This window comes from Pogona vitticeps, chromosome 2 (assembly GCF_051106095.1).
Source record: "Pogona vitticeps strain Pit_001003342236 chromosome 2, PviZW2.1, whole genome shotgun sequence".
Taxonomy (NCBI): domain Eukaryota; kingdom Metazoa; phylum Chordata; class Lepidosauria; order Squamata; family Agamidae; genus Pogona; species Pogona vitticeps.
Genome location: NC_135784.1, coordinates 268229937 through 268302025, shown reverse-complemented (window position 1 = coordinate 268302025; position 72089 = coordinate 268229937). Strand labels below are relative to the sequence as shown.

Below are 72089 nucleotides of genomic sequence, written 5' to 3'. Positions count from 1 at the left end.
GGATAGGAAACTAGAGACCATTTATAAAATTATAGAGACTAAGAGTGGGGTAGAGCTGTTTGTCTCACTCTTGACTTAAGGCAAGGAATCTTGTGGGGCTTTAATACACTTTGACACACTTTTGTCAAGAAAACTTAAATCAATGATAATGGGAAATTTAGGGAGCATTCTTTCCATTCCTATGGTCTTGTAGGCTGAAGGAACCAGAGGTAAAAGGAATTGTACTGCTTCCCCCCCCCCCCCCGGGTTATTCTGTTTTCTGCCTATGCATACACAGCCTGAATATTCTATGATCCTCTATGTAATCAGGAAGCCCACAGAAAATGGGATAGAAAAAGCCGACAGTGTGTTAGTTGTGTATGTGCAAGTTCTATGCACATGGGCACACTCAACATGTGGATGATCTGGAAGGGACAGTGTGACAGTTTGTTCTCCTTCATATGCTCAGCCTACATGGATGAAAGACCATGTGTACGGGGCTTGATTTCTCAATGTTCAGCAAGTTGAAGCTAAAAAGTATTGACTTGCATAGCAAGGCTAGCTCATCTGCTGTCTGAGGAAAAGGGCAAGACAGCATCATATATATTGTGTGACAGCTGAAACATACTTTCATGCTTGTGATGGGAGAGTACCCTCTTCTGCACCAGACCTGAGGTAGCAGACTTTGGCCATTCAGTGCTTTAACCTAGAAGAGAGGAGAGTAGCTAGAGATTATGGGATGCTCAGCTAGGAAGCATCTGCACCAAACCCATTCATTTCATGGACAGCAATGCCCTGGATAATGGCTAAAATCAAGGAACAACTTTTCTGCACACTTCTCAAGCTCTAACTATTAATCCAGAAGGGGCTAGGCTAAACCTATGGAGGACAAAAACAACCCCACCCCACCCCACCCCACCCCCGCCAAATGGATGAAGGCTAAAGAGTGTCTCCCATCAGGACAAGACACAAACTGGACCATCTGAAAGTCACTTAATAGACTTTTAAATCAAGTAGGAAGATCAAAGAATAATCAAATAAAATAGGGCTACTTGGATACAGGACAAATTTTCTGTGACTGTGGAGAAATTCAGTGAATTGCTACATTTTTGCAGGTATCTTATGCCCCACCATATGTACAAAAAAAGATCTAGAAAATGACTGAAATAACTATTGAAGTAGCCTGCTTATGGTCAAAAATAGTCTAGTTCTCTGAACTTTTTAATATGTTTTTCATTTTACCTATATTTTACATATGTCAGTAATTTGAAATTGTTCAGTGCTCTGACATGCAGGAAGGAAGGAAGGAAGGAAGGAAGGAAGGAAGGAAGGAAGGAAGGAAGGAAGGAAGGAAGGAAGGAAGGAAGGAAGGAAGGAAGGAAGGAAGGAAGGAAGGAAGGAAGGAAGGAAGGAAGGAAGGAAGGAAGGAAGGAAGGAAGGAAGGAAGGAAGGAAGGAACCTGTCACTAGTGTCTCCCAGGCATCTGCTCTCTGAATATGTTGTTCAGGGACAATGAGTAAGCTCATAGTTGCAGAGGAATTTGGAAGCTAGGCCCTCCTACTTAAGCTCAGCACTCTGAGCCTGTCAAATGCCGAGTCCATTATTTTCTTTTATTTTGTCCATAGTTGAAATATGAGCCCCATGTGAGTAAATAAGTCGACCACATTGTCTGTGTGCATACCTGTAACATGTGATGTAGTAGCTGGGCAAGGTGATTTACTTGCAGGGATTTGAATCTGAGTATATGCTATCACTCTAGTTCTCTCCAGAGATGGGAGACATTTATTTTTAGCTTTCTGGCTGTGAGATTTTGGGAATTGTAATTTAAAAAGAAAAAAAAAGGGGATAAAGAGGGAATGTTGCCCATCCTACTCTTACTGTGTATGGGTCTGCAGTATATAGTTTAATATAAATAAAAAAGTAAAGTGTGTGTGATGCTAGAAATAAATTAGCATTGCACACACAATTTAAATGAGATTATCTTAAGAGACAACATAGTGATAACCATGTCTGGAAAATAAGGTGCTTTAGTAATTGAGTGACACTGGAACCACTTTCATCCATTTAATAACTTCTTACTATGACAATCCATAGGTCTTCTAAATCTGAACATCTGATCCAGCCTGATGCAGCCTTTTTTCCTTCTTTTTTTGCCAAGTGTCATGGGTGTCTTTGAAGTGAACGGCAGGTGCGTCATGAGTTGGCTTTGAACAGTGAGATATGGCAAGCTAGCACTGACATGGCACAGCTTGGTGGCCTCCTGTCGCTGAACCGCTGGCAAGTGACATGTCTTTTTTCGTTCAGAGATGTATGCCACAAAATACTACAATCCGTCTTGTTGCTTTATACTTCGTTTTTGGAAGATAATGTCGGCCTGACAAAAGGTGGAGAAAGCTTGATGCACAGGACCGGCAGAGAGTTGGATGAAATATAGTTAGTTTGTGATAGCTGACATTGTCACAAGATGTTGTCCATGATCACAGAACAATCTTTCATGCTATCCTATTAGGTTGCTTGTCTTTCAGCTGAAAATACAAGTTTTGCCTGCTGCAGCTGGTTGTAAGACATCCATCATGAGTTTTTTCCATCCAAAAGAATCACCATCAGGAAATGGCATTTAAATATCAGATGGGAAAAAATGATTTGAGGGACACAATGTTTAACAGTCTATGTATATTGAAAATGTTTTATCTGGGGGTCAAAGTCAACACAAAGGTGAATGTGTGTTCCGTGTGATTCATCCACAGCATGATTTCCATAGAGAGATACATGCCTCACCAATCAGACTTGGAAATTAAGCCTATATGTGACCAATCACAAGTGACCAATCCAGTGACCAATCACAAACTAAGCATGTTGTATGCAAGATATGGAGATGAGGAAGAGTGCATATTTTTCCTAATAAGGGAGTCTTGCTTCTAAATACGTGTGAATTAACACCAAAATGTATTGATGTATAGGGAAACAGCATGCTGTATACTGTGGTAAAAAAAATTGGTCTAAAGCCTACAAAATGCTTGCACTTGAACATTAGCACAAAAGAACTTCTCCTTTCAATGTTCTTAACAATCTCAAAACTCTTGACAGAGTGGGAAATTTTGGCTAAAAAGCTCTTATGCAGCAGAAAGTGCAGGGACTTACAGAGCAGAATTAGCTTCAAGTATCCCAGAGTAGCTAATTCAAAAGCATGAATTTTGAATTGCCAAAAAAGGCTGACCACTGAAGAATTTATGCTTTTGAATTGCAGTGCTGGAGGAGACTCTTGAGAGTCCCGTGGACTGCAAGGAGAACAAACCTATCCGTTCTGAAGGAAATCAACCCTGAGTGCTCACTGGAAGGATAGATCCCGAAGCTGAGGCGCCAATACTTTGGCCATCTCATGAGAAGAGAAGACTCCCTGGAAAACACCCTGATGTTGGGGAAGTGTGAAGGCAAGAGGAGAAGGGGACGACAGAGGACGAGATGGTTGGACAGTGTCATCAAAGCTACCAACATGACTTTGACCCAACTCTGGGAGGCAGTGTAAGACAGGAGGGCCTGGCGTGCTCTGGTCTATGGGGTCACAAAGAGTCGGACATGACTTAATGACAAAACAACAACAACAACATCCCAGAGTAGACTAGTCATCATTGTGCTTGTCTCATCAACTGACATTTACAATCTCAATAATCCACTCTGAGGCACTGGTAAGAGAAACAATAAAAAGTTATCTTTATTCACAATTCTGAACAGATAAAAAAAATAGCATACTGTAGAAAAATGATGACTGGTTACACAAACAGGGTTTTACTGTCTCATATGAATGAATACTGACTGTACTACATGATTAACTCTGACAGCAACTGAATATTGATTGAAAAAGTTCAGGAAAAAGGCTCTTGAGAGCCATGGCTCCCTTCAAAATCAGAGGCAGAGAGAGAACAACTAGTTAATGTTGTATTGACTGACAGTCATCTTAGCTGAGTAAGATCCATCCCAGCCAAACCTCCAAAAGGCAGCCTAGCAAGGTTGCTAAAACTACCAAAAAAAAGTGGGTTGGGAAGGTCTTCAAGACAGGTTTTTAAGAGCAAATGGGAGGCTGTGCTGGTATTGAGAGGAATCAGTCTATCAATGGGAGCCCCCAACACCAGGATTCTGTAGTCAGAATTAATTATCTAAATGTGCACATGCTGTTTCAATTCATATGAAGAAACTATTATTATTGCAGAATGCAGACATTCAAGTACAACCTGCAGTGGTAGAAAGTAAAGTTAAAAGGAAGAATGGTGCAGGCTGGTATGTTAAAGAAAAACAAGAATCATAAACAGCAGGGAAGAAGGTTCCCAGCCTTGGGTAATCCGGGTGTTTTTGGACTGGCAACTTCCACAAATCCTGGCCAACACAGCCTGCATAACAAATTTGTAAACAGCCCAGAGAGTGCTTGAAGCACTATGGGGTGGTATATAAGCAGCACGCTTTGCTTTTGCTTTCCTTTTTGGTGGGAAGCCCTAGAAGTTACAGTGGGGTCTTGACTTGAGAATTTAATACGTATTGGAAGGCGGTTCTCAAGTCAAAAAGTTTGCAGGTCAAATCTGCATTTCCCATAGGAATGCATTGAGAACCATTTGATCCGTATCTGCTCTTTTCCGTCCATAGAAACTAATGGGAAGCTGCTATTCCGCCTTCGACCACTAGAGGGGGATATTTTGTTTCTTTTTTTCTTAGGTCAAGAAAGGTTCAGGGAAGGCAGGGAAAATACAGTCCAGGCAGTACAGTACCAGGCAGTCTCCCAATCCACTCTCTAAACGCTGGGAGGAGTGAGGAAGCAGACAGGCACCCTTTTCACTGGCCAACAGTTAACTGAAAGTTCAAATTTTGCACTTTCCCTGCCTCCCACGTGGTTTTTTTTCAGTTCTTAACTCAAATCTAAGTATGTAAGTCAAGTCAATATTTTCCTATGAGAGTGGTTCTTAAGTCAAAATGTTCTTAACTCGAGCCGTTCTTAAGTCAAGACCCCACTGTATCTGAAAAAGGCTGTAGTGTTCAGTTAGGGGCATGAGGATTGTTTGGTCAAATAAAGATACCTTCTACCTTAGGATAACCAACATTTTCAAAATAGAAAACTAGTCAAGAAAGCTTCAGACCTAGTTGCCTCACAGTATTTTCTCAACATTTGTGATGTCTGTAGTGATATGGGAGCTATGATAAGTGCTCAATACTGTACCTCCTTTTATGGTGTAGTGTCAATGGATTCCAGGGTAGTCTTAGTCTAAAATCAAAAGAGGTTACCTCAGTTTTTCAGAAACATCAACAAGGACTGGAGAATAGGTGTTAAAACAGATGTCAGATAACAACCCCATTGATGGGCCTGAAGCCTGCTGGAGTGAGGGTAAGAGAATAATAACAGAAAATTAAGCTGTGGTGGGTGAATGGCTTCCTTTGTCTTTTCATTACTCTGATAGTAGACGAACATAAGAATCACAATGGATCCATTTATCTGTTAAGGTTATTAATATTCATTGATGTAAAGTCAGGAGTGAATATTCATATTAGCGACTTATAAAGTTAAGGGTATCCATCTTCCACAAATGAACATCCTTTCTTTGTTTATATATGAGTGGCAAGTACAGCTGAGCTGAAATCAGGGATCATTTCTGCATTTTTAATTGAAATAGGGGCTCATCCCAGCAATTTTGGAAAATGTGGAATATTTGCAAGTGGAAACTGACACCATCATTGCAAAAAAATAAAAATAAAATAGAATCAAAGGCTGTATGTGTGGTAGAAATTAGCCAGTCTCCTCTGCTCATAAGCCTTCATTGAAATTTGGATAAAAGTGCTCAAAGGAAATACTTGGTTTGCCCAGAATCAACCAAGGGGACAAGAAAGAAAGGGGGAAAGGATAGGCTAAAGCATGTTGTTCCCTGTGCTCCATACACTTTGTGGTCTCTTTTGCCACATAGCCATGTTGAGCTATTTATCTCCTGGTGCATTCAGTAATTAAGCTTGCAGAGCACAGAAGGAGTAATAGATATGTGCCTGGAAATACCAGATACACCACAGGACAAGTGCACCCTATGTAAATCCTTGTTTGTCTCATTGTCATGCTCAAGGACAAGGAAGCACAAAATTCACTTCCTTGTCTGCAGGGATAGTGTGATTTCCCCCCCCCCAAGCAATATCCTCACATTTGTGTCAATGATTATTTTTGCACATGTAACCCCTGTGGACTGTTTGGTTCAGCCCAATGAATAGAGAGATCTTAAGATTCAAGATTTTAGCTGACAGAGAGAGTGGGAGAGCTGAGAGTTCTATTGACAGGAGCTGCTGTTCCTCTGGAGGATGTTAAGGCTTTTGTCACCTTGATTTGGGTGGTAGAATGTCAATAGAACTTCATGCAGGAAGGGCACTGGGAGAGTGAATCCATGTAGTGATCTAATGTACCGTATTTTTCTGTGTATACGCCGCCTCCATACATAAGCCGTCTCCCCCACTTTTCTAACCCAAAAATTAAGAAATCTTAGCTTTGAGTATTCAGCCTCTGGGCTCAGAACACTCGGACATTATGAGTCCCTGTTGTATCTGAGCACTGCCTACAGCTCCACCTCCATTAAGATGTGTTCCAATTGGTTTGTTCAACATCAGCTGACATCAGTTCCATAAGGCTCGTGATTGGAGGAAGCTAAGTCTCCTGACTGTAGGAAGCTAAGCCTCATGATTGAAGGAAACCTGTTTACAGAGGCAAGGCACGAACAGTTTTCTTCTCTCCTCAGCTTACTTATAAGACACCCCTCAATTTTTAATGTAATGATTTTAGGAAAAAGTAGCATCTTATACATGGAAAAATACAGTATTTGCATTTGCATTTATTTTAGGACTTTAAAGACTATGTACTTACAGCTGTTTCCTTTATGTTGTGGATCTCCTACCTCGGTTAATAAATATATCTAGGATTTTATTCTTATTGGCTGCAAAGAGACATGTGTATCCTTCCTTGTTTCTTCAAGCAACTCCTGCTCTGGTGCTGGTGAAAAAAATTCAGGTGTACAAATTATAGCATCCAGTTTTGGGCTGTGTTTATACCACTGTTTTTATTATATATAAAAATGACCAGTCATGTCTCTTTTCCATGTAGAATGTGAATGGGCTCACCTTAACATGGTGAGTCTGCCTGCCTGCCTGTCTCTTGTAAAAGTTTGTGTTTGCAATATTCATTTAAAATTATACATAAAGAGTATATAGACCCATAGAACCAGAGAGTGGTGCACACAAAGAGATTGGAATCCAGTAGTAAGTTGCAACTAGAGCAGACCCATTGAATCAGTGTAGATGTGCTGAATCAACTACTCTTCAGGTTCTACTAATCCAATTGGTCTATTCTAGTTGTGGCTTAGGGCACATCCACAATGACAATATTTCACAATTTGGATTGCTTTTGGTGCTGTTTGAGTTATGGCGTCCAAACATGTATTGGCCTAATGTGATCTCCTTTTTAGAGCTGTTCTGCTCCTTTTTTGGCATAGTGGTAGGATTATAGTTTGTTGCAATTTGGAGCACTCCTAGCTAGTCCATTCTGTAGTCCATGTAGATGGTTAATCTGCACCAAACTAGAGTTGTGTTCAGTATTATTTGGCGTGACAACTCTGTGATGTTTTTGGTGGCTTATGGCAGTGAAAGGGGTGACAGGGAACGACCTTCCTCTATTTTAATCTACTCTACCATTTTAAAGTGTTTTATATATGTTCTCCTGCTGATACAGTGCTATTTGAGATTACACATTGGTGATACTACATGCACTATGCTAGGTAGATAGATGCCTTGTTCTTTTGCCATGTCACTTACTTTATTTAACAACAACAAGAAAAAGAAAATTGCATGGCCCACTGAATGATGGTCATGGGAGAAGGCAGGGAAGGAGGTGGGAAGCAGAGTGTCATTAATTGAAAGGGAGACAAATTGGGGTGATCCAAAGGTCTGTCTGGACCCTTCTTAAAGGAGAAAAAATGTTGATCAGTGTGAACAGATGGATTGCTCAAGTGAGGGATAAAACAGATTGCACTAAATATAAGAATTTTTTAAGCATGAACCAGACCAACTTCCACCATCTAGATGTGCCCTTACTGTACCACTATGTATAAAACTGGAGCAACTGCTACTTAGATTTATGGAGATAAAACAATTTTAGAGCTTGGATAGTTTGTTTCTTTCTTGATAACCAGCCATTCCTTCTGTGCTTGCTCTGCATTTGTGTCTCTTTGTGTGCATGTGCACTTTGCTTTGTTTTTGAAGGGGAAAGGACACACATTTTTACATCTATTTAGCACAAATTATCAAGATCTTAACAGGAAAAAAAACTGTTCTTTTCCCACTGGGTGCAAGGAATGCTTCAAAATTCTAAATCTAAGATGCTGATGAATTTTGTGAGTTGTATCTGTACTATAGATCAAGAAGATAAAGTGCTGGCAACACAAAAACATAGCAAGTTTTGACACTGGAAAATGTCAGCATCAAATAATTATGTGGTGTCATGCACTGTCTTGGTGATTATGACAAAAGAGCAAGGTTTGTGGAACAACTTGATATGACATCCATCTTATTTCTACTCAGGATTACTTGGTGGCTTCAGCAAACTGACAAGGCCAGACCATGAGCAGCTGACTGAAATAAGTCAGTGAGAGAAGCTAGTAATGAAGACTGAAGAACCAGTAGAGGCTGAAAGACAGATCAGAACAGAGAACAAGACTGAAGACACCAAAGAGCAGGTTGGGAGTAAAAAGAAAAACCAGAAAGCAAATTGTGAGGAAATAAAGAAACCAAAGCAGAATGGAAGGCCAACAAGACTTTAGGAATATTTAGCTATCATTTTCATAGATGCAGTCACCTCAGTTAGAAAGAAATGCCTCATTCCTTCCTTCTCTGTCACTGCTTTTTACATAGAGGAATGTGCCCGCTTGTAACAAAAGAGGGTGATGGGCTAGATATGACTCGAAGAATTATGAATGTAGCTATTGAGGTAATAGTGAAGTGCTTATTTTGCTGCTCAGACAAGGCTTTAATTAGAGCAGATGGTCCTTTATATTGTCTCTTATCCAGAGCTGGACCAGGTGAGATTACTTGCAATATTCTTCACTGAGCTGTTTGAAGTTCAGTGGTTTGCCATATGTGGACTTGCACTATATGTTCAGGGTTTCAGTGTAAAAATCTAAACCTATTAAGGTGTTCCCTTCATGGACAGACTCATGCTATTGTGGGAGGAGGGCAGCTGAGCCCATTCACTTTTTGTTGTCACTTTCAACATGGAAAATGGACATGCCTGCAGAGGACAGCTTCATGCTCATTGTGTGGTGTAGGTACTACACTTGAGCCAAACACTATGGAAAATCAGGGTTCTTGTTCACAGGGTGAGTCTACACACAGGCAAGAAACTCTCCCCTGTAGTATTGGAGAGGAGAAAAACTGGGCATTGCTTTTGGAACATGTGGTGAGTCTGCCCATGAAAGTAGTATGGATTCGTGGATTTCTGAAATTATGGAAAAAGCCCTATTCATGTAAACCTTTTGCACTATTGCTGAATGCAAGGAGAATGGGGCATAAGGTCCTCTTATAGATGCATAAACCAATAAGGAATAAGAAAAAGAAAGTGGGAATAAATAGACAGTTCTTGTGGTGGAGGAATGTAAGCAATGAGGTCCTCTGAGGCTACTGAATCCATCTCTCTGTTGCCAGGAGGGCTGATCTTGGTGAGGCTTAACTGAAATTCCAGAAAATCCTGCACCTCTTCCCACAAAAAATGTTTTCAGAGAAAATTAAAAAGAAAAACAAAACCAGTGACATGAGATGAAAAGATACTGAAAAAACAGGGGTGGGAGACCTAGTTGCTTTTCTGGTTTATCTGCAGGCTGTTACATTTCTCATTCTGACCTGTTTTAACTTATGTGGTTATGAAACTTTGCTTATAACTAGAGATGGGGATGAATCTAAAAATGAATTGCACATTTGATGAATATTGCCAGTTCGTCATTTGTTGATTCGTATTCATCAGTTCTGGAGAACTGACGAATATGAAGTAATGAATATTTACTCGGTTTTATTCATTGATTCATCAATTTGTCAATATTCATTGATTTGTTAGCCTTTTGGGTGGCCTCTCTGTGCCACCTCTGCAGCTTACTGGTGCCAATCAGAAGCTCTAGCCAATCAGGAGATTCTGGATTGTGATGTCAGGCAGCTAATAGTGCTCCTGAAAGGGCTGTGGGGGTGTACCTTTTTCAGAGGCTTTATAAACCTTTTCCCTGCAGCCATTTCCCACTTCTGCTCAAATCTTTAGCTGACCTACCAACTAGGTGGAACTCCACCTACACTATGGTGTCCCACCTGGTGGAGCAGAAGGCCATTTTGGAGGACATCATATCCTCCATGCCCATCCAGCCCAGGGGAAGAGATGTGGGCATCAGTGCCATGGATTGGCTGACCCTCTCCAAGATGTTGGAGGTACTCAAGCCCTTCCAGGAAACCACTGATGTGCGACTACATGGCAAGCCTAAGGCAGGTCAATGGGTCCCTGGAGTCTCCTTCCACAGACCAGCGCTTTGGTGAAGTGGTTGCAGGTAGGTGTGTGGAAGCAACTCCATCCTGTCTATAGAGACAGAGATTAGGACATGGCCTGCCTGTGTGATCCTCGAGTCAAGGGTGGCTCGGCAGCATGCTCCTTAGAGCTTGAGGAGTGGAGAACAGAGCTATTCACTGAGGTCCACAGTGGAGAGCTCGGTTCTCTACTCCTTGAGCTCCAAAGTGCGCACTGCCAAGCTAGGGTGTTGGGTGCACTGTGCTTGCATGGGAGGGTGCCAGGGCACGAGACAGAGGAAGGGGAGGGTGGTTTGCTGGTGTCACAGGCAGGGACTTCAGCTGGTGAAGGCACCAATCCTCATTACTGGAGCTCTGTGGTGACCTGGGCAGTTGCCACAGAGGACAGACAGGCATCAGAGGAGGATCCAGCAGAGATGATATTGCGGGAGTATCTTGCTGAGACCTCCCAGCCCCATCCCAGTCAGATACCCTCATTTTGGGGCCAGGAAAATGGTCATATGGCCAGTTTTCCAATGTGACCATGGACCTCCTTTCCACCCACCCCCCATTCACATCCAGAGTGAGAGCATATTCTCCGTTCTCAGAGACATGCTCTGACCACACCACTCATGTTTGGATCCTGTAAGTGTGGAGAGACTGTCGTTCATCAAGGTGAACTTTCCCTTGTTGGGCTTCCCCTCATTTAACCCAAATAGATAGATCCCAAAGACAGTCTCTCTGCTGCCACAGTGCCTGCCTGCCTGCTTGCCTGAGGCCTTATGGTTCACTGTACTATCTGCTTGCCTGCCCGCATGCCTGCATGCCTGTCAACCTGGCAGCCTTCCTGTTATCCTTCCCAGGCCAAAACCTGCACTCAAGCCTCCAAATGACCTCCTCCAGCCAAGTTCTGAAGTACAGCAGTCTGGGAAATATTTTCGAACCCTAACCCTGTTTAGGGAAGGACCCTTCCTTCACCTTCCTGCAAATTCACATGCACATACTCTTCCTCCTTGGGGCAAAGGGGCCCTCACTACTTAACCCAAAAATCTCTCTTCTTTTTTCTTCCTGAGTCACTAACACTTTCTTCCATTGCTACGGATATCCTGAGATTTCTCTGCTTTCTGTTTCAGGGAGGCAGAATCTTCATCCTTAATAATCTCAGGCATACTGAGGATTTCTGGGACAGTTGAATCCACACTAGATACCCCTTATCCTCCTACTTTTTTAGTTACCCCCAAATCTGGGGAGACAGCCCCAACAGAAAACTTGCAAAATGTTTTTTAAGTAAAACAGCACAAGACCTGAACTGAACCATGTTTCTTCATTGCCCTAGTTAGGGTTACAGTTAAGGTTACAGATATAATTACAATTAAGACTAAGGATACAGTTTGGGTTAGAGTTAATACTGGGACTCATACTAAGTTTCAATTTGAGGTAAAATAAAGGATGAAGTTGGGGTTAGAGATAGAAGTAGGGGAAGGGTTAGAGTTGGGGTTAGGCTTAGTGTGGTGATCACCCTGCTTTGGCTCATGTAGTAGATTATCTTGCATGTACCAACGGGAGCTGCTGGGAGACGGAGCCAGAGAAACCCGAAGGGAGGGGTGAGTCAGAATTTGAAGAGTTCAGTCAGTGAAAGTGAGTAGCAGAGTCAGGAGTTAAGAGTGTGGAACTTATAAAGAGCCAAGAATTAAGTGTGAAACAAGTTGTTACTAATCTAATGAATAAATTAAAGTCTGTGAAGAACCTGTTTAAGCAAACTGTAATCAATAAACCTGTGTTGTTCAACTTTATACTCAGCTTGGACCTCAATCTTTCTAATAAAAGGGTGTTGACTGGTGGCAGGAGAAAGGAAAGAATGTGTCGTGGGCCTCAGGCTAGTGAAACAAGCTGGGGGCATGTGAGGGGCACATCACAATTGGTATCAGCTGGTTGGATACATAGTGTGAACTCTTTGTTTGGTGAAACAAACAGGGGTCATGTGGGAAAACATCACAATTGGTGTCCAGCAGCACAATACAAAATAATCCAGTGAAGCCAAAGTTTAAAAGTGAATTTTTTGGAGCCGTAGGTACCTTTTTAGTTTGATCTGTGATGAAGAAGTGACCTGCTAGAGCTTTTGTGAAAAGCTGAGAGGCACGGCTTCTGAATCCAGGTCTGGGAAACTTAAAATAGGGAACTGACTCTAAAGAAAACTTATTTTACCTCAGGATTTGAGAGACCAGTGGGGTAACTCAAAATTCAAGGCTGAGAGAAAGGGAGCAGTGGTGGATAAGAGTGGAAGCCAGAGTCAACAGATCTGAGGTAATAGGTAAATAAGAAGTTTAAAAGGAAATTATTCTGGTGTTTGGAGGAGGGAATTGCTCAGACGCAGAAACTCAGTGACAAAGGTTCTGAGCTGGAGAGCAGCCAGAGAGAGCTGCTGAGTAAAGCACAACAGAATTACTGAGAAAAACAACTGAGAGGTCATTTTAGAAATAATATAAGAAAGTCCACATTTACTCTAATATGCCACACAAAAGAACAAAAATTATCAGCCATGGAGGGAGTTGAACCTCAAGAGACTGAGGGAAATGTGAACCCTGCAATTCAAAGGAATGAAGAAACTGAGGGACCTCACTCTGAGGTATTGATTGCCTCAGAGGGAGAAAATATACAAAGCTCCCAAGATTTTGAAAAATGGAAGTTGGAACAAGAATACAAATTCAGGGAACTAGAAATTAAAGGAAGAGAAAGGGAACTAGAAATTAAAGCCAGGGCTGAAGAGATAACTAGAGAATTTGAGTTAGAAAACAGGCAAAGGGAATTTGAGCTAAGAGAAAAAGAAATGCAATTTCAAATACAGATGAAGAAACTGGAATTAGCTGCTCAAAATAATAATTTTCTTTAAAATTTATTTTCTAGGTTAGGTGTAGGGATAGGGGACAGGGGACATGGGATTGAACAGGGGTTGTAAATCAACATGAACATTTTACAATACTCATTCTTATCTATTACATTTCAGGGATGCATATATTTCTGGTGTAACTTATTTATAGCACATATTCTATTTCTAAATTAATCTTAGTCTTTCAATTATCAAATATTAATTTGCATTCTATTTCTAAGGATGTAGAGATTGGAGTTTTGGAGGTTGAAGTGAATAGAAAGATAGAGTGGATGGTTGCGGGTGGATGAAGTGGGGTGTTTGGTTAAGAGTTAAAGACATTGATTGTACTTTCATCACCTATAACAATAAACAACATCTATTTGATTCTTTTTAAAATGACACATTGCCTGGACCTCTCTAATTTAATAACAAACAATGTTGATGTAATCAACTGGTGGCAGCAACATGACATATAGCTTGTGCCTTTGATTGGTGAAACAACCAAGGGACAGGTGGCAACGTGACAGCATGCCACCCCCATTTCAAATCATGACCTTCCAATTTTAACAGTCTTTGATTTTCCAATAAAATCCAATCTTTCATCCACATTAATGAGGCAGCCCTATAGTATAACAGCCAGTTTGGAAGACCCATTCCTCCTCTCTGTTTCCTGTCCTGAAGTGACTTTAATTTTATCATTGTTGTCCTATTTTATCATTCTAAGATATAACTTAGATAAAATCTGATCAAGTTCTTTAAATATTGATTGTTTCAGATTCACTTGAATGTTTTAGAATAAGAAAATCAACTACTTTGCCAAAATATTCATTTTGACTGTTCTAATTCTGCCCATCATTGTTAATTGTAGATTTCCCCATCTAGTCAAGTCTTTCTTTATTTCTTCCATCAATTTCAGATAATTATCTTTCATTAAGGTATATTTCTTGTAAAGTTTATTTCAAGATATTTTCCTTCCTTTCCCTTCTGGAAATTTGTAAGATTCAAGAGGTCATCTATTTCTTTATGTTGCTTGATTTTAGATAACTTTTTTCTATGGTTTATTTTCAGGCCACCATTTCTCCAAACTCTTTTAATTCTTTCATAAGTGCTTTAGTTGATTCTTGTGGATCTTCCACCACTACGAGTAAATTATCTGCGAAGCCTGTGACTCACCTCTAATTTGGAGCCCTTTAATTTTATCAGAAATTCTTATCTGATGAATTAGAATTTCAATTACTATCAGAAAGAGCAGTGGTGATAATGGGCAGCCTTGTCTCATACCTTTTTGTATTTCAATTTCTTCTGATAATTCTCCGTTAATTCTTATTTTTGCTTTTTGATGGGAATAGACCGCTTTTATATTGTGGATAAAGAATTGGCTCACTTCCATTTCTTCTAGTTGGAATATCATAAAGTTCCAGTTTATGTTATCAAAAGCTTTCTCTGCATTGATTAAAAATAATGCTGTTGATTTTTCTGGGTGTTCGTCATAGTATTCTGAGAAGTTTATAAGGTTTCTTACATTTTGTCTTAAATATCTTTTTGGAAAAAATCCTGCTTGATCTTCATGAATTACATTAATCCATGTCTTCTTCAATCTTGTAGCCAGAATAGTTGTATATATTTTATAATCCACATTAAGAAGAGATATTGGTCTTTAGTTTTTATTGGCATTCTCAAATTTTTTGTTTAGCAAATTTCAGTTTGGTTGCAATATTTGCTTTCAAAACAGTATTTAATTTATGTCGTGCTATTTTAATTTTCTGTTTTATTTGCGCTACTGATGGACTTTTTTCATTTGTTTTTCCAGGTTTGACAATTCTTTCTCCAGATTATTATATCTGATCTCTTTTGACTGCCTTCTTTTTGCTCCAAGTCTTGTCAAAATGCCACTAAGGAGTGCCTTACCGGCATCCCACACCATCTGCATGGACATTCCTTTGGAAGAATTCCTATGAAAGTAGTCCTTCATATCTTCCTTTACTGTCCTAATGATTTCTTCATCTCTAAGTAAATTTGTATTCAATTACCACAGTGTTGGTCATTTAGATATCTCCAACTCTAATGTTATACCATGGCGTGATATTGTTCTAGGCATTATTTCTGTCTCCACTAGATTCATTATCCATGTTTTCAGAATCCAAAAAGCATCAATTCTGGATCATTATGTCTATTTGAGAAGAAAGTGCAGTCTCTAGATTTTGGAAATCTTGTTCTCCATGCATCTATCAGTGCAGGTTAATCCACCATCTGTAAAAAGATTTTGTTCTTTTTAGTTCCTTTTTTGCTTTTTTGCTCTGTGTCTTAGATTAATCTCTTTCTTTATCAAAAACGGCATTGAAGTCACCTACTATACAGCATTCCTCATATTCTCTAATTGTTGTATCTTTGTATAGTTTTTTTTTCAAAAAATGCCTTTTGATTGCAGTTCAGTGCATAAATATTAATTAAGAGCATTTGCTTTTCTTCTTTTGGGACCTATACCATTAAAGTTCTTCCATCTTCAGATGCATGGATTAATCCTAACCCTACGTCTACCTTAACCCTCATAATAAACCAAATACCAACCTTAACCCTTAAACTTAACCCCAACCCCAACCATTACCCTAACCCTATCCCTAACACTATACCTAGAACTAAACCTAACCCTAACCAAACCCTAACATTCTCCTTAACTCTAAACCTAGCCATTTAGGGTTAGGCTTAGAGTTAGGGCTAGGGTTAGAATGGTGGTGAGGGTGGGGGTTAGTGTTAAGGTTAAGGAAAGGGTGGAGTTAGGGTAAGGCTAGGTGTAGAAATTGATATATGCCAAGTTCTTGGTCTACGGTTAGGGTTAGGGTTAAGATGAGGGTTAGGGTCAGGCTTAGGGTGATGGTTGGTTTAGAGTTAGGGTTGAGGTTGGGGCAATGTTAGGGTTAGGGTAAATATTAGGGTTACTGATAGGGTTTAGGGATGGGATGAGGATTAGGTTTAGGGATAGGGTCAGGGCTATTATTAAGGATAGGATTAGAGTTAGGGTTAGGGTTAGAATTAGGTTAAGGTTAGGGTAAGGGTAAGGGTTAGGGTTTCGGTTAGGTTTAGGGTTGGCGTTAAGTTTAGGATTAATCTTAGCGGTTAGAGTTAGAGTTACATTTAGGGTTAGGTTTGAGTTAGGGTTAGGATTTGGGTTATGGTTACGGTTAGAGTTAGGGTTAAGATTAGGGTTAGGGTTAGGGTTGGGGATAGAGATAAGGATAGGGTTAGATGCCAGGTTAGGGTTAGGATTAAGTTTAAGGGTTAGGGTTAGGGTTAAGGTTAAGTGTGGAGGTAAGGGGAGAGTTAAGGTTAGGGTTGGGCTTTGGTTTCAGAGTAAAGTTTACCTGAACGTAATATTCCTCCCAACCCTAACACTAAAGCTATGCGAACTCTAACCTCTAAAACTATTCCCAACCACAAACATAACTCTAGCGTAGTAAGAGCCCTCAACCTAAGCATTAGCCTACCCTAACCCGAACCCTAAACCTAACACTCACCCTCACCCAGACCCTAACCTTAAGCCTCAAATTGATCCTAAACTTAACCTTAACCCTAACCCTAACCTCTCCCTCAGTCTAACCCTCAGCCTACGTCTCAGTCTAACTCTGAGACTAACTCTAAAACAAACCCTCACACTAAGCCTGAAACTAACCCTAACCCTAACCTTAACCCTAACCCCAAACCCAACCCAAACCCAAACCCAAACCCTAAACGTCATTCTATACCTCACACAAACCTGTACTTATCCATCAGCCTAAGTCTGAGTCTAACCCTCAGGCTAAATATAACCCTCACCCAACCCCTCACCTTAAGCCTTTTCCTGACCCTTCGCTTAAACCTAACCCTATCCCGACCCTTACCCTTAACCCTTATTGTAGTCTTATCCATAACCCTAATCCTATCTCTAATCCTAACAATAAACCCTAATTCTAACCCTGACCATTACACTAACCATGACCCTACCCCTAACCCTAACGCTTACCCTAATGGTTACCCTAAATGTAACCATAACTCTAACCCTTAACCTTAACCCTAACTCTAAATTTAAACCTAACCGTAACCCTAACCCAAATCCTATCATTAACCCTAAACCTAAACCCTAACCCTGACCCTGACCCTATCCCTATCCCTATCTCTAACCCATGCTCTAGTCTTAGCCCTAGCCTTAACCCTAGTCCTAGTCCTAAACGCAAGCCCTATAGGTTACTATACCCTAACCCTCACCCAAAAACTCAGCCTAAGCCTCAGTCTAACCCTCAGCCTAACCCAAACCCTCACCCTCACCTAAACCCTCACCCTAAGCCTCACCCTAACATTCACGTTAACCCTAACCATAAACCTAACACAAACTGTAAACTGAACTTTATGCATCCTCTTTGCAGAAGCATTATAATTTCATGGGTCCCAGGATAGTACTAAACCTAATCCTAATCATAACGCTTATCGTAATCCTAACCGTAACCATCACCCCAACCCTATCTCTTATCTTACCCTGAGCCCTTTAACTATAATGGGCCCCAATGTTAGCCCTAAGGCTAAACCTAATCTTAATTCTAAATTTATCATAAAGTCTATGGCTAATCCTAACCCTAATCTCACCTGAATCTCAACCCTAAACCTAATCCGATCCCTAATCCAAATTTTTATCCTGCCCAAAGCTTTATAAATGTTATGAGCCTCATGATGAGCTCTAACTCGAACCTGAACCCTAACCCAAACCTAACCCTTATTTTACCTGAAGCCCTCTAACTATAATGAACCCAGTTATTAGCCCTAACCCTAACCCTAAGACTAACCCCAAGCATAACCCTAAACCTAATGCTGCCCTCAATCCAATCTTTACCGTAATCCCAACCTGAACCCGAACCCTAATCATAACCCTTATCCTGCCCCACATTCTATAAATATTATGGGTCCTAGGATGAGCCCTAACCCTATTCCTAATGCAAACAATATCTCTATCGCTATCCTTAACCCTAACCCTATATCTAACCCCAACCCTAAACCCAAACCTAATCCTATCCTCAACCCAATGTTACCCTAACCCAAACCCAAACCCTTACCCTGCCCCAAGCTGTATGTGTTATGAGCCCTAAAATGAGCCATAATTGTAATTCTAAACCTAACTCTATTTCTAATGCTAACAATATCCCTATCCCTATCCTTAACCCTAACCATAACTGTAAGCCTAACCCTTATTTTACTACCTCAAGCTGTTTAAGTATAATGAGCCCCAGTGTTAGACCTAACACTAACCCTAACTTTAATCGTCATCCTATCCCAAGATCTACTCATATTACAAGCCCAACTAAATGTTTAAGACAAGGCAAAGAAAAGTCTTTTTAGAAAAATTGTATAAGTGATACATTGTGTTTTCAGTACTTTAATCGATTCTATATATAGTTTTACTTCCTCTGCCCCTCCACGAAGGAGTACAGGAAGTGTTTAATTTGTTAGTATCCTGAAGTGGCTTGCTTATTAAGTCACTTTACATTATTGGATATTTGCAAAGGGAGAAGCTGGTCCAAATAGGATTGTTTGACTTCGTATATACCATTTGGGTGTGAGGATTGCACCAAATGGCATAGCCTACTTGTCTCCAACTCCAAGTGAGCCTTTTTAGCCTGCTCCAGCCCACTCAAAAAAAAGCCATGTTTTTTGCATATTCTGAGCCTAGACCACTCTATTTGAGACATGCTCAAAGTGCATAAGACATCTTTTGGCCCTACATCCACTAGGAAGCTTTTATTGATTCCCGAGCAATACTGGACTTACTCATTTTCAACATATAGAATGAGCGTGCCTTAAGAATATTTTATTCCCTTCCTGTTTACAGGCCAGGAACATGTAAGTCTGGCAATATATAGAACAGCAGTATGAATTAAGTTTTTTTATCAGCATTAACAAAAAAAAGCAGAACATTCTGTGTCTACACACAAGATATAGTATCAGACATCTAAGATATGTTCTTAGAAGTTTCCTGTACGCATTATTAATCAGATTGTCCAAAGATTTGAAGAAAAAAGGCATGAGCTCAGCATAATGAATATTTCTGCCAGCCATTTTTATAATGACTATCTGGAATGTTTATTGTGTGTCAGAGTGTATGCATTACCATTGGCTTTCTTGTTTGGCACAATAAAAGAAACTGACGTGATGCATCCCCCAGAAATCTAGGTGGATCAAAGAAAGAGGGAAAAATGCCCCCCCCTTGCTGGTGGTACTGTTGCATATTTTGAAAAAAGAACATGCGGGTATGTCAGGAAAGTCTTAGAGAACACCAGTAGTTACATTCATTCTGTTTATGATGACAGAGCAATGGGGTTCTTTCAGTTCAATTTATGAGCCAGTTATTCATAATGCTAAGTAAGAATGGTATCCCAGCAGCTCACAATCCTTATGATGGCATCCATCACAGGATGGGAACAAGAGCTACTGTCATAGTTTGCCAAATGAGAAATTAGAACTGGGAGCCCTTGATTCCTCCATGACTCAGGTTGAAATCTGAGGCAGTGAAGAATTCCTAGACATATCACCCACCCTTTCAAGGACCATTATGTGGACTAATAAGATAGCTGAAGGTCACCCACTTTACCCTGAAGGAGATCCTCTTAGTTTGCAAATGATGATCTTTAGAAGTTTTTAAAATGTGGCTATAATCTTGGAAAGCAACCACTGTGCAAATGGATAGAGAGCCACTCCAATTGGAGATACTGTTACCCAAACTATCTCCTATTTGCATTTGCTATTGAACTTGGACATCTTTTACATGATTTGAGGAAAAGCAAGGCTTAAATGTGGTCCTAAAAAATGGGATTGCTTGTGGCTCACCAAGGAGTGCCCACTTATTGCCAAAACCTGATTTGTCATGTCAGAATGTGTGAAAAGGTTTTGAGATACAAATAACAGCTTCAGATATTTCTCATAATTGTCTCCAATTAAATCTAGCTTCTCATGTCAATGGGCTCCTGTGGGTGTTGTTGTTTAGACATTAAGTCGTGTCCAACTCTTCGTGACCCATGGACCAGAGCACGCCAGTTGTATTCCTGTGTGTACAACTGATCTAGTGAACAACTTCTTGTCAGAAATTATTGGAATGAGTATAGACAAACAGAATTGCTAGCATGTATATTTAGTAGGGTTTTGCTGATAGAGTGTGGTGTTGTATACACAGAATTACTTCAGCTGAGTGTTTTGATATTGAGAATTCATAGCAGGTCCCTGATGACTGTTGTTATGAAAACTTTTAAACAATTGTATACACATGGTCCAACCTTCATCTGCCAAACTGATGTTGGTGGTATTTAGCATATATATTCCAAACTTCTTTTACCAAGCTGGCATTGTTTTTGTGTGTGCATAAGATCTGTTCCACCGTATTGTGGTGTGGAAGCATGATAACCCTGCCTGTACCATGCGTGCATTAACTTTGGTGATAAATGCCTGGCTCTTCCTTTAGAGAATTATTAAAAGAGTCCTCTGGAGGGCTAAAATGGTGGAAGCCACACATTTAATAGCTCAGGTACAAAGAGTCAGATTGTGCCAGTTGGCAAAAGTTAGCAGGAAGCTGTCACAATAAATGGCAGCAGCTGCTCATAGTTCTAAAGAGTATGTCCCAGTCAGAACTGAAAACTGATGGCATCTACATTAATACTACCTTAATAGTCCATCTGCTACTCCATAGGGTCCCTAGCTGCTGTATGGAGTCATAGGCATTTGACAGGCAGTCTCTGTATGCCAGACACATATTGTGCCAAATGTTTTAGGCTGCCTTGCATCGTTCTGATCTGTCAAATTTTCTCTGCTCATATATCAGGCAAGGAGTTACAAGGGTGCATTTTTTTAAAAAAATAAAAGAAAGGAAAATGCTACACATCATTGGCTTGCAGCATCCAGGCCGCCAAGAGTTTGGAAGGGAAGATGTTTTGGTTACCCCCATTTCTTTTTTTATTGACAAGACACTGTGAATAACATTGGCTTCCTGGTAGTAGGCATTTGATAGTAGCTTTGTTCACAAAGAGTGACAAGCCCAATGGAGAAATCAATCACTGTTTCCCCTTTGCGTTTTATAAATCATGTTTATATTGTTGCAGGTAGCAATTACAACTCCGCTAACAATGAGAGGAGACACAGTATCAACAGGAACAGTATTTCAACAATCCATGGAAGAGAAGCTCACTTTAAAATTCTTACTCAAATATACACCAAATGTTTCATCTTGTTGAGAGCAATGGCATGCAAAACCTTTGTACATGTTACTAGAAACTATCAGAGCAATATTAGAATAGATTTTACCACATTTGTGCAGATACATGATGCATGGGGTTTGGGGTATGGAAAAGCTTGCTTGTATCTCAAAGTATGCCTTAATGGCCATGTATGAAATACGCCCTTTTAAAGCATAGGTTTTTAATTTCTTTTGAAGCAGTGTTGGCAGACGGTAGTGTGAGCCCAAATTATTCTTATTAAATGAGTAAAAATATGTGCATAAATTATGCAAATAAAATAAATCTCTTATAATAAAAATCTAAAATGGCTTTGCCTACTTATATAATCAAACAATCTATTAGATTCACTATTTCACTATGGCTGGACAGGAAGCAACCCTAAGGGATATAGGATTCTATACTGTTCTTTAGGAACCTAATTCAGGATTAGTAGCTTTATTAACTGCTGTGCTTTTATATTTACAAAAAAATCAAACACTTAAGAATCTCTCATCTGGGTTCATCATGTTCAGTTGATAAAGGACATACACAGAAATTTCTCCCTTTAATGTGAGATGGGGAGATTCCCCTCTGCCCTTAGCATCACAGAGATGTCACACATTTTTGAGATTGATCAACCTGTCTGTGTATGATTAGCTTGAAGTATGGAAGAACAGTTTTGCTCAGAGAGAGGAGCTTTTGCACAGATTGGGGAAACCAAAATTTGGGAAAAACAAACTATAAAGTGGTTACTAAAATATATAACCATATGCAAATTCAAGGTTCTTCCACAGGTGAACCATCTGGGAAGTAATAACCAGGAGTGTGATTCCTGACTTGGTTTGTTCTTCTGTGGTAAATGTTCTCATTGCCACAAGGCAGCAATATTTTGTTCCTGTTTGAGAGATTTTGCGCATTTGCAAAACCTTTTAAAAACAGAAACACAATAGATGAATTTAATAGCTAACAGTTGACTTCTGAATATCCGTAACACACATCCATTTTTAGAAAATGTGATGTTTACCTTCTTTCATGAACTAAAAAACATGTTACCATTGAATGGGCTTCTTTTGTCAGCTGTCCCTCAGCATTTCCTATGTGTATGCTCTTAGCTTCACAAAGGAAAAAGACAATAATCTTGTGCCAAGCTATCACAGGTAAAGTGGTCGTTGTCTCAGTTTCATGCTGAATGGGAGATTTCTTAGAAAGGCTGGAAAATCCTTGGCAGGCTGTCTTGCTTTGTAGAGATGGAGATTATGAAGAGATTTTTTTGGTCATATCCCTTGTATTGAAGAACAGTGAAACATATGGGTCATGAAATTTCTATAGAAAATTATGCAGTATTCAATGTAGCTGATTTGAATCCTGAAGTAGTTTTGAAGTCCTTTGGGTGAAACACCTGTTTAATAATGATTCTTCTGCAAAAGTTAAATTATAGATTATTTAGAGAGAAAACATTTCACCTTAAGTGCCTCTTTCTATTAGTAGTTAATTTTCGTTTCACTTAGACCCTCTCAACTTGCCTTTCATTTCCTTTCTGAGAAGGAAAACTGTATGTTTCAATGACTTGTGGAACCTGTACAGATCATGCCAGTGAATTACAGATGTGAAAACATCTGGCCACTGTCTCATTTATGATAGAATAAGGTTGTATCATCTGCCTGAAAGACAGTGAGAGATGTTTGATTTCTGCCTCAACAGTTCTCTCTTTAATTACACATCTTCTTCTCCTACCAAACAATGAATGTTAATACTGTAACTTTATACTGCCAGTAAAGATTCCACCCATAAACCTTTGAAAACACTGAACAACCTCATGGAGGATGACCCCATCACTGGCAATCTATTCCTTCCAGTGGCAAAGGCCATATGCCTCAGTATTTCACTTCCTTAGGAGCACCAGTTTTTGACTTGAGGGGTTCTGTGTGACTACTGCATGAATGTGATTCTGAACTAGATAAGCTTTTGCGCTCATCTAGCATGACTTGTCTTAAGACAGTTACCAAACTTGGTTTATGAGGTCATCTCATTGGGAGGGAGCAGAATTGGGAGAAGTATAAGGATAACTTTCTGTGTCTTGGATTGGAATAAACTTCTGATTGGAATGGTTGCACCAGAGTAAAGACATGGAGGTGTTGTTTGTTGATTCTCCCTCCCTTTGCAACCCTGGTTCTCCCATTGCTCAGGAAGATCTCCCAATCTTCTGGAGGAGGATCTGGGGAGGCCGAAGACTGAAGGTTGAGAATGGAATTGACGAAAATCTCCTCCTCCCCCATTCCATCAGTGAAAAAGCTCTGCAGAATCAGAAAACTACCATTCAATCTCACCCTATTCTCATAAATACACTATACAGCTTTATGGTGATCTGTCCATATTCTTCTGTTTGCTTATGCTTTCTACTTCAATAAAGTTCTTTTCAAGATAGTGTGAGTTTTGAATACTGCTCACTCATATCTCCCACTCACTTTTACATTCTGTGTAAGACAGCTCCTCTCATTGTTCTCAAGTGTTGAAGCTTTTTTTTACGAACTTCTTTCTAGTGGCACGATGTAAGAAAACTTTCTGCAGCTTTCAAAAAATGATGTGTGAGTATTATCGTGGGGGTGGGGGCACATTTTAAAGAATGCTTGATGGTATGAAAGTGACTGGGGAGAAACAATAGTGTGGTGGCCTGCTACATAAAAAATGAACCTGTATTTGTGCTCCTCACAAAAAACAGTGTAAATTACAAGAGCTTGTTAACCTGTTCTCCTCCATCCAGACTACTTCTTTCATCTTTCTCCCTTACAAGAAAAAGAGAGATGAATCAATATGAAGCATTAACACACTTCTGCTTTCTGAAACTTTCTATTTCAACTTGTGTTCACATCAAACTGACTGGATGTGCAAGATGCAAATGTTAAATTTCCTGATGAATCTAAAATTAACACGAGCCACTACTTTCTTTGACTGACACCTTTTGGATCCTTTCATGCTTCTGCAAACTGATGTGTGTAGGCACTTCCAAAGAAATTGTCACTCATTTTAGCCACTCAATCAACATTTGTCACATTCTTGCATACTTCCATGAAAAACCCAACCTGGCACACCAGATGTGGCAAATTTATGGAAATGCAATGTTTTTATGCTGGAGTGCCTGATGCAACAGAAGAGGGCAGTGCGTAATAAGCTTGGCTTGGAGCATGATGCTTCAGGCTGTAATGAAACCTGTTTCTTTTAACCCTCTGTCTTTTTCAGACAGTCATCCATAATAACTTCAGCCTTAATGCTTCTCTTCTGAGACTAGGTAAATAGCTAGTCAACTCAAAAGTCGAAAATCTTGTCCCCTTTGTGGAAATTATTCTCCACTTGGCAGATAATGTAGCCATCAACATATGCAGCAATGTTTAAAACATACGTAGAGTATGCCATCAATTAACTGAACCTTAATTATCAAAATTCATTTTGTCTTCTATGCATAACCCCCGACAATAAAACCCTATAAAAGAAAGATCCCACTTATCAGAACTTCTGATTATCTAAGCACTTTGCCTGTCCCTAAAGCCCTTCAGGTAAATGAGGGTATAATACAGTATATGAGTTTCTCCTAGGATTCTCATTTTCAAACTTTACTACTGTCACTAAGATGTCACTAAAAATAGAATGGTAGAGTCTTTATATGAAGAAGCACATATTACCTTAGGGCTGTGGTGGCTTTCATTCTCTGTAGCGGTTTGTAGGCTTTCCCCAAAGGTTCAGAAATGCTCATAACTATTTCAGAAAGTTGTTGCTTTCATTAATACAACCTATCAAGAAGGAGAGTCTGTTGGATGTATCATGATATGGTGGGCAGTGGGTAACAAGGTTGAGTGTACATTATGACCTCTTTGCCTACTATGGAGAAACCTAAGATGTGAACTCTTCTTAGTAAGGTGGCCTTTTATTTTCTCAAGAGTCCTCCTGCAGATACAATGCCTATGCAGAAATAATTCATGCTGAATAACTTGAAAATAATGACTGATTTGGTTTCTTGAGAGAAAAATGTAATCTGCAATCTTGGTTTTTAATTGAATGACTAGTTGAAGCACTGGGTATGGACACCATGAGATATTAAAAATTCCATATACAGTATACTCTGCACAGCCAAGCAGGATAACCTTAAGTTCTGGGTTTTTTTTTTAGTCTTTTCCTTGTTCTGTGGGTCACCCTAGGAAAAGACACATTGCTATCTCTACACTGCTCTCAAATTCCTCATACAGACCAGGAGCACTTTGATTAATAGTGGACTTTCCAGGTAATTAAAGTGTTACTGTAACCCTGCCCCTGAGTCTGAGGGTTTGGATTAATTGCCTTCTATTGGTCTCTAATTAAATAAAACAGATGGAAGGTAAAAGACGGTTACCTGCTGCTGGAGATGCAGAAAAGACGTCAGGATTGACCTTCTGTTCCATGAGGAGGTCTGAGAAAAAAATCATGGAGAGCATCTGGGAAAAAAGAAGAAGAAAAAGAAAGTGGTATGACTTTGTGGGCGGGGGAAGGGCAAGATGTCGGTCACTCCAAAGTCCCATTAAGTTCTAGGGGTTTCATTTTATCCTTGAGACTCTGTTGGTGCAATTGGCTACAAACTTAGGGTTTCAAATGCACAAGTGTTGCAGAACACAAACAACTAAACGTTTAACTTTGTTTTAAGGTAGTTTAAGCTTTTGAAATGTGGTCAAGCTTCTGTTTCCAACAAGGTATCTATAATTAGCATGAAAAAAAATAGCAGTAAACATTTGCGTCTCAGTAAGTACTTTTTTGTAATTACTTTTCAGACTCGAGGAGGGGTGGGGGAATACTTCTAATAAAAATAGGCCATAGAAGAGGCACATTGATTACAGATGACAACATGGGAAAAATGACTGGAAGTAATTTATTTTACAGATAATTGTGTGGCAATTTATTTCAACAAGCAGTTTCTTAGCTCTAAATTGGAGGCATAATTTCTTAGATTTAGTAATTCATGACTTTGTATTGATAACAATCAGCATTTTCAATACAAACACTTTTGAATTCTTTACCCATTGTAGAAAACAGAAATTGCATTTTACTCTTCAATGGTAGCTGCCTTTGTGTCTTACAAGGGGGGGGGGGGAGAGACAGAAATTGAATTACCATTTTTGTCACAGAATATCACACAAAGTAAACGCACTTCTTTTAGCATTTGAAGGAAACATTAATTTTTCTAAGGAAATCAAGCTGTATAATTGATTTTAATTCATATTTTATTTTCCTAATAATGACAGATCAGCATGCTTTAGGACTTAATTTTCCATTTCAGATTGAATGGTTAAAGCTGCTGGGGCCTAAAAAGGGATAAATGAAATGATTTATAAAATCATTCATTTTCAGTAGGAAAAATAAATGCACTCATTCGCATAACTATGTTTTCTTCTGCTGCTAAACCTCCTCTTTAAAGAAACCGTTTATGGCATCAAAGTGGTCTCTTTCTGTAAATAGTTTTATGGAGGAGATAATTTCAAATTCATTTACATCTAATAAAAAGATGGGAAAGACCTGGCCTTCTCCCCCCCTGCCCCCCACTTACCTCTTCTATGCAGAAAGTTAGTTAAGTTATGTGTGCAAATATATGTATATATTTTACTTAATGTAAAGGGCACCATAAAATGCTAGTCCCTCCAGAGGGCACTGTTCAGTTATGTGAGAGCCTGGCTGCTCATCCAGATCACCAAAACCTTTAATCTCTTCCTTATTGTTCTATTCCTAGAGGCATTAAGCTGAACGTATAAATTAGTACCCTTTCCAGTTTTGTTTTTGCAGACGTGATTAGAGGAGGAAATACCCTTCTCTCTTCCCAAACTCAGTCCCTAAGAACTCGTGCATTCACCACATGATATTTTGCTGATATTCACTGGAACTGGAGCAGTCTTTCACTGTTTATTCAATTCTAATTGCTAGATATTGAAAGGGTTGATATTTATAGAAATGAATAGAAACCTGTAAGGATTTTTTAAAAATATATATAATGTAGGTAACTCTGGTATAGTGATCTGATAGAGCATGGGCTACAAACCAGGAAATTCTGAGTGGACCGTTGGTCCAGATAGGCGGGATAAAAATCAAATCAAATCAAATCAAATCAAATCAAATCAAATCAAATAAATAAATAAATAAATAAATAAATAAATAAATAAATAAATAAATAAATAAATAAATAAATAAATTCCCTTTTCACATTTTCCCCTCTTGTCACCAAAGCAACTTTCTTAGACAGTTGTCAGGGTCCTGTCTCAAATTTGGAAGAGACAAGAAGTGGCGACAAGTATCATCATTACAGATAACACATTGTTTTTGGGGCTAACAGTTGTATAAAGATGTTACTTTTAGAAAACAATGACTTTCTAAAAAAAACAAACCCATAATGTTTACTTATAACATTTCCTTCTTGAGTGGCGATTGAAGGGAACCTTACACATTTCAGAGTGTTTCCTTATCTTTTCATTAGATTTTTAAAACTAGTTTAGGAACTGAACTGATGAAAAATTAGCAAGCAATGTAACAAGTAACACTGTGAGAGGTATTGTTTCATGATGTTAACAATAACGAGTTTACTTCTTTTGGGCTTCACAAGAAATTGCTCCATAAAAATTACCTTTCTAAAATTTGGCTTATCCCTGTTGACATGGTGGTCTCCTTTTCTTTTTTCCTTTCCTTTCCTTTCCTTTCCTTTCCTTTTTTTTTTTTTTTTTTTTTGATGTCACTCCAATGAGTCTCGGATGGCCGCTCTTGTAGTGGTCCACCAATGCTCCACAGTAATGACATGCCATGGAGGGCTTTGTGGGCTATTGCAGTGGTAGCTACCTGGCAACCATCAAAAAAGAGCCATAGTCAGTGTTGTCCTCATCTTCTAACAGGCAAGTTCTCCCATTTCTTTTGTGTCTGGTTAGAAATAAAAAGAAGAGGAATTTATTCATGAAGGCTTTCATGGCTGGGATCTAATGGTTGTTGTGGGTTTGTCGGGCACTTTGGCCATGTTCTGAAGGTTGTTCTTCCTAACATTTCACCAGTCTCTGTGGCCGACATCTTCAGAGGACAGGAGTAGCACTGTCATCCTGTATGGAAAGTATGTGCTCTGTCACTCAGCTGAGAACTTTTCTGAAGACCAGATGTCAGTAGAGGAAAGTGTTAATGGGATGCTGTTGCCTATCATGAGAAAAGAAGATGCAAAGCTGCTTTATGCAAGTAATTACCACACAAGATAATGCTGTATGCTGTGTTGTTCATGGAAAAATGGATGCTTAGTGGAAGAATTCTGTTTCCTTCTACAACTATGTGCCAATCATGCATGAGCATCCCTTCCCATGGAGTAAAGCCAAAGTGGCCTCCTGGTTTATTAGGGAACTTGTGGCGATGCAATGAGTGAGAATTGGTGATGCAATGACTGGGGCAAAGGCTAAAGTAACAATAGTGGAAAATTCAGAGTGAATCTGCCTGAACATGGGCTGGAACCCACTGGAAGACCAATTCCAGGGCAGTAGTAGTGATAAAGAAGCCATACTTCTCTGCCACCATTGCATCATCCATCAGAGCTTTCTTGGGAAGTCAAGAATTCACACAAGAAGAGAACACAAACTGTTTTTGAGAAGAATTTACACACTTTGCAGGCAAAATTGTTCTGATGTACCCTGACTTGGATGTTATAGTTGATGCAAGTTCCGTGAGTGTATCTTTGTGATTATAATTTTGGCCTTTGCTTGTCCTAATAGATAAGTTTCAGTTTTAGCAACTTGAGAATCTAGACAGGATCCCTGGAGATGTGAGATGTATTGGATCCTTGCACTTCCTGGCTTATAAATGTGATCAGAGAGAGACTGGCCAAGTGAATAAAAAGACTGGTGAATGTCTCCCTGTAGCAGGACTAGATTCCAGCACACTCAAAGAAGGGAATATTGACACTGCTGCTGAAAAAACAAACCCTCTTTTTGAATCCTAAGGTGTTAGGTAATTACAGGCCAGTTTACATGTTCATCCCTGGACAAGATCTGGAGCATGTGGTGACTTCTCAACTCCTGTGGTTGCAGGATGAAATAGATTTTCTAAACCCATTTCAATTTGAAACCCTTCCTAGTTGTAGGATGAAGAGTGCTTTGTTCACCTTGGAGGATGGCCTATGCTTGGAAATGGACAGGGAGAGTCTGTCGCTGTTGGTTCTGCTGGACCTCTCAGTGCCTTTCAATATCATCTGCCTTTTAGGCACTCTTCTGCAGAGGCTCCCATCCATCCTGGAGAGGAGGACTCAAAAGGTGGTGTTGAGAAACTCCTTCTTGGGGTTCTGTATTGTCCTCCAAACTATTTAACATACTTAGCATGAAACTGGGAGAGATTATGTGGAGTTTTAGGGTTCAGTGGCACCAGAATGTGGATGACACCCATCCAGTCCTCTCCACCCATGTCTCTCCTTCACATCTGAATCCAAGGAAGGTGTTTTAGTTCTAAACCACTATCAGTGATCCAAGTATTTGAGGCTAAAGAAATTGCACAAATGCTCTATGGTTCCCAATTATTTGCAAATTCCAATCTGCGTCCCCTTGAGTTTGTCCAGTCCAGATTTCTGAGAGCTATACTGGTGGTGCCTCATTGTGTCCCTAACACAGCTCTACGCCTAGAGGCAGATTTAGTCTCCACCAGAGCACGTGCCAAGGCTTACATGTTCAATCACTGGCTAAAGTTTATCTTCTTCCCACAAGTTTTGGTACCATTGACTCTTTCTGATACCTTCCAATCAGAATGGAAGTGTCACCTGACAAATGAAGCTCTGCAAACTGGTCTTTCCCCAAATACCCGTATAGCAATGGGCTATGCTAATACGTACCAGATCAGCCGTCAAGCAAAGGATTTGGGACATACAACCTCAAGAATATTTAGGTTCACTGGACAAATCTAGCGTTTTAAAAAACAATGCCTTTATACTTCCACCTATTTGACCACTATAACATCATCTAAATCTAGAAAAGCTTTGACCGTAGCTAGATTTATTGTATTGCCTTCTATTCTTTTGGAAGGGAGATTTCAGGGCGTATCCTGTTCTGATCATTTATGTCCTGGTAATGGTGCTGGCGCTGTGGGCTAAACTGCAGAAGCCTGTGCTGCAGGGTCAGAAGACCAGCAGTCGTAAGATTGAATCCACGCGATGGAGTGAGCTCCCGTTGCTTTGTCCCAGATCCTCGCCAACCTAGCAGTTTGAAAGCAGGTAAATGCAAGTAGATAAATAGGTACCACCTCGGTGGGAAGGTACAACAGCGCTCCCTAGTCACGCTGGCTACGTGACAATGGAAACTGTCTTTGGACAAGCGCTGTCTCTACAGCTTGAAAAATGGGATGAGCACGAGTCGGACACGACTGGACTAAAAAATGTCAAGGGGAACCTTTACCTTTACCTAATGGTGCTGAAGTAGAAACAGTGGGACATGTCCTCTTATACTGTCATTTTTATAGAGGTTTCTGCAAGGATCTTCTCTCCCCTATTTTTCAAAACATTCTGGGGAGATCTGACAAATTTTATATTCTTTTGCTGTTCTCTGACAAGGTTTCTTATACTGCGACTAAAGTGGGCAAATACCACACAACTGCTATAGCTTGCCATAGTTTCCTGACCATGTAAGGTCTTTGAGTGTCCCCACCTTTGTTAGAGATGTCTTGTTTCTAGGAGAGTTGGGGTGGTATATTGATGGCTATATGTGTCTCTTATTTTCATCTTATATTACCGTGTTTCCTCGAAAATAAGACAGGGTCTTATATTAATTTTTGGTCCAAAAAACACAGTAGGGCTTATTTTCAGGGGATGTTTTATTTTCTTCATGTACAACAATCTACATAGATTCAAATACAGTCATGTCATCATCTTCTGGTTGCTGCACAATGATGCACAATGGTGGAGGGCGGGGTTTCACTTAACTAGGGCTTATTTTTGGGCTAGGGCTTATATTACGAGCATCTTGAAAAATCATACTAGGGCTTATTTTCAGGTTAGGTCTTATTTTCAGGGAAACGGGGTATGTGATTGGTGTGATGTTTTAAAAGCTTTTATATCCTTCAATGCTGCTGGCTAACTTAGAACTTTTCTTAACTTCAGTGTCTAAAAAGAGCCAGATGGTGGCATGCCTTGTCCAGTGTCTTTCGGTATTATCTGATATTATGTGATTTCATCTAAATAATGTATTTTTATCTTGTTGGTCATTGACCATAATAGATTAATAAATACAGACTATCTGGTGTCAGCAATGGGGCTGGATAGGTGAATAAACTGAAACTTAATGTAGAAGTGCTCCCTGTCAGATGTATGGCAGATCAAGGAATAGAGTTTCAGCTTGTCCTGAATGTTGTTACACTCCCACTGAAAACATATAGTAGTAGCTTGGTGTGCTCTTGGATTCATCTCTAAGCCTGGCTGTCCAGGTCTTGGCAGTGATCAGGAGTGCATTTGAATGGTGAAAAGTAGTGTGCCAGCTATGGCCATTCCTTATGTTGTCTGATATGGCCACAGTGACACATGCCTTAGCTGGCATTACTGTAGCATGTTCTACATGGGACTGCCTTTGGAAAGTGTTTGGAAGCTTCACATGAGTAGAAAATGCTGCAGCCAGAGTGTTAACTGGGGCTAGTGAGAGGGAACATATAACTCGTCAGCCTGGCAGGGAAACTCATCTTCCCTCCTTCTGCCAAGAGTGTATAGTCAATTGTGAGCTCCAGAGCAATTGGAAGGGAGAGTGGAGCTGGTAGCAGCAGCAGCAGACACATGAGTGGACAGTCTGGCCCCAGGAGGCCTGACCCTTTTTGACATCCAACTGTAATCCAAACTATCTGAAAAATAACATCTCCCTGTATGAGTTGGCCCAGGTTTTAAGTACATCAGGAGAGGTCTGCCTCTTGGTCCTGCCAGCTTCACAGGTGCATTTGGTAAGGATGTGAGCAAGGGCCTGCTCTCTTGTTCCTCCCAAGCTGTGGTACTCCTTTCCATGAGAGGCCAGGTTCCACCCTCCTCCCCCCCTTGTTTGCTGTCCTTTTGCCAGCAGGTGAAGACCATTTTCTTCAGGCCAGCTTTTTTTTCTTCAATAACTGGCTATATATGAGGGGGCTTTAAAAATTGGGCTTTTTTTTTTTCATTTTCAATGCACTTTCAAAATGGGTTTAAACTGTGTTCACGTAGTAGTCTTAATTTGGTCTTAATTAGGATACTGGTTTAATTGTGTTTTAATATTTTTATAATGTATTGTGAATTTTTGCTTTTAATATTGTTCACTTCAATGTTGTAAGCCCCCTTGGCTCCTCTTGGGGAGAAAGTGAGGATACTAGTAAGCAAATACTAAAATAGAGTGGAGCTACCATTTCCCACTTGATTTAGATGCTATATGTCTGTTGATGCAACCTAGTATTGCCTGAGTTTTTTTTACCACCACATCACAACTAAGTAGAAATGGGCATGAACTGTCACTTTGGAGATTTGTGCCAGTTCATCCTTTGAACAAATAGGTGTTTGATGCTTCCCAGCTCCACCTCTGCCAGCCAGCATCCACCCAAAGGCAGTGCCCTGGCTTCCTTGCCCTGCCTCATGGATGCTGTATCTGAGTGGGCTCCCACTGGAAGAGGTGGGACTCAGAAGTGTTGAACACCAGTCCATCCAAAGGACAAACTAGCATGAACTGCCACTTTGCCAGTTTGTGCCCATCTGTACTCAGTTGTGATGTAGTGGTAAAAAAGGTGTGCAATACTAGGTTGCATAAACTGAAGTATAGCATCTAGATCAAGCAGGAAATGGAAGCACAACTGAGTCATCTCTATCATGGAGTCATGTTTAACTTGTGTCTACTAGGGCTTCTATATCCTTTTCACACATATCACTGCCAAGTCAGGTGTCACCAATTCATTGCCTAAAACCCTGTTGTTTAGCACAGTAAATCACACTAGAGAAGGCCCATGGAATCAATGGTTATTTAGAGAGTCAATTCCTCCATAAGTTACCCGGATTCAAATGGGCATACTTCAATTGTGACTTACTATGTTAAAGAGAGTCCCCTGGACTGCAAGGAGAACAAACTTACCCATTTTGAAGGAAATCAACCCTGAGTGCTCACTGGAAAGACAGATTCTGAAGCTGAGGCTCCAATACTTTGGCCGTCTGATGAGAAGAGAAGACTCCTTGGAAAAGACCCTGATGTTGGGAAAGTGTGAAGGCAAGAGGAGAAGGGGATGACAGAGGATGAGATGGTTCGACAGGGTCATCGAAGCTATCAACATGAATATGACCCAGCTCCAGGAGACAATGGAAGACAGGAGGGCCTGACGTTCTCTGGTCCATGGGGTCACGAAGAGTCGGACATGACTAAATGACTAAACAACAACAAATGTTAAAGTAAATCACAATTAGAATAGGCCCAATTGAATCCATGCAACTTAAAGAGGCGTTGACTCACCAAATCCCATTGCTTCAAAAGGCCTGCTCTAGTGAAATTTACAACACAAAGCAACAGGATTTTATCCTATATCTGTGCCTCTGATTTTTCTGCCTAAATGCAGAACAATTTTTGTGTGTTGAAATTCATTTTTGTTTGTTTGTTTTGGCCTAGTGCTCCAACCAGTTCAGGTCATATTGAATCCTGACTCTTTCTGCTGAAGCATTAGCAACCACTCCTGGTTTGCTTGCATCTACAAATGTGAAGAACATCTCCATTCCTTCATCCAAGTTGCTTATGAAGATATTTAACAACACAAGGCTGAGAAGAGCACCCTGCAGAACCCTATTTTTCATGTATTTCCAGAAATGTAAGGAACTATTAATGAGCACTCCTTGGTCGCAGCTGGTCAACGAGCTACAAGTCAATGGGGGCAGCATCTAGACCATGTTTTAAAAGCTTAGCCTTGGGATATTATGAGGGACCTTATCAGAAACCTTGCTGGAATCAAGATAGATACATAACATCCACAGTACTTCCCTCATCTAGCAAACTTGTAAACCTTTTTTTTTTTTTAAAGTATAGCAGTGGTTCTCAACCTTGGGTAACCCAGGTGTTCTTGGACTGCAACTCCCAGTAACCCTGGCCAGCACTGCTGGTGGTGAAAGCTTCTGGGAATTGCAGTCCAAGAACATCCGGGTTTCCCAAGGTTGAGAACGACTGAGTTACAGCATTGATAATTTGTTCTGGACAAATGCAGGCTTGCTGTTAACAATCAAGGTAGGAATGTGAATCTTGAAGCCCCCTGCCCTCAGAGACAAACTGAGAAAAAAGGTATTCTTTTCACAGCAAGATTTCTCTATGTGGTGTTTTTCCCCAGGGGGAAAAAAACCTATGCAGGTCAAAATTATTACAACTCCTGTAGAAAATGTCATCTTTCCTATTTAGGGGCTCATCTGGAAAAGGAATAAGGAACCCCAAGCTGCACAGTATCATTACAGTTCCTATACAGAATGGCAGCTCTCCTGACCAGGTTTCATCAGAAAAGGCATTCAGCTCTTCAGAATCAAGCAAAACAACAAGAACAAAAAACAAATGATCAGAAAAGGGAGAATATGTCTAGGCTCTCATTTTTGCAGGATGCTGAGAAACTTCACTATGCAGGGGGAATTTTCAGTGAAAAGCCTTGGCATGGTAAAACATAGAAAATCAACAAGAATAAGAAATCTGCCAGGTACTCATCACATTATTAAATCAGGGCATTCTTTTCTATGTATTTTCTGTTTAATTATGTGTTCTAAAATCTTTCCTAGCATCAATGTCATGTTGACAGTTGGTAGTTACCTGCGCTCCCTCCTCTCAACACTGTTTTTGAAGATATGGACTGTTTTTGTCCTTACTTAGGCGTCAGGGACCTCCTCTGTTCTCCGAGAATTTTCAAAGATAACAGTCAGAGGCTCCAAGATTACATTTGCAAGTTCCTTTAATACCCTTGGATAAATTTAATCTAGCACTGGAGATACATGCATTTATTTAAAGTAGCTAGGTATTTCTCCATACCTGTCTTGTGAAACAGTCCTGTCACTGCCTTCTTTATTCAATTTGTGCTGGGAAAGGGAAAAAAAAGTTTTGGAGTGTTCACCAGGAGTCTCATTGAATGTTTGCCATGGATCAATGATAAATATTTTTTTCCAGTGTTTCTTCTTGATATAAATTCCCTGAAAAGTAATCATATAAAGAAATCATTCTAACCTTTTACAGCCTTTCATGAAATCTTCATTTTGCTGAACGGCTCTTGATGGCCACTAGTGCTGTGAAAGTCGATCCGATCATCAATATTATGGTTGAAGAAGGATCATTACTGCACGTCTTCCTATAAATGACAAGGCCTTCCATCTTATGGCTTCATTCTGAGCCACTAACTGTTTAGGTTATTTGAAATCTCATTTTACAACAAAATATGTGGATTGTATATATGTGCTTTTTTCTGCACAAACTGTGAAATCAATATCCCCGCTTAAATGCTAGAGGGACATCATTGTAAACAAGTTATTGATGTTCTAAAGTCATTTACACCTGACACAGAAGATAGATTGTGACATTATTAATTTAACTGGCAGTGGGTATAGTAAGATAACTGCCACGTAAGGCAACAGCCTGCCATCTGTAAAGTTCTTCTGCATATTTTTGTGGCGCTCGCTCTGTGGTACTTTTGACAGCACCAAATCACTTTTAATTTGTCAATTTCAAAGGTTGTCATAAGAAAGTTCAAGTGAAGGAGAATGTCTACTTGACTCACATTAAATGCTAGATGATTTCACTAGATTGCATTTGCAAAACAGTCCTATTCTTTGGGAAAAACAGGGCGTGGGGTATTTAGGAGGATGATTTCAAGATGCTGCAAAAATGGAAATATATTGTGGCAAAATGAAAACTGGCTTCCTAACAGACTGCAAGGCAGCAGTGTTTTGTAATAAAAGCAAAGATGTTTTCCTCTACGGTAACTTTTCATACACATAAAATGTGCAAGGAAAAAATACAGAAACTGCTGACACTTTTCCTTTTGTGTGTATTTATGTGTGTGCGTAATGTATGGCATGGTTGTGAAACTTTATGGTGGCTCAGAATACTTGAAAAGAACAGCCCCAGTTCCTTCAAACACAAACCTTCATTGCTATTTGTTAAGGGAGGGAAAAGGGGGATTCTAAAACTTGCTTGGGCATGGAAATACATAGGCTCCTAAAGGAAGAATGAAAAAGTCTTTTCATCATACTTATCACCTAAAAGCTCTAGTGTTTTTATTACCATCATGCATGTTGTAACTGAGAGATTCAGCCATGATGTCATTCTGAAAGCATCACTCCAGCACCTTCTCTAATGCATTGATTATTCTGGAAGACTACATTGAGCTCATAGAAATAACAGCATCCTAACGCTGATGTATGATGGGGATTTAAACCTTATTCCTCTTTTCCTAGGAAGAAAGCACAACTAATTGCAAAAAATGGCTTCTCAAGCTGTAAGAAGATGAGACATGTTCTGTTGATATCAAGTAGACACTGTTATTGACATTTTTGTCTTGTGCAAATTACATAATTTGTATAATATGAGCAAATTACTCAGTACTGTAATCAGCACTACCTTTTGTGGGCTTCGAAGAATCAGGAACACTGGGTTGTATGTGTCTACCCACATTTAAAAAGCAAACAAACAGGGAAAGGATGGTACATATATCTTGGTGGAGAAAAGCATTCCTTGTCTTGTTTTGAAGGTGAGGAATCTGGTGCAGCTTGGAACTTACTATTTGAGACACCTCATAGTATCAAGACGGCCTGTACTGACAAAAACAAAGAATTTAGTGGATATTCTTTATATCTTCAACACACAAGGTACTTGTTCACAGTCTGCATCTTTTCTGCTTAATTGAATTAACAGCCAGAATCCTGTTGACTTACACCATCATTGTTGACTTACACCATACAGGGGCAAACTGCACAACAAATCGCCACTTGCATTCCTTGTCAGGCTCCACATCATATTACTGGTGTGTAATGAGGAATATAAGCTGTGACTCAACTAGCTGCAACTTGTCACCATAATTTATACAAATGTATTTATGCTGACATAAATAATGAATAGGGTTCTGGTCACTATGATATATATTTTTGTGAGTGTAAAATGGACAGGACCACCAAATATATGCAAGATCCTGTGTAGGCTTTTTAGTTATCAACGGAAGGCTTGGAAACCTGGAAAAATCAGGGTTTCAAACAATCTGGAAAATTCTCAGAGACACAGGAGGCTTTCCCCTTCAGAAAGTCATCCTCCTCAAGGAGAGGAAGACAGGAAATGAGGATGGACAGTGCTGCCATATCTTCCTTCCTTACATGTTTCTTCAACATGCTTATAATGTCTGAATGAGTCTTTAGAGACAAGAGCTAAGGGGATTTATTTGGTAAGGCTATACATTTTTAGAAGTCACAGAAAAGTGATCAATCAACTCAAATACTTCCTGACATCTTAGTGACCTTTTATTTCTCCAAAATAGTGTATCATCCTGCTGATACTTTTTGGTTGTCTGTCTTAATGGCCTGACAGAGCTACCTGTAATTTTGGAAATGTACATAAAGAAATGGAGGAAGGAAAAAGAAAATCTCTCTTTAGTTGGTAGTGAGGATGAATGAGGGATGTCCCTTGCTGTCTTCTAAAGTTAATGCAGGAAACATTGACAAAATCCTTTAGGCAAAACAAAATTTGACTTTGATTCCCAGGCCTGAGCTATTTCTCCTATTCCTTTCTTCTCTCCTGCTGTTTGCCAGCTGCAGAGTTTGCTCTTCCCTCAGTGCAAGTGGGCACAGAAACATCTTCTTGAACAAATATAAGTGTGTGTCCTTGGATTAATTGGTGAGTAAATGGAGCTGTCACAGTGTTGTTTTCCTCAGGAGACAAAAAGTGTCTGGTCAGCAATTTTTGACACATTTTCTTTCAGTATTCCCTGTGTTTTAAGCATCTTGCTTATATTTACATGTATAAATATATATGTATTCATGTCTATTTGTTTCTTTGTGTTAATGTTAAAAGCACTGTCATACAATTAGTAAATATATCAGACAATTTTTGCCCACTAATGGGCAATATCAAAAGCATTTGGGGCAGCTAACATAATGTCCTCTGTGGTACATGGTGACGAGCACAGAGTACACTGATACAGGTATGAATGTACCTTTTGTTCACCCTAACGAAGGACTGTGTCAGTACAAAACTTTTATTCACTGTTTTAATATAATGCTTGTTTAATTCTTTTTAAGTATTTGTATATTTACTGTTTTTAGTTTTTAAATATTGTCCTTTTAATGTTGTAAGGCACCTTGAGTTTTTTTTAAAGGAGAAAGGCAGAGTTAAAATCCAAACCCATCCATCCATCTGATGGGGAGCTAGACTTTCCTAGGGTTCCTTTCCCTTTAAGAGATGCATAGTTCTTTCTTTCACTGGAGGCATTCAAAAGACTGTATATATTCAGATAGGGGGGTGATCTCAATGTCCTTAGAGGCCCCTTCCTATTCCATGATTCTATGATTATTCTATGATTCCTCCCACATTGCAGTCCTATAATTCTCTGATATTCCTTCAAGATGTCCAGATGTTCTGAAAAAGCTTTTTCTTAATTTAAATATGGGAAGGATTGGGTCAGCAAGTTCAAAGAATGGGCATTCATTTGATGTGGATGCCTTGAGACCTGAATCTTGTTGGCTACCTCTCTTTGTCAGTGGGTATAATGCCTGCTAGATAATTGATTTTATAAATATTGTATACATGCAGGGACTAATGATTGCATCTATTTCTGAACACTACAATTTAGGAAGTTTATTGACAAACTAAATTGTGTTTAGTGGGGAGCAGCCAAGAGTGCAAAGAGTCTGAAGATCATACTCTTATGAGCACTTGAGAGAGTTGTGTGTGTATAGCCTGGAGAAGAGGAGGAGATATTATAGAATCATTGAATAATTGAGTTGGAAGGGGCCTAGAAAGTCATCAAGTTCAACTTCTGTCTCAATTTAGGAATACAAATCAAAGCAGATCTGACAGATGGTTGTCTAATTTTCTCTTAAATGCTTCCAGCATTAGAGCACTCACCACTTCCTGAGATAATTGGTTCCATTGTTGTACTGCTCTAACAGTTAGTAAGTTTTTCCAGATATTCATATGTGTCCTGCACTCTGGGTTTTTTGAAGGGTTAAGACAGAGATTGAAAAAGTTGGTGTGTGCTAGAGAATAGACAAGAGATAAAAGTAATGGAATACAGTGGTGCCTCGCTTAACGGGTGCTCCGTTTAATGACGAAACCGCATAGTGACAAAGATTTTGTGATCGCTTTTGCGATCGCATTGCAATGTTCCCTATGGGGAAAAATCACTTTGCGATGATCGGTACCCTGTTTCGCTTACCGATCATCGCAAAGCAATGATTTTTAACCAGCTGATCCAAAATGGCCACCGGGTAAACAAAATGGCCACCCACTGTGTTTTCACGTAGATTCCTCGCTTACTGGGCAGCGAAAATGGCGGCCGTATGGAGGATTTTCGCTTTAAGGTGAGCTTTAAGCCCATAGGAAAGCATTGAAGGGGTTTCAATGCATTCCTATGGGCTTTTTAAAATCACATAGCGACGAAATCGCTTTGCAGCGATTTTTGCTGCACCGATTATCGTCGCTATGTGAGGCACCACTGTATAGATAGACAGTCATAAGATATTGTTACAGTGGTTAATGTGAATGAATCCAAACAAGCAAACGTGTATTCCTATACAAGTTTAATGACTGAACAATGAAAGAACATCTATGACTTTACTTCTGTGATTTACCAAACAAACAAACAACAAACAAACCTGTTATGTATTGGCAGCCCGGGTTTAAGACACATATTTGGTACAATGTGGATAAATATCCACTGGTGGAAGCTTGTAAAGAGAGTAAATAGTACATTGTGTCCAAAGGTGGACCTGTGTTTGAGGGAAAACAAAGATAGGGCACTGGGGAATGTGACAGTACCACTCCTATCAATATTTGACAAAGTGGAATATAATTGGGCAACTATAGAATTAATTTCTAATTTAGTCACAGCAGCTAGATTAATTATAGCCAACTTTTGGAAAATAAAACATAAATTTCTATTAAGTAAATGGTATACAGATGTATGGAATATAGCTATTAATGACAAATTAACATGCAATATTAAAGTAAAAATAGGAGTGCTTAAAAGGCATACTTTTGCAGAAATTTGGGGAGATTTTATTGATTATGCATTAATAAAGGGGAAGGGAAGAGCATCATCGAAAGAAATATTACAATTTTGGAAGGGGAATCCTTGAAATAAAGGAAAAGGTCTAGTTGTCCATTGGTCCTGGTGGGGGGGAGCACTTTATTTCAATTTTGTTTGTGTATAATTATTGTATTTTATTTGTTTGTTTGTTGTTCTTCTTGTTCTTTTGTTTCTTACAATATGTTTTCATTTAATAAAAAAAGATTTTAAAAAAGGAACAGTATTCCTGGTTTGTGGAACATGTTCTGTCCAAAATTTAGCAATTGTAAAGGTTCACTACTCTTTATATTTCTTTATTTGCCAACCTTGCTATTTCCCATGCCTACACGGTATAAATTCCTAGTGGATTAATAGCATAAATATAATCATATAATCTATGAAACTAGTGGCTGAAATCCTGTTGCTTTGGATGGCAAATTGCTGCTGCTGCTGTTGTTACCCTGTTTTCCTGAAAATAAGACCTAACCTGAAAATAAGCCCTAGTAGGATTTTTCAGGATGTTTGTATATAAGCCCTACCCCAAAAATAAGCCCTCGTTAAGTGAAACCCCACCCTCCACCATTGTGCAGCATTGTGCAGAAACCAGAAGATAACATGACTGCATTTGAATAAATGTAGATTGTTGTCCATGAAAAATATAAATAAAACATCCCCTGAAAATAAGCCCTACTACGTTTTTGGAGCAAAAATTATTTTTGGGGAAACACGGTATGTACTGCCAAGTTGCCGTCAACTTATGATAACCCTGTGAATGAGTGATCTCCAAAATGTTCTGTCCTCAGCAGGCCTGCTCAGGTCTTGCAAACTTAAGTCTACAGCTTCGTTTAGGAAGCCAGTCCATCTCATATTTGGTTTTCCTTCAACCTTTCCCAGCATTATTTTCGTTTTCAGAGAATCTTACCCTCTCTTTCATGATGTGCCCAAAGCAGGATAGCCTGAGTTTCAACATTTTTGTCTCGTTAGTTCAGGCTTGATTTGTTCTAGAACCTACTTGTTTGTCTTTTTAGCACTCCAGGGTATCCACAAAGTTCTCCTCCAGCACCACATTTCAAATGAGTCACTCCCCCCCCCCCGTAAGCTTTCTTGGCTGTCCAGCTTTCACACTCATACAGCGTAATTGGGAATACAAGACTGTGGGTGATTTTGGTCTTGCTATCCAGTGACATATCCTTATATTTAATTTTCCCCCCAATTCCTTCATTGCTGCACGTCTGAGTCTTAATCTTCCTGTGATTGGTTGGCTACAATCTCCATTTGGACTGATAATGAAACGAAAGTATACAAAACCTTTGACTATTTAAATTTCTTCAGCTAGACTAAGTCCATTGACTCAGTAGGAATTTGATTCAGTTGATTCAACTGGCCTACTTTAGTTGCAAGTTACTACACTAGGCCAGTGGTCCCCAACCTTGGGCCTCCAGATGTTCTTGGACTACAACTCCCAGAAGCCTTCATCACCACCTCTGCTGACCAGGATTTCTGGGAGTTGAAGTCCAAGAACATCTGGAGACCCAAGGTTGGGGACCACTGCACTAGGCAACAGAATTTCAGCCATTATGTGTCAAATACAGAGGGCAGTGTTACTGAAACCCTGGGTAAAATTTAGTTACTTAAAACAAGCATTCTCAGTGGGAGCCATATGACCCCTTGAGGGGTTTGGAACATTTGAAAGGGGCCACCAACTGCAAACAATTCTTTACACACCACCTTACAAGGTTCATCAAGTAACTTATACAATCCTGATTTGGCCTATATTGCTTTCATATTGCATTTATGGCCATGACTAAAAAGGTCGAGAATGGCTGGCCTAACATGAGTACCTGTACCTTCCATTTTTCAGTTAAGACTAAAAACAAGTGTGTGCTTTTAATTTTACCTTCAGTAATAAGACATGTAGACATACAGCTTTCGATACAGGAGGATAAGTTCCATCTCACATTCCTTTCTTCATGTTCTCTATTGGGAAAACAGATTACTGACTAGGGCTTTATAATTCTGCTACACTTTCCAAATGGTCACTGCATTATTTGTTTATTCTGCATACATGCTGAAGAATTATGCTGCATGCCCCCCCCCGTTTCCCTCCGCAGATGCTATTTGGCTCATCTTTAAGTGGCCCATTTTGCAATCTGCCAGTTCTGTAATGTACCCATTTTATTTAAATATCCAGCTGTTAAAGTATATTTTTTGCTATTTTAATGTTTCCGAGTGACAAGAAGTAGGCATTCAGAATAAAACATATGCGTTGGTTAAAATGTGCTACTTATATAGATGAAGAACATCTTTAATAAGCTCGAGCTCTCCTGCTGAGCTCTAACCATTGGAACATGACTAGGCGAGGCCAGCTTTCATCTTCCATTACTTTTCAATTAAATATCTTTGATGTAATTACATGGTGCGAAAATGAGCTGTTGAAACTGTGGATTTGATTCTTGCAATCTGTTATGTCCTTAGAAATTGTAGGTGTTATTGTTGTTGTGCTTTTCACCCTGATCTGTTTCTTAATAATGACAATATGGCCTTTTAAAAAGACTAGTCTTAGTGGGTTGCAAGTCAGTCTGCCCAAGTTTCCTGCTCAGAAAGAAAGCTCCCACGGGGCATGAACAGGAAACTTGAGTGGGACTTGGCCTAGGTAAGCTTCAAAGGCTTCTAATTTAGACTTTCTCCTTGCATCACATTCAGGTATTTGCATTCACATATATGTAATGGAGGCCTCTTACATTTATAGTCGAGAAAATCAAAAAATTCAGTTGGATGCATGTGTGATGAAAAGCACTGAGCAGGTCTGATTTGACGAGAAATGGTGCAAGATAAGAGAATTTCCACCATGTTTCATGTGAGCAGACATTGAGAAATCTATGGGTGATAAGAGGACCAGCCATTTGGGACCATATATCAATGCATGGAAATGTCATACGCTTCCCAGCACTTCCCATCTCTTCTGGCTGATGGCACAACCAGATGGGCTTTTGCCCTGCTGTTTGACCTGTGTTCCTCAGTGTTCATCTTGATATTTCCTCCAACAATCAGTTGGTATTATTGCTAATCTTAAGTAGATCTGATCATTTAGCACGAATATTTGGTACATTTTGTCAACCTTTTTTGTTTTGTCATTGTTGCATTTCCTCTTGCATTTTCTTGGATATTAATAACTAATATACTATATCAGTGATGTGTTTTGTTTCAGGGCTTTGAATCAATAGCTGTATGCAGTGGAAGTGTAAAATACATAATATAATTTAAATTTAAACAAGTATTAAGTGAAATGTTTGTTTAGGTTCCTAACATAAGAAAAGGTGTGAATTATACTGATATACTGCTAAGCCACTTGAGCACTATATTGGTTGTTTTTCTTTTTTTTTCTTTTTAAAACAATGTTGAATAAAGATGGGGGTAGACTGCTGCTTTGGCAGTTTGTGCCAGTTCATTTATTTGCCAAACAGGCATTCGGTGGTTCCCAGCCCTGCCTCCACCAGTTGGTGCCCACTCAGAGGCAGCGCCCAGAGGAGGCAGGGCAGGGAAGCCAGGGGGCTGCCTCCAAGTCTGTGCCTGCTGGAGGAGGCACGGCTGGAAAGCACCAAACGCTTGTTTGGCCAATTAACGGACCAGCACAAACCACCAAAATGGCAGTTCATGCCCATCTCTAATGTCAAATCAACAACTATATGCAACTCTAGGCATCCTTCAGTCCCAAGAGACTATGGTAATGTGCTCTGAATAGAGGGCTTGAAACAGCGTCTAGTGTGGCTGAGAAGGCCAATTCGAGAGTGACAATCTTTTCCACACTGAGGACAAATACAATCTGTCCCCTGTCCAGCTCCCTGGTTTTGCTGGTTTCAGGACTGCCTCTTTACCTCGACCTGCTGGACAAGGGTCTCTTCAGATTGGGAGAGGCCATGATGCACCGCCTGCCTCCAGGCTGAACACTCAGATGTCAAGGTTTCCCATTTGTTGAGGTCCATTCCTAAGGCTTGCAGATATCCTTGTATTGCAGTTGGGGCCTCCCTCTGGGCCGCTTTTCCTGCACTAATTCTAAAGTGTGAGATACATGTACAAGATTTTTTTTGGTATATCTGTATCTCTCAGACCTGTACTTTGAATCCACATATGTGCCAGGGTGGATGGTAGATGGACAACAAGATGTAAAATGGAGTGTAGAGGCAGGAGAAAAAGGTGGCAGAGGAGGGTGATGGATAAGGGGGAATAGAGATGAGATGTTGCTAATATCACCTGCTATGTAGACTGTTGAAACGCAGCATCCTGAGCTAAAAGGAATATGGACATGTGCAACATAAAACAATCTGCAACTATGTGGTACGGGGAGTGTGCATAAGCATGGAACAATCACTCTGTCTGGTTGCACCCTCTTGTTTATAATCTCCTTTCAATTCTCTCTCTTTCACACACACACACATGAAATACACAAATGGGGCACAATCCTATTCTGCTGGGTGTTACTCCCAACAACAAGGAATGATGGAATTCAATTGCTCTGTCTGTCTCATAGTTCTCATTGCCACTGCTGCACAATGCACTGATGGTAGTGTTTTGTGGGTAGCACTTTCACCTTTTTGTTTTTCTGGCTATGCCCATGTAACTAAGCCAGAGGATCACTCATGATGTGCATGTTTTGTCACACTCGGAAGAGAAAGAAAATTAGATCAAGAGTAGGATTTTGTACAAATTAAGCTGGGCAAAGAATTCTTTAACACAAATAAATATGGCATCATGGTGACTGCCTTTATTGCATTTTAAGGAGCAAACACATAGAAAGATTGGTTGAAACTTTTTTAAAAATAACTTCCAGTTGCTTTCTCCAAGGGAAAGAGCACTAATATTGCATAGATATAATTTGCGCATATTACAGAGACTTTGATGAAACTTATTTCATTGTTGCCTGAATGTGAGAAATCCCGAAGGACTTAAATATTGCTTATTGCAGTGTCTAACTCAATGGAAGATTTAGGAAATGTTTTTACATCCTTAATATACACAAGCACATACTGTACATACACAGATACATTATTGTGAAAAGAGAAAAGAGATAGGAAACTAAAGGGAAAAGTGAGCATGCAAGTGATTTTTTGTGAATGCTGATGCTATGGTACATGCACAAAATTAACACATATCTGGGGGCTTCTCTCTCTACTTCAATGGTCAGGACAGCCATGTATGGTAGGAGTGTTATTTGTGTAGACTTCTCCCACAGGGATGACTTTGGATTTGCCCAAAAGAATGAAAAGCAAAATAGCAGCACAGAAATAAGCACAGATGAGGGATCTGTGTGACATCACAAATCATGCAGCAATAACATTTGTCTTTTAGGATACTTTAATCAAACATGAAAACTTAAAATCATTGGGGCTACAGTACTGGCCAAGCTGGCTGAGGGTTCTAGGATCTGTACTCCAAAGAAGTAACTTGCCTAAGCACTGATTCTGATCAACACTGTGCTTAGAAATACACTTAGAGCACAGTCTTTTACGTCTTTACTCAGAAGTCAGTCTTGTTGCATTCAGTGGGGCTTACTCCCAAGAATGTGAACATAGGAATGCAGCCTTAATTAAAATAAAAATAAACCGGCAACCTTCTTTATAATAACAATGGCTGAAGACCAAACTTTCAATGACAGCCATAACCTGTGAGCTAAAGCTGTCATACAAAATGACAGTTTGAGTAGTCGCATCCATGAAGATTTCAATTTACCATGTGTATCTTGGAAGAGTTGTCAACTGCCAGCATATCAAGCTTAGAACTCAGGGAAGTTTGGAGAAGTTTTGAACCTGTACAGTTCAAGTACAAACTCTCATTCTGTGGGAATATTTTCAAATAAGATTCAGCAACAGGTGTTCTGACTTCTGTATTCTTGACCAGCAAGTCAATTTAATTCTGTTTTCATTAGTTTTACTCTTCTGTCAGTTGTATTGACATGCATGCAATGCTTCTACTTTTACAGTGTTTTTAGTGGGGTCCTCTGAGATAGGCTATACAAAAAGAGTAAGTTAATGATAATGAAATACAATGTTTAAATGATTTTCAGGCCAATAAACTTTAAACAGAAAAGCAATGTCAAAGCATTAGTATTGACATTTTAAGTTACATGTAATTAATCTTTAAGGAGATGCTGGATTTACATTTATGTCATTGTGCATTTCACGCACTAAGCCTGCTGAAAAATGTACAAAGTTAAAGCCACTAAAAGTTAATTATCCATATTGTCTGCCGATATAAGATTGGAGATCTTTAATAATTTCCTGAGAATTTTAGCTTCTTTCAGAGCTGTTTCTTAGATACTGGATGTGGGGCTGCAGCCATGCTCAGTGCTTGTTCTGCTTTTCTGCATTTTACATGAAAAACAATTGATCCCTCTAGGTATCTTATAGATAATTTATTTTTGTGTTACCTAAAATACATTACTCGAAGTTACAATTAATTTGTATGCTAATACAAGGAAAGGAATACTATGTTTCCCAGAAGACTGGATGAATATTGCCTATATGTTCCTCTCCATCATCACAGAAGGTGCCCCCCCTCCAATGAGAAGTGATCCATACATGGAGGTGTGCTCTGGATGGTGGCAGAAAGCGCCATTCCTGTGATTAACCATGACAGCACTGCCAATACCATGGCTCAGAAATGACTAAGGAACAGCAGGGTACCTAAAGGGTCCTAGCTGGCACAATTTATTTGGAACCTCCTCTCAAATGGAAATAGAACATAGTCAACATGAGAGATGGTGTAGTACATTTGTTTCTTCTAGATGGAAGGATAGGGTGTGAGGAAAAAAAGGAAAAAAATCAGTTGCCTTCTGCTTCTCATCCTAGCCACAAAACAGCAGCCAAGCTCTGGCTCTAGTGGTCATTGCATTGTGAACCCCTCTCACTTAGGTCATAGGATTGCCCTTCCTGGCGTCTAATGTCACACTTGCTGATTCAGAGCTGAGATCCATTAGCTTTATTTGGACCAAATTATGTATAAGAGTAGAAATCTGCTATTTGTTGGCTAAAGAAGAATGCTTCTGTCTAAAGAACATAGCGTTGTTTCCATCTTGGAAACCAATGTCTTCTCAGGAGGAAAGGATTTCTAAAGTGAAAAGCAGTTATGAGGTTTTCTTTTGAACCTAGGTGGGGCCATGGTTTCAAAAAATAGGAAGTGTCTCACCCCAAAGTGGCAAAGTAAATATTCCTCTTGCTTGAATGGTGGGCCACTGGCAAGTTGCACTACATGTTGTCTTCTGTCTCTAAGGTTCCTTGTTCTGTCTTCCACTTCTACACCTTAAATATACACTCCCAATTCAAAGGAACAACTTCACTTTTTCTTTTTCTTTCTTTCTTCCTTCCTTCCTTCCTTCCTTCCTTCCTTCCTTCCTTCCTTCCTTCCTTCCTTCCTTCCTTCCTTCCTTCCTTCCTTCCTTCCTTCCTTAAAATACAAATCAATAAAACAATTCTTGTAGGCTGTTTACGTGGCACCAATAGGGATGACTAAACCACATTTTGAGGGGGCCATCACAAGCAAAGAGGTAAACCCCATTTAATTTCCCACCGTCCAGCATGTGAAAATCTTTCAACCAATCAATGAATTGAATTGTGTGAATCCCTCTTCTACTCACACAATGAAATGGCTGCATTTATTTTAGTACCACTTTAATGATAATAATTGTAAGATACAAGAAGGCTAGCCTGCCAGCTAATTTGAGAGTGTGAGCAAAGAGAGAATTCTGATCTCATCCCATGCTTGATGCAGTCTCCCCATGAAGAGTCTACAGAAACTGTCTCCTAAGGCAGTGGTCCCCAACCTTGGGCCTCCAGATGTTCTTGGACTTCAACTCCCAGAAATCCTGGCCAGCAGAGGTGGTGGTGAAGACTTCTGGGAGTTGTAGGCCAATAACATCTGGAGGCCCAAGGTTGGGGACCAATGTCCTAAGGCTTAAGAGGACACAGTCTGCTATACATGGAGTCTCTCTTTTCAACAGAAATCCTGTTTTATTAGATTATCCTGTCAGGTTGATTGGCACCACATGGAGCAGAAGCTTTTCTCTTCAGACATACCCTCTTCCTAACAGGACAGCAACAGACATACCCTCTTCTTAACAGGACAGCAACAGGGAAGGGACAAGGCTCCTAGCTCCCACTTTCAAATTAATCTGTCTTGCCTTAATATGCCTGTGGCTTCCTCTCCTACTAGAAGTGTGGGTCTTAGTATGACTGCAGCTTCCTATCCCACTAGAAGTGTGAGTCTCATTTTCATGTCTGAAGAAGTGGACTTGTCTATGAAAGCTCACATTAAAATATAGAAGTCTTTAAAGTAGCACAACATTTTTCTCTTCTTTACTTTCCATATTTGTTCCATTTTTATCTGACATGCTAGCACAGACTAATACAGCTCTTCTTCTAAAACTGGACATCATTTCCCAGTTTTAAATGAGGATTAGCATGAATCTCTCTACTGAGAAGCACCCAATTCGAAAGATAAGCAGATTTTCATAGACTAAAAACATGTTTTGTGCGTCTCAGTTATTTGCAATTTTCTTTGATTTACTCTCTGTTTTACTATAGCCATTCTCTAGTTCTAGCTACCTTTCTCTTGATCTACACAGAATACTGGAATTATAGACTTGGAAGGGACTCCAAAGGTCATCTAGTTCAATTCCCTGCCAATGCAGGAATCCAAAGTTACATCATATCTGGCAAATGGCCATCCAATCTATGTTTAAAAAACCTCCCCAAGAAACAAGCTAGAAACTTTTTTGGTGGTCCATTCCACTGCAAAGCAACTCTTATAATGAGGAAGCTCTTCATAAAGTTTAGTTTCTTATCATTTTAAGCTATTAGTTGAGGTCTTACATTCTGGGGGTAGAAGCTTTCTCTGTCTTCTGTCTGACAGCCCTTGAGATATTTGAAGATGGCTATCGTATCCTGAGATGTAGCCCAACCTTGCCTTCCATCTGTGATTGAAAATGAAGCGCCATCTGTCCATGCCACATGTTTCTCCCTGACTTGAGGAGGAAATGGGACAATGCAAATAGAATTAGCAGCAGTAGAAGATTCTCTCCTCCCCTTAAATCCCGGACTCCAGGGCAAGGGAGGAGATGCAGGTGGTAGCTTCGGAAGACAACTCAGAGAGGTTCACCCATTTCCCTTTCTTTTTATTGTAATCTCTGTGTGGTCCCTTTTTCTCCTCATCCAAGGGATCTGTTGCACTGATGACTCAATTTTTGTTGCTACCACTGTTAGCTCCTCCTCTCCTTCTTTGTCTTGGATCTAGGCATTCAAGGAAAGGATGGGGGAACCAACCACTGCAGCAACCAACTCTGTTTCTGCATTGGATCCATGCACAATGCAATTAATACTCTGATTATTTGAAGGGCCACAAGCTTTGGATTTATATAATCAATTATTCTATTATATCATAATTACAACTAAATTAATCCATTGACAAATTATTTTAGTATATACTACTATTGCACTTTATCTGCACCACTCTTTACCGTTCTTTGCACTTTGTTACACAACATTTACGCCAAAGTCAATAGGGCTGTCACCCAGTGACGGGGAAATTAATAATATACCAGTTATTATGGGCAGAGGAAAGTATGGTGCCAGTGCAGCAGCAATTAAACCCAAAACAATGGGGGCTAGATGGTTGAATCCCTTGTTCTAGCTCTATTGCCAGCAACCAGAATCGAGGTAACTCACTCAGCCAACCCTCCACTCTATCCTTGATGCTGTTAAATGCCAGATCTACTTTAAATAAGGCCCAGTTAATCCAAGACTTGACATTGGATGAAATAGCAGATCTGGCCTGTATTACTGAAACCTGGGTGGGCACAGAGGGTGGTGTAGCCCTCTCATTAATTTGCCCACCCAGATATTCCAACCAGCGCCAAGGTAAACTGGAGGGTCGGGGAGGGGGAATTGCCATTATTTATAAAAACACTTTAGAGGTTGTTAGGCTCTCTGCCTTAAGCATCCCAGGCCTTGAGGCCCTTCACGTGTCAGTGGGGACCAGGGATGGATTTGGGATGGTGCTGGTTTACTGTACTCCCTGTGACCCAGCACTCTCCTTTCCGGAGCTGGCAGACTTCATCTTGGCGGTGGCACTGACGTCACCCAGACTAATTGTCCTGGCTGTCTTCAATGTTTATTCTGAGGTTGGGGCTGTGACAACCCCAGACCTACTGGGATATGCCACAGTTTCACTAAGCTGCCACCAACCATTCCCTATAAGAAGTCACACAGACCAGGGATGGATTTTTAACAAATAAAAGAACAAGGTTTATTTACATAACACACAGGGAAAATAAAATGATCAAATGAATAAGATACAGTAACGTGGCTTAGTCTCAATCATACATACACCAGTTTGGTTCACACAGAACACCTTTAAATAAAGCACAGACCCTGAACCTATCAGTTCTGGCTAACCATACAGACACCTGAACCTATCAGGTTGGTACTGACTGACACACAGTAGTACCCTGTCTGACACACAGACTCCCACTCAAGCTTCTTCTCTCAGCTCTTCTCCAGCTTCTTCTCTCCAGCTGCTGCTTCTTCTAACTCTCCTCTTCTCTCCATATATATATACAGTACAGCCCCTCCTCCTGATGTCCCGCCTTCCACTCCCCATAGGATGGAACTTTCCCTCCAAACCCATGACAGACAGGTAACATCAGTGCTGTATGTAACACCTCCCCTCTTTATAAGTTGTTTTGTAGGGGGAAAGCTAAGGTGCTTTTCACCAAAAAACAACCTGGTTAAAACACACAAAAACAGTTATACATACAATATCATACTTACTTATACTTACACTCTAAGTTAAACATTTACCATTTTCAATACATCAAGTTACCTTTATTCATACAAACCAATCATGTTTAATAAACAAATACATTTAACCTTTGGTCACCAAAATATATACATAGTCCATGTTTCTTTCGCCGTCTTCATTCTTCGGGTCTTCTTGACAAGGCGTCAGCAACACAGTTCACTGACCCTCTGACCACCTTCACTTCAAAGTCATAGTCTTGCAGGTTTAAAGCCCACCTCATAAGTTTGCTATTGTGGGATTTCATTGTCTTTAACCATTGCAGTGGTGAATGGTCAGTGCACAGAATAAAATGTCTTCCCCAGATGTAAGGCTTGGCCTTCTGGATCGCGTAGACTATGGCCAGGCACTCCTTTTCCACGGTTGCCAAATGTCTCTCACCTTTCTGGAGTTTCCTACTCAGGTAGGACACTGGATGCTGGTCACCATTTTCATCCTCCTGGCAAAGAACTGCTCCTACCCCGCTGTTAGACGCATCGGTGTAGATGATGAACTCCCGGTCGAAGTCTGGAGCACGCAGCACTGGATAGTTGATGAGGGCCTCCTTCAACCTCCGGAACGCCTCCTCACAGTCGCTGGTCCACGGGATGTGGTCATCAGTCTTCTTCCTCGTCAGATCGGTCAGCGGAGCCGCAATCTCGCTAAACCTCAGGATGAACTTTCTGTAGTAGCCCACCAACCCAAGAAATGATTTGACTTTTTTCTTGGTGTTGGGTCTAGGCCAATCACGAATGGCTTCTATCTTGGCCTCCAGGGGTTTGATCATTCCTCCCCCTACTATGTGACCCAAGTATTTTATTTCTGGGCTACCCAGCTGCAGTTTGTTCTCTTTGTAGGGCCTAGGCCAAAGCACTTCCTCCCCTGGGTTAAAGTGCCTCTCCCTGCCTTCCTGGTCATCCCAAGCTTTCTTTCTGACCTTCTGAGCTTGCAGGTTTTCTGCTGCTAGCTCTAGGTTTCTCTTTAGGTCATTCATCAAGGTGTCTATGTATGTCACAACGTCTTGTGGGTCATCCTGGGTGATCTGCTCCCAATTTTGTTTGATTAAATCAAGGGGCCCTTTCACCCTTCTCCCAAACAAGAGTTCAAACGGACTGAACCCGGTACTGGCTTGTGGCACTGATCGATAAGCAAACAAAAGGGATTGCAGCTTCTGGTCCCAATTGTTTGGATTCTCCGCCAAGTAAGCCCTAATCATGCGCATTAGAGTCCCATTGAACTTCTCAGTTAACCCATTACTTTCAGGGTGATAGGCAGTGGTTTCCTTATGTTTAATTCCACAGATTTGCCATAACCGTTTCATAAGCTTCGATGTAAACGATGCGCCCAAATCTGTGATTATTTCTGAGGCAAATCCCATCCTGGACATATACCCCACCAAGGCATCTGCCACTGTGTTAGTTTCAATGTTAGTTAAGGGTATGGCTTCAGGGTACCTCGTGGCATGGTCCACAATGGTGAGAATGAACCTGTTCCCCCTTGTTGTGGCCTTGGGCAAAGGTCCCACAATATCCACCCCTATACATTTGAACGGAGTGTCAATCACAGGCAAAGGGCACAACTTTGCCTTGGTCCTGTCACGATTATTCCCCTGCCTCTGACACACATCACATTGTTTACAGAACTCCTTGATCTGCTTCCCTATTTCAGGCCAGTAAAAATTCTGTGTGATTCTCTGCTGTGTCTTGTTCACCCCTAAGTGCGCAGCAAACATGTCAGAGTGCCCCCTTTGTAAGATCATGGGGCGATACTTTTCAGGTACCACTAGCTGACTTCTGATCCCATCTCCCCCTTTTGAGATATTCATCAGGGTCTCTCTATATAAAATCCCCTTTTTCTCTAGAAATCTCACTGGGGTTTCAGGTGTTAGCTGGGCGTCAGTCACCTGTTCAAAACACTTTTGGAGAGTGGCGTCTGCCTTTTGCTCTTGGCCAAATCTGCTGTCTGTGGTTAAGGTTTCCACCACAGCTTCGGCACTCCCCTCTGCTTCCGTCTCGGGCTCATCAGTACCCCCCTGAACTGTCCCCGTGGTGGCTTGTGAGCGTGTAATCACTAGCACCCGTTTCACATGTTCAGCCAGGTCATTTCCCACGAGCACGGCTGCTGGCAGAGTCGATGAAATCGCTAGCCGCCAAACTCCCCTCCAGCCTTGAAAGTTCACAGGTACCTCGGCTACTGGCAGCGAGATCACCTGTCCTTCAATCCCTGCCACCTTTAGGCTCTCATTTGGGATGATATACTCCCTAGGAATAATATCTGGATGGCACAGGGTCACCTGGGAACAAGTATCCCTCAGCCCCCTATACTGATGGTCAAGTATTCCTACGTCCACCCCTGCGGTTTCAAACAACTGCGAATCTGTTCTCACTAGTAAGCAGCGCTTGACCTCCACAAGAGGACCATTTTCCCCAGCCTGATCAGCAGATGTAACTGTTCCAGATTGAGTAGCCATGGCAACAGGCTCCCTCAGTGGCAAGGAGCTTTGCTCTGTCTGGACACAGAACACAGCTTTTGGCTTGGTTCCACTCAAATCATGAGGCAAATTTCCCTTTATCTGCTTCCATTTCTCACACTCTGAGATTAGATGGCCCTTTCCCTGACAGAAATAACATTTTCTGCTATATTTTGAGTCTTTCTCATCTTGTTTTGGTTTTCCCTCCAAAATCTGAGGTCTTGGTTTCATGTCTGAGGGCTTCCCTTCACCATGGGTCCCTCCCCCTTGCTGGTTTCTTCCTGGTCCCTGAGAGTACTTGCTGTAGGTTTCTTTAGGTTTCCCTACCGATTTCCACTCAGCACCTAAGGGTTTTCTTATTTGATAAATAAAATCTGCGATCTCTGCTGCTTCGGCCACAGATTTCGGTTTCCTTTCCCTCACCTGGAACTTCAGTTCCCCATGCAGGACTGAATAGAACTGTTCCAGCGCTATCAAGTCTTTGAGCTGCTGGAAGGTCTCTGTCCCCTCCTGCGATAGCCATTTCTCTAGCAGCCTCACCAGTTGGGCCCCCACTTGGGTAAAAGTCTGCTCTGGTTTCTTGGTGAGTGACCTGAATCTTTGCCTCAGCTGTTCCGCATTTATCCCATGTCTGGCAAACACCAGTTTTTTAAACTCTGCAAAATCTTTCATCAGTTCCTCTGGCATCTCTGCATAGACTTCTGCCAGGCTGCCACTGATTAAAGATCGCATAATTGTCATCTTCTCAGTTTCCCTTACTGAGAAGTCCACAAACGCTCTTTCCACTAGGGAAAAGAACACCTCTGGGCAATCTCCCTTGTGGTATACAGGGAATTTCTTCAGGTCAGTTTTAGACAATTGGCCTCCCTCAGAATCCCTATTGTTATTATTGTTCTGATTCATCAGTTCCAATTTTCGTAACTCAAACGCCATCCTTTCTTTTTCCAGAGCAATTTTCTCTCTCTCCCTCTCCATTTCCATTCTCTGTCTCTCTAATCTTTCTTCTTTTTCCATTCTCTCTATTTCAAATTGCCTTTGTTTCTCTCTTTCCCTTTCCTCCATTTCAAATTGCCTCATCCTCAGTTCATGCTGTTGGGCTAGGAGTATTTTTCTGAGTTCTGGGTTCTGTTCTCCCGTGCTGTCATCCTGCACTGAGCCAAATTCATCCTCAGAACCTTGGTCTACCTGGGGTTCCCTCGCTTCACCCATTTCTGCCATCTGGCTTCGAGTCAAGGGCATAATCCCCCCCTCAGAACAGGCTGCTTTCAAAAGTCAAGCCTCAAAATAAAGCGACCACTTTTTTTTTCTTTTGCCTCAGAACCAGCCTTCCTATAGATTGCTGCTGTTCTTCAGCACTAACTTGCAACTGTAGCCAGCCAGAGTCCACCCCCCTCTGCTAGGCCTCTCAGCAGACAAGCTAGATCACTGCTACTTCACACAGCTTTGCCTCAGCTTTTTTCCCGCCAAAACCGGTTGCCTCAGAGCTCCCTAATCTAGTCCCCAATCTGAGGTTACACGTTCTTCCACTAGCGCACCTCCCCGTGAGGTACACCTAGAAGATTACCTACGCGCTCTCAGATTGTCCCTGACTAGACCCCCCTTGCTCTGGGCACACTTGCCAAGGCTTTGCTGGACCACTGGACAACTGGACCAGTCGTATCCCACACGCTGGACACCAATCAATGTGACAACCCCAGACCTACTGGGATATGCCACAGTTTCACTAAGCTGCCACCAACCATTCCCTATAAGAAGTCACACAGACCAGGGATGGATTTTTAACAAATAAAAGAACAAGGTTTATTTACATAACGCACAGGGAAAATAAAATGATCAAATGAATAAGATACAGTAACGTGGCTTAGTCTCAATCATACATACACCAGTTTGGTTCACACAGAACACCTTTAAATAAAGCACAGACCCTGAACCTATCAGTTCTGGCTAACCATACAGACACCTGAACCTATCAGGTTGGTACTGACTGACACACAGTAGTACCCTGTCTGACACACAGACTCCCACTCAAGCTTCTTCTCTCAGCTCTTCTCCAGCTTCTTCTCTCCAGCTGCTGCTTCTTCTAACTCTCCTCTTCTCTCCATATATATATACAGTACAGCCCCTCCTCCTGATGTCCCGCCTTCCACTCCCCATAGGCTGGAACTTTCCCTCCAAACCCATGACAGACAGGTAACATCAGTGCTGTATGTAACAGGGGCCACATGCCCAGCTTTTGAGTTTTTGGAAACCATTGCTTCCTTGGACATGTCCCAATTTATCTACGGTCGCACCCACATGGTGGGTCACACATTAGACCTGCTATTCTCAACAGGTCAGGGAGAAAGTGGATCTCTCCTAAAAGCCCCCTCCACTCTTGACCCTGGCCAGCTGCCTAGTATAACCAGCAGCTGTGGGGATGAAGCATAATAGGAGGAGGCTAGAGGGCATTTGGAGACAGGCCCTGATGGGAACTAACTTAAATGCCGCTGAAATCGCGTTGAATATTTATTTAGCTAGAGTGAAGACTATAAGTAAATCCTACGTAGCTTGCTGGATAAAGTCACCTTGGTTGCCAGATGGGCAGTATATAAATCAAATAAATAAATAAATAAACAAAATAAAAATAAATAATATTACTTTTTGCACACATTTTGCTTGGCATTATTTCTTTGAATTCAAGAAGTGATTTTCAGCCCCTTCCTATATACACTAGTCAGGAAATGATCCCCATTTATTTCAGCAGGATTCATGTACGACACTACACTGCAAGTCCTATGGTTGGATGTATATGAAGGAAGTTCTGTGACTGTTCTGGGAGCAAGAGGATTGTATGTTGATGGGAATTCTTTATAAATAATAGTGTACAGTTGACAAATGTTTGAAAATAATGTAGTCATGAATTGATACAAAATAATGCATTTATGTTTATTTCATCCCAGGTCTTTGAACTCTATAGCAGCTAAGCAAGTGTATTGTTAGCTACTCCCGTTTACTTCTATAACTTTAAGCAGATGGTGTCTATGACTCCTTCTCAATTGCACAAAAGCATCAACATGGTTTATGATTTTCCTGTAACTTCTGCTATCAGCTTTTAAACAGAAAATAATACATTTTATGTGAGGTTGTGTAGAATTGCAGGTCCCATATATGCTTGTATGAACAAGATCAAAACCACAGCTGATCACTGTTTAAGAGTAATTAACCTATTCCTATAGAAAACACACTAGAAAATTAGAATGAGAAAATAAGAGATTTCCCAGTGAACATTAGTGGTGAGTTTGTTTTGTACAAAACTGCACGCCTGTTACTAAACTTTTCATTTTTAATTATCTGTACTAGCAATACGGGTTACCATTTCAGTAAGTGAAATCCAGGGAGAGAGTGTGCATTTATTAATTTGTATGTTCAAATTTGTGGCCTATTAAGAAAGATGAAATCCTTTCTCATAATTATCTACATGAAAGAGGGTGGGTATAAGTGGAAAATAAACAGAAAAGGATATTTTTCTTCCTAATGTAAACATCTGGCAGTAATCCTTGCTTACACAATTAATGGGCATTTAATTGGCAATGATCAGTTTATTGCGGCAATACGAAGTGAATGTTTCCCCAGGAAGAAACAGCTGTTGCAAGAATTTCACAGTGATTTAGCAAACACCAGGTGATTGCTGTATCCAGAATGGAGTGCACAATATCTGAGCGAATACAGTAGTGGCACATCAGAAGAGGGAGGGCATAAAAATAACACTGCTAGAGGACTCTGACGTTTTGCACACACCAATATTTAGCAGTGAAATAAATTAAAATCTAATACAAATAATCTGAGTCTGAAGTGCCTCTTGGAATGTTCTTTATACCTTATGATTTGTTTAATTTGGCATGAGTTTTGAACACATAGTTAATTATGGAAAAGTGCCCCTGGGAGCCATATTTTAAAATACACATAAATAATCTTTTCTGTTGCTTGGGTGGGGGATAGTATGAGGGTATACTATTAGATGACTGTAGGCATTGGAACTTTCCATATATTAACCTGTTTCTGGCCATTTCATGACTCATATTCCTGGCTTCATATCAGATGAAAGACTCTCAAGGATGCATGACAGGGGTACTCATGTGACTCACCTCTAGGGATGAACATGGCTTCAAACTTTTCTTCTTCTGGGAATGCAGAGTACAGCAAAGCATCACTAGATTCTCAGCCTCCCTAGACTCTCAGATGTGGCCAAGTGTGTGCTATTTTTTCTCTGTGTGCAGTTGTATGAAGGACTTGCAGAAACAGCCAATAATTTATAATTTTTTAAAAACTAGTAATATCTTCAGACAAAAATATGTGAAAATAAAATCTATTCACCTCAATAAATATGCCACTGAAACAGATAAGACTTACTTCAAAGTACATGGATGTAGGATTGGTATACAACCCAATTAGTACGTATCAATGGGTCAGAGTGCCTGGCTGCAGAGCTAGGGGTCAGCAGTTTGAATTCTCACTTTGCCTCCTGGGAGAGGAGTCAGGCAAGGTCACTATAAATTAGAAACAACTTGACTTCTTCTTCTTTAGAACAATGACTATAGGACTAAATCCAACATGATGCTCAAATGCCACATATTGTAACTTCCTTTCCTTTCCTTTCCTTCCTCTCTGCATCCCTAGAAATCTCTCCTAGTCTTATAGAGCAGTTTTTTTCCTTTCTTTCTTAGATTTGTATACTGCCTCATTAGTGTGAAGCACTCATTAGGAGTGTCTAAGAGAATGTAGAGCAGGCTTGTCCAACCTGTGGCCCGTGGGCCGCATGCGGCCCAGGTCAGCTCGTAATGCGGCTCAGTGCAATTTTTTATTTTAAAAGAAATTCCAAAGTTTCAAGTTACATTGCTGGCGCTTGCGGCCGGAATGCGGCCGGGGCACATCACAACGAGGGGGGGGAGAGGGAAGGAAGGAAGGAGTGGGAGGGGAGGGGAGAGGGGGCTGCGTGGCTGCATTGTGCCATCTTCGTCAATAGGTGGACCCCCTCCCGGCCCCATAAAGCCACCAGAGTCGAAGCTGGCAGCCTCTGCTGTCTCAGATCGCAGCTGCCGGTAAGCGTGCTTGCAGTGGGGCTGCGGAGGACGGCTAGGGCTGCCCCCCCATGCAGCCTAAAACAAATTTATGTGCGGCCCAAACCAAATTTTCATCTTCTAATGTGGCCCAGGGAAGGTAAAAGGTTGGACACCCCTGATGTAGAGCTTGCAGGACCAGGAACTCAAAGTTCTGTAAATCCCACAGAATCAATGCGTCTGTTCTGATTCAGACAAGCAAATGAATCACAGTTTTGTTTCTTTATATTATAGTGTTATCTGGTATGAGAATATGAAAACTTTATTGTTTCATAGCCCATCCGGTTGTATACATTAAAAAATTAAGCTAGTCTTACAAAATATAATATTTGGCATCAAATATAAATACATAAAAACAATCAGAAATCTGGTATGTATTGTCAGTCTGAGGAGTGACTGAAAGGCATAGAATGGCAGGTAGGGATGAAAGTCTTTGTTTACTTTTGCTTGTTTCATTTTTTATTTATTTTCTTCTGGGCAAAAGTGCAAAAATTCAGAAGTTGGATTAGGTTACCAGAGTTTTTTTCATATATTTGTTGTACTTCAGAACTAAGGAAAAAACTGTAGAAAGGTTTTCTTGTGCAAAAAGCTTGGATTTTGCACAAAGTAATGTGCAAAAACATTACATACACATACTTTGTATGAATCATTGTATTTTGTAAAATCCCACTTTTCATTGGCTAATGCTGCCACTGCCAAAGAAAAGTGCTTTTAGTCTTTCAGTTCCTCTTAAGGAATGAAATGGCTTGGAGACTGACCATTTTTTCAACAGGTTGTCTCTATGTGTCCATATTTTTATGGATTAGGGTGGGGATAAGTGAGAGATTTTAATAGTAAACCATACCGCTGGATCACTGTGGTGGTCCCAATCCTGGCAGCAGTAATCTGGTGGTGATTTTCAACTATTAAAGGCTCTCCCTCCAATCCCAAAGCTCCCAAAGGATTTCCTAGGGCAAAGCAGAGCCCTAGGGAGCCTTGGAACCTAAAACATGAAGATAGGAAGTTTTTATTTAGTATAAATTAAATATTACTGGTGCTGGATGATGAAATAATTCAGTCTGTGCCACGTAATTACACCAATTGGCCATTACGTTGACAGTGAAGGTCAGTATTCCAGTGGAAATATTTAGGAACGGGGAGTTGGTCTGATTGTGTGTTGACAGTTATCTTAACACTAGGGATCCATTCCAAACAATCCCGGAAATTCCTTGATGTGGCACATCAGATTCATGGTAGCAGGCCCGGAGAGTGTGTTGGAGTTCTCAAAGGTACTCATAAAACTGTGTCCCACAGTTCTATAGAGTGGACCAATGACAACTGAAGTGATATAAGAGTGACTGAGAGTGACTGTTACTACTGTAGTGTGGATACTGTTAATGTTGTCCTCCATATTGCCTTAAGGTCCTCCTCCTGTTTTCTTAATTCTGTATAAGCCATTCTTCAAGATTGTATGAACCTGATGGAGTACATTTGAACCCCATGAACAACCATTCACTGGGATAATTAGTCATAAAAACACACCAAATTAATCTTGCACTTTTCTTATTTTTTTTTTAAAAAAATACACATTGATTTCACTCAGTGATCAAAGAAAAAAGTATTTATAACTGTATATAACCTACATCTGTATAACACTGGTATTCTCTCCTTTTTAAAAATCAGCATTGCTTTTCAGCTCCTTTCTTTTCCTATTAAAGCTCTTATGCCTTCTTTTCTTCATTTTTCACTGTGCAATTTTATTACTAATTTAATAAAATGATAATAGCTATGCTAACTTTCAATTACTTGGCTCTTGGCATGTATTAAATTATACATTTTAACATGTAGCTTACTGGCCAGATGTCTTACTTCCCAAAGGCGGCTTTTCCTTGAGACCGAAGAATTTTATATCAGCCAAATGCTTTTATTTTCTAAGTTAATAGTCTGCATTATACACCACAGCTGGAGAACCAAAACGAGCAAAGCATCAAGGGTCAATGTAGAGAACAATTCTTTTTTTTTTTTTCATATATACAGTTGGTAATAATTCATCTCCATGACAAGGGGAGACAATCAATCATCTTCTATTGTGCATTTCTCCAATAAAATTACCATTTTTGATATCACAAAGGAAACTGCCTCCTAAGTAACAAGGACACTAACATGGATCAATGCATTGACCACGCATGCTCCTCTAAAGCCTCCTGGAATCATTAATATGACAATGTTGTTTTGACTTAGTTTTTCCTTATTGATATTGACTTCCTCTCCAGCACTAGTGGCATTTTTGTTTATCTTCTTCACAAAACCCGAAGGATGCTTAAATAATTTATAAAGTTATTTAAACTCCATTGGGGTTTTAAAATTATTTTTAAAATGTTTCAAACATTTTCTCTCTTTTTAGTATCTTTTGTAAATTTTTCGGTCATTTGGAAGACCTCCAAAGGGTGCACTGAAAATCCACACGCATTCTAGATCATCTTGAACGATGATTACACGGCACTAAGAATTACTACAACATTTTGACCAGTTGAATCTCAGCAGCACATTTACTGAGCACAGATCTCACAAAAAAGTAACAAGATGAAGTTAAGCTAATAATACAGCATGTCATTAACTAGGACAAAATTCAGATGACTTTAGAACCCCTGAAGACTTCTTTAATTGTGTTTTCTTTTTTCTGAATTAATGAGTCTGGGCCATAACATGCTTCAAGAAAATGAAGTCTTTTGTCATGGAAATGGAAATGCACCATACATACTCTAAGATACAGATGACTGTGGGAATATTTTCACCACATTTCAAATGGACATTCCAATACCTCAGGTACCCAGTACAGTATCTAATTGAGTTTGATTATTTCTTGCTTTTTCTTCTTAAAATAACCTCCTCTGCATCACCGGTTACTGTGGGTACAAAACAGGACCCAAACTTCTTTACAAGCAATGCATATAGGTGTATGTTATGTGGGTATATTATGTATATGTTTTTGAAAAACTGCAACCTGACTCATTTAAGATCAAAGTATCCAAGTGCATTAAGAAAAAAAGAACCATAATGAAAAATACCAAAATAAAATAAAATAAAATACAAATAATAATCAAAAGTAAGCAGACTGTTTTATCAGCTAAAAACTGTAAGCATACAAATACTTAAAAAAACCCAAATACCACTTTAAGAAATGGTAAACAAAAGCAACACCAAAAACACATTTAAAGGAGTAAGCCATAATCCATTTAAAACTCTCACCCAGGCAACCAATCATTAAGGGAAAGCTTGCCCGAAGAGCAGTTTTTCCACCTCTTTGCAGGAGGACAACAAAGATGAAGCTACCCTGACCTCCTTGGGAGGGACTTTGAAAGCCTGGGAGCAGCAATAGAGAAACCTCTCTCCCGTGTCCCCACTAAACATATGTGTGAAGGTGGTGAGACTGAGAGAAAGGCCTCTCCAGATGTTCTTAACAACCAAAGAGGCTCGTAATTGAAGACAAGGTCTTTGAGATAGCTTGGACCAAAGTTTTTTAGGGCTTTATAGATTAGAACCAGTACTTTGAATGGTGCCCAGATATGGATTGGCAGCCCGTGGGGCTGCTGTAACAGGGAAGTTATGTGATCCCTGTAACCAGCTCTTGTCAGGAAACTGGCTGTTGCATTTTGGACCCATTAAATTTATCTATTAAAAGCTTAGGAGATTAAATCTTGATTTTTTTAAACATATTTGCAAGACACCTTTAGTGAATTAAGGGCAAGAGAGTGCATTTGATTTGAAGTTTCCTAAATTCAGAAAGATTTTTCTAGTAATAGATTAGATTTCTAAAGGACTAAAAATGCATATTGTCACAATTGCTGGCACATGCAGATATTAAACCCATTGGGGAAAATCTCAGTGGTGAACTGCTGCAAATTAAAAAGCTAGCATAGGCATTTGCTGTCTTATACCAATTGTGTGATTTAGAATGTGACAACAAATGTTGAAGCTAACTTCTTAACTGGTGGCAATGAACAGCTCACATTTATTTCAATAGATTTATGCAAGTACTCAATTAGCTACTGAGGAAGAGCAAAGGACAAGTACAATAGCACTGTTGGCATTAGAGATGGGCATGAACCACCAAACCTGCAGTTTGTGCCAGTTTGTCCTTTGCTTCCCAGCCCTGCCTCCACTGGTGGGTGCCCACTCAGAGGCAGTGCCCTGATGTCCCTCCTCTGCCTCCTCCAGGCAGTGCCTTTGAGTGGGCGCCCACCAAAGGAGGTGAGGCTGGGAAGTGCCAAACACCTGTTTGACCAAAGGACAAACCAGCATGAATTGCTGGTTCAGTGGGTTGTGTCCATCTCTAGTTGCTTATGACGCAACTCTTGGCAGAGTGTAAAATGTTTGGCTAAAAATGTCTAGCTACGTAGCAAGAAAGTGCAGGGGCCTATAGAGCAAAAATGGCTTCAAGACTTTCCAAAGTAGGCTGCTCCTTTTTGGGCTTGTCTCCTCAACTAGCACTTACAGTCTCAATAACTTGCTCTGAGACATTGGTAACAGAAATAATAAAAGGTTCCATTTACTTACAGTTATGAAAAAAATGATAAACAACATACTGTATGAAATGACTGGTTAAATGAACCAGCCTTAACTGACTCATAGCCACATGGCTAGCAGCATAACTGCCAGCAGACTAACATATAACTTATTGACAGACTGAAAAAGGAGGTGAAAAATTTTCATTATTATTATTGTCTGCATGTGATGATGATGATGATGATGATGATGATGATGGAAGAAAGCAAAAAAAGGGAAAAAAGATATTTTAAGCAGATAGATGCGGCTCTTTTCAAAACCAGAGGCAGAGAGAGAACAATTGGTTACTGCTCGATTGATTGACAGTTACCCCAGCCAAGAAAAATCCCTCCCAGCCAAACTTCTAAAAGGCAGCATAAAACTCTAACAATTAGATTAAAGGTGAAAGGACTTCTAGTGGCTGACATGCACAGAGGTGAAAGGAAAGTCTGATGTTGCACAACACATACAATTGTAATATGGGATATGAGAATGCTGTAAGCCGCCTAGAGACCTTTGGGTAGTGTGGGCGGCATATAAATTAAATAAATAAATAAATAAATAAGTATGAGTCGAGGTAAACTGGAAACCAAAAAGCAAGAAATGGAATGTATAAATAGTACAGTGCTTGATGTCAGTAAATTAAAGTGGACTGGAATGGGGTTTTTCAGTCTGGCAACCAAAAGGTGCTCTACTCTGGAAATGACAGATTCAGAAGAAATTGAGTGGTTGTAATAGTGAAGCAAGATATAACACTGGCACTTAGGGGCTATAATGCAAGGTCTGACTAATATCAGTCAAACTCCATGGAAAACCTATCAACATAATCATCATTCAAGTGTATGCTCCAGCTATACATGCTGAAGAAGATGACATTGAAAGCTTTTGTGCAAGCAGCCAAGAGGAAATTATTCGCACATCACAACAGGTCATGATTCTAATCATAGCTGATTAGAACATAAAAGTAGGGATCAAAGCAGAACCAATGTTGTAAAATTTGGTCTAGGAGTTGGAAATGAAGCAGGAGAATGGGTTTATTGCAAATACATGTTTCAAGCAACTGAACAGACTATTGTACACATGGACATCACCAGATGGCCAATATTATAATAAATAGATTACTTAGTCGGAAGCAGAAGATGCTGAATCTGTACTGTATCTACCAGAACAAGACGACAAGCAGATGGTAGTACTGATCATGAATTTTTACTATCCAACAACAGACTAAAGCTGAAAAAGAACATTAAAATAATATTAATGCCAAAATAAAACTTTAAACACCAATCCTGACAAATTGAAAGCCCACATAAGGAACAGATTCACATTACTAAACTCAGTTGACCATGAACCAGAAGAACTGTGGTTTGAAGCCAGATATATTATTCTGACATGAGACAATCCCTTTCAGGGTTTTCCAGGTAGAGAACACTCAGAAATGTATCACCATTCCCTTCTTCTGGGGACACCCTGGGATTGTGCAGTTTGCTCATGGCTACACATGCTGGCTCTTCTCCTAAGAGGCACAGTGAGGAACAGAACTCCCAGATATGTAAACCACTGAGTACACAATGCCTTTTGTGGTGACTAAGGCTTCATTTTGAATTGATGTTGGTTTACAGATTTTTAGCTAATGTCCACAAGCACTGGAAAAAGTTAAGCAGGGTCATTCTAAAAAAGAAGAAGAATTATCTCATAATTATTATATCTTTCTAGTTGTTCTTTAATCAACAGAGCCAGGCATAAACAGTAAATAATATCAGTGCCTTCAAGTGCCAGCTTCTCTTCTAAGTGCTCAGGAAATTGTGTCCCTGACTGCCCAGAAAGGAGATAGATAGCCATTATTTTTCTAAATCTGAGCATTAACTTCCATCTGAGTGTTGAGTTGAAATGGCTGCCCAGCTTTACCTGTATGCGGACATATGTGGTATAGGCCATAACCTTGCGTCCATTTAGCTGGAATAAGCCCCATTGAACTCAGTGGCATTTACTTTTGCATTGACATGCATAGGCTTGCTGAGTTTCCCACACAAATTTCCCTGTCTCACAGATATAAAAGGGATGCATAGGAGCACTACCGTATTGACCTTCAGGTTCTAATAAGATGAGACATATATAAATGCTTCACAGTGAAAGGTCAGAAGAGTTCTTGCTTCCCCAGCAAGTACATTAGAAAAGCCCATTTCACACTATGGAAAACACTGTCTTGTGCCAAATATCATTAGTAACCCTTCCTTCCAGCAACTCAAGGTTCCCTTTTTTGTTTCAGATCATTAAAAAGATCCCTGTGCTGCCGTGTCAGGTTTCTGGCTGTAGCTCTTTCCACTAGTTTTCCTGCATAGCTCTGGCTTTCTGATGTGTTTCCAGCACAACTCCTATCAAAAGCTTCTGGCCCTCTTGAACTCCCTTTTCAAACATCACTGCATACCGAATTTCGTTTTCCTGAAATCTGCTTTTTGAAAAATCTAGTTTGTCTCCACTGGCTTGCCTCTGCTTCTTTTTGCAGCATCTAAAATTCTACCTCTTCATTTTCTTGTTTTCTTTTACGATGGCCTCACACTTTTCCCATTAGCTCTTCCCAACTGGTCAGTATCAAAGTGAAAATACTTTTGGGTAATTCTTCAGAGTTTTAAGATAGGAAGCAACCCCTCAATATGTGTCAGGAGCGTTTGATATTCTTTTGCCAAGTTCTTTTCCTAGCAGCTATCAGGGTGGCTAAAGTTTCCAGAGGTTATTATTGCTGGATAGCTCAGTGAGTTAGGCATCTCTCTGTGGAGCTGGAGGTTGGGAATTCAGTTCCTCACTGGCCTTGCTTGACAGGCGCCAGGCTTGATGATCCATAGGATACCTTCCCGCTCTGCAGTTCTAAGATTATTATATTATATTATATTATATTATATTATATTATATTATATTATATTATATTATATTATATTATATTATGTTATGTTATATTATGTTATGTTATGTTATGTTATGTTGTGTTATTTATTTTGGGGGGGGGAATTTTGATTTGGTTGCCCTTTTAGGTGTATAATATTGGCTGAAATCTCATTGCACAGCTTTGCATGTGCAATAATGATGATGTAAGCAGTAGCAGTAAACTGCTGCTCATTGAAGGCTACCTTCAGGGAATTCAGGGTATTGTGTACATTGTGTATGAGTCATATGTGTCCTAAAATACCTTTAATTGATGGTGATTCACCTTTACAGTACAGTACAGAAACCTTTATTGGCATGCTGCATAAATAAAACGATAAAACAATAAAATACCGGGGAAAGATTCATTACTGGGGGGAGGAGGAACCAGAACATCAAAGTTGAAGCCCCTCGTTTTGGGGGAACATGTTGCGGCGTCTCTGGATAATGGCCTGGACGTATTTGGCGGTTGATAGAGTGACTTCCTTGCTAAGGTCACCTAGAAGGTATTGTATTTTCCTCAGGTCTGCCCATCCGGAATGAAGGGGGAGAAAGACCATCTGATGTGACAGGCGGATATCCTTGTAGAGTGTACAATAAAATAGCATGTGCTGCAGGGATTCAGTCTTTCCCTGCCCACATGGGCAGATTCTCAATTCTGTTGGTAAGCCCCTATACCTGCCCTGCGCTAGACTTGATGGTAATATGTTACATCTAGCGAGGGTGAATGCCCAGCGGTCTTGTGGCTGTTCTAGAAGATGAAGGTAGTTGGGTCTGCGTCCGAGGGTGAGAGGTAGCTGGAAGTATAGCGGAGAGCAGACTTTCAGGGCCGCGCTAAACAGCGTTTGTCCTTCTATGTCCAAGACCCTGTTTTTGATGGTTTGGAAGACCCTAGAGGGGGGTATTGAGCCCATTAGGTCTGGTGACAGCCCTAGGGTCTTGATTTTCTTTAAGAATAGGGCCAGGCCTTTGGGTAACAAACTGTCAGCAAGCAGGGCTTGAAGCAGGGTGTCCTTAGGAGAGAGAAAACAGATTTTGACCCAGTATTTTAGGAAACTGAGCCAGGCCCTAGTTTCAATTCTCTGTTGACCGCATTCAAGACATAGGGCAGCATATGGAACACAGTGGGGAAGGCCTGAGATTTTGTATAGAAATACAGATTGGACTCTCTCCACGGAGCTGTGTAGTGAAGACATCCAGATGGGGACGCCGTATAAGAGCTGTGAGACTGATTTCGGGTTGAAGATCTGCAGGGCAGCGGGGATGTAGCCATGGCCCCAGGTGTGGTGGAAACGTAGGATGGCTTGTGCCGAGAGCTTGGCAGACTTAGTTGCTGCCCGTTGGTGAGTTGTCCAGGAGTGACGGTAGTGAAAGAAAACGCCCAAATACTTGAACTCTCTGACCTGCTGGATAGATTTCCCATGGAAGGACCATGGGAAAGATTTCCAAGCCTTGCCGAAGACTATGATTTTGGTTTTCTCGAAGTTTAATTGAAGGTTATTGTGTGATAAATAGTCAAGGCAGCAGGTAATGAGCCGCTTTAGGCCGACCCTTGTACGGGAAAGAAGGACCATGTCGTCCGCGTACAGTAGGATCGGTATCTGTAGATGGCCTAGTTTGGGGCTGTGTCCGATGATATTGCATAGAAGTGGGGCGAGGTCATTGATGAATAAATTGAACAGGGTGGGGGCCAGGACGCAGCCTTGCTTCACTCCTCTGTTGGCGAGAATGGGGTTGGAAAGAGCCCCTTTCGACGAAATTTTTATACGGCATGTGGAGCCTGCATGCAATTTTTGAATTAGAAATAGGAGCCTCCTATCCATACCCAGCCTAGCGAGCTTTAGCCATAAGATATCTCTATTGATGGAGTCGAAGGCCCCTTTTAGGTCTAAGAAGGCTGCGTAGAGGCGGGTATTGGGTTGTGAGGCGTATTTGGAGATCATGTGGGATAGGATCAGGCAGTGGTCTAGTGTAGACTTTCCCGCCTTGAAACCCGCTTGTTCGGGTCCCAGGATGTCTTGATCTAGTAGCCAATCTTGAAGTTTGTGAAGTAGGTGACTGGCATACATCTTCCCAATGATGTCGAGCAGACTTATAGGTCTATAGTTGTTTGGGGATTTCTTGTCGCCCTTCTTGTAAATCGGAATTACTATAGCCTGTGTCCACGTCCTGGGCATCATACCGGATTCATTGACGGCGGTGAACAGGGCAGCGAGCACCGGCACCCACCACTCGGTGTAGGCCTGTAGCAATTCCGAAGGGAGGGCGTCGGGGCCTGGGGCCTTTCCAGTTCTAAGTTGGCCTATGAGTTGTGTTATTTGGCTAGTTGTGACTGGTGCCCAGTCTGGAAGGTCGCAGGGTGGGGGCGGATCAGTTGGCACTGTGGGCTTGCAGCTGTCGTGAAAAGTGGCCAAGAAATGATGTTCCCACGTCTCGGCTGGTATATGGGGGAGGTCCTGTGAGGTCTTCTTAAAGATGAAGGAACCAGAAACTACGTCCCAGAATTTTTTGTTATTGCCTGAATTAATCGCCTCGACTAGATAGGACCATCGAACCATTGCAGAGCGATGCTGGAGTTTCTTAATGGCTGACCTGAGGTGGGTTTTCAGCTCAAAGTACTGGGAGGGGAGCTTGAGGGCCTTAGAGGATCTGTAGTTGTTATAGATCCTCCTCATGTCCTGCTTCAGGGCGATACAGTCCTTGTCTAATCTAGGGCCTGTGGCCGAGGTCAGTCTTTTCTGAAGTTGTTGGGGGGGCCGCCCGAGGCTAGCTGCTATGGAGTCTATTAAGTTCTCGAATCCTTGGATGAGGTCTTCAGGCTTTGATGAAGATAGCCAGTTGAGGGAGCCTTGCGGTGTCGTCTCTGGATTGATTGTTTTTTCGAAGTATTGTTTGGTTCTGTGATTCCATTGGATTCTGGGCAGAATCGCTGAGGGCTCCTCGGGGTCCGGGTTGGTCAAGGGTGTCGAGTCTGGATTGGGGGCAAGGCTGCAGCATAAGGGGAGATGATCGCTGGCTAGAAGCTCTCCCACTCGGAACTCAGCCACACGCGTTAGCAAGGAAGTTGGAATCAAGATGTAGTCTATTGTGCTGGATCCGCGTGGGGAGATGAACGTGAACTCACCCTCGCTGTCAGCCTCAGTGAGGCCGTTTAGCCAGATGAGGCCTCGGAGTAAGCAGAGTTGTGCCAGGTGGATCCCCGCGTCGTTGATTTGGTGGTCTTTGGACAGCCTCCCTGAAACATAAGGATGTAGGGGGGAGGTGTCGCTAAATGTGTCCATGATGCTGTTGAAGATGGCCTCACCCTGACCTACCCTGGCGTTGAAGTCGCCTGCCAGCAGCAGTGGCATCCCAGGGAACTGGAGCTCGAGATTATCTAGGGCAGAGCTCAGGGATTCCCATTGGCTAGATCTGTGGGACTTAGAGGGTGCTGGGGGCATGTAGACATTGACTATTAGGAGTTCTTGATTCCTGGATTTGAGTTTTATGCCCTGAATTTTGCAGTTGCCGTCAATTGTGAGTATGGGATTTGAGGCTAGAAAGTCAGCTACAAATATTGCTAGTCCCCCGAATGGGCGGCCCTTTGCCGTGGGCCTTTGAGCTGGAAGAGAGTAGGCGACGTATCCAGCTAGAGATATGGGATGAACTGCCCACGTTTCTTGTAGCAGTATGATACTGGAACCTCGAAGGAAGTCACTGAACTCAGGGTCCTGCGTTTTGCTGTACCATCCCGCCACGTTCCAAGAGATCAGTCTTAGGTTGTTAGAGGGGGCAGTGGAGGGTGAATTGGCAGTGAGTCAGTTGGTAGGCAACAATGGGGCGCGCATCATTGGATCCAGTGGGGCGCACGTCATTGGATCCGGAGGCAAACCTTCGGCATAGGAATCCGCCCTGATTGAGTTAACTGCGTCCGGGATATCCGAGGGTTCGAACAGAACCGGCGAAGCCGTGGGGCTGTCGATGGGCTCCTCTGGGTTGTGAATATCCACAATCACTTTTGCTGGATTGAGTGAGGAGCAGTGCGTTTGCAGAGGTGTCAGCAGGTCTTTGCTCTGGCTGGACTCTAGAGTGTTAGGTAGTTGGGGGAGAGTTGGAAGTTGAACTGTGTAGCTGTGGCCCCTTCCATCACGTCCTGGCAGGTCCTCCGGCAGTCTCAGGGCTGCTCTGTTGAGCTGAGCACCAGAGGGCAGAGGGGAGGATGGCAGCATATGATCTGTCCTTGAGGGAGTGGGTGGGGGCAGCTCTGCCTGGGGACATTCCTTATGTGGGGGGGATCTGCCCTTGCTGTCTATTGCCCAAAGCATGGGCTGGTTGGCAGTCGGTGTATTTGAAACTTTAGTCCCCCGAGGGGATGAGGGTTCTTCAGGGGAACTCTTGGGTTGGGAAGATTCGACTAGGGACCTCAGTTCCTGCCCTAGAGCCTCAACCTTCCTGAGCACCTGGTTCTGGTTTTCCCGTGGCAGCACTTTAAACCCATCGATGGCCTCATTGGGCAGGGACTCATTGTCTATGTCAATGTCGAGCTGCAGTAGAAGATCTCCTAAGTCTGGGCAATTGGTGGAGCTGGGGCTGGGCCGTGCGTGAGATGGGATGAGCAATGACTCAGTCGGAGGACACATGTCGGTGGACTTGCGGGAAGGATGCTCCAGGGTTGGGATGGCTTTGGACTTCGTCAAAGGCAGTGTCTCCCCCAATGTAACTTTCTTTGGAGAAAAGTCACATGGCCCCTGTTGACCCGATGTTTCGGCTGAGGGACTGGCTGGTGGTACTGGTGACGTCAGAACTGCTGGTGTAGCTTGGTCGTGAGTGATCGGGTGCTTGCTGGCAAACGTTTGTTTGAACGATAGATTTGGGGCCCTTATTCCAGGGAGAGTGTTACCCGAAGCGTCGGCTGTTGGCTTGGTTTCTGGAGGGACAGGAGGAGAAATGTTACACGGAACCTTACTGTTCCTCTTCCCTTTGCCTTTTCGGCTGGCCTGGACGCTGCTTGTGTGGAGACAGGGCGGGAATGGATCCATGCGGGGCTCAGGATGAAAGGATTTTAGCTTGACTAGAGAGCTTTCAATGTTGTTGGTTGCTGCTTTTAGTTCAGATAATAAGGAAAGAGCTCCTATGCTCTTGCCAGGTGGAAAATCAGCTTGGGAGCTTGTATTCTGAAGGCCGTTGTCTCTTGGCTGCAAGCTGGGCAGCTGTCCAAGACTTGGCCTTGTAGATATGGAGGCAGATGATAAGGAGCGGTTCAGCACGTTCGCTGGAATCAGAGATTTAATTGGCATGTCGCTGAACACTCTGCGCAGGAATATATTGTAAAATTCAAGAAGATATTTTTTCTCATGGAGTAGTCGGGGAATTCTGAGGCTTTGGAACTTCAGCAGCACACGTAGGCAGCGCGGCCGCCAGGAAGACCGCGGGAGACATGT

General features: G+C 41.0%; 1 long non-coding RNA gene across 1 annotated transcript; it reads right to left on the bottom strand.

The window, feature by feature from the left end:
* Positions 1-14650: 14650 nt before the first annotated feature.
* Positions 14651-42177, bottom strand: LOC144587042 (uncharacterized). Its single transcript, XR_013542192.1, has 2 exons — positions 28244-42177; positions 14651-26075 (listed from the first exon to the last, which is right to left on the bottom strand). It is a non-coding gene; the product is annotated as an uncharacterized LOC144587042 (long non-coding RNA).
* Positions 42178-72089: the final 29912 nt, after the last annotated feature.